The sequence below is a fragment of the Glycine soja genome, chromosome 11, assembly GCF_004193775.1.
Source record: "Glycine soja cultivar W05 chromosome 11, ASM419377v2, whole genome shotgun sequence".
Lineage (NCBI taxonomy): Eukaryota > Viridiplantae > Streptophyta > Magnoliopsida > Fabales > Fabaceae > Glycine > Glycine soja.
The window spans coordinates 11384469-11448237 of record NC_041012.1 but is presented as its reverse complement, the minus strand read 5'-3'; the positions used below and the strand labels follow the sequence as shown (position 1 = coordinate 11448237).

Genomic DNA, 63769 nt, shown 5'->3' with positions numbered 1-63769 from the left:
TTTTTATTCATAAGCTCCATAAAGATGCAACCAACAGACCACACATCTATAGCAGAGGTGTAATCAGAGGAATTCAACAACAATTCGGGAGCTCTGTACCATCTTGTGACTACATATTCTGTCATGAAGTCACTTTCCAAAGTTGGTCTCGCAAGACCAAAATCAATAATCTTCAAGTCACAATTTGAGTTTAGCAGCAGGTTGCTTGGTTTTAAATCTCTATGGATTACGTTTGCAGAATGTATATACTTAAGCCCACGAAGAATCTGGTACAAGAAGTACTGCAAGTAAAAGAGCATACAATCATCAGCAAAACAAAAAAAATCCAAAATGTAAACATAATAATTATGATATATTTAAAAAAAAAATTGAAAGCACTCACTTGAGAGTGCTCCTCTGACAGATTTTGATTGGAGCGAATGATATGGTGAAGATCAGTATCCATGAGTTCAGTGGCTATGTAGACATCATTAAACTCTCTACGCAAGGGTGGAGGAATTACATCTCTCAAACCAATTACCTGTTATAAAAACACACATTTTAATCACAATGAAATAGACAACAGTGTGAACTCTTTTATTAATGTGGACTTGGCTAACTTTTAACTACAGTTTAAATTAAATTCAATGTTTGAATAGAAAAAGTTTATAACTAAATCCCAGTATCATGTCATCATGTGTTCCACAAATTAGGAAGTCATGGTCAATTGGGAGATGTGACTTGAGTCTATTAAATCCCTACAAACGTATCACCACTCACCACATGTATTTTACTGCCATAGTGGCATTTTATGTAGCTACAACCTTTTCTAAAAAGTTGAACGATTCACAACAATTTTGGTTTTAATTTTAGAGAGCACTGAAATTGTTAAAAAAATTTACATTATAATTCAATCATAAATCATAAAATGTCTGGAAAGTTATGTTTGCTGATTTTTATAAAAAATTATTTTAACAATCATATAAAAAAAATATTAGACTCTTAATTTTAATTGACTAATTCATGAAAAAGTATGTTACACTACGTGGCATAATCAAAACAGTGTAATGAAAGAAATTTCCACCAACCAAAACAAAGCACGAATTGATCATTGGTACCATATGATACGATAATATCTTTAAGTCAAACTTAGCTAAAGGAGAGCACTCACATTTTCATGATCCAAATGCCTAAGAAGCTTAATCTCACGAAGCGTACGCTTAGCGTCCATGTGATTGTCGAAAGCGTTCGCTATCTTCTTAACCGCCACCAGCTCATTCGTCTCGGTATTCAACAGCGAGCTTCAAAAATTACATCAACATATTCAGATTTCTCAATTTTACAAATAAAAAAAAAAGTCAACGCTAAACAATAAACACTCAGCACTAGCTAACAGATTAACAGTTCACTCAAAATCAAATCCGATTCATCGAGAACGAAAATCGAGAATCAGAGAAACGCACAATTTCTTAATTATATCAATCACGTCTTCGAAAATCACATGGACGCTAAGCATACAGCTCCCAGCTCCGTGAGATTGTGGACAACTAACTAACAACTAACATTTCTCAATAAAATAAATAAACCGCGTTTTCAAAAAACAAAATAAATCGAAGAAAACGAACGAGCAGTACCAAACGATTCCATACGCGCCGCGTCCGACAGGCATGATCGGAGGACGGTACTTCGCCGTAACCTCGAAGAGGTTTCCGAATATGTTGTACTGAATGAACTGTCCGCCGTGCGTTGGAGTCGCCGGAAAATCGGCGACGCCGTTCGGATTAACTCCGGCCATCAGTTTCTCTCTCTAGAAACGGTACGGAGAAGAGCGCTTCTCTCTCTCTTCTCACTGTCGAAGCAGCAGCAGAAGAAGCAGCAGCGCGCTTTCTCTCTCTATAACAAACTTTCTCTCTCTAGAAACCGTCAAAGTAAAAACGAGAAGAAGAAAGATGAAGAGGATGGAGAGAGTGAAAGGAAGAGGTTTTTAATTTAAATAGTGTCCACGAGGAGCGAGCGAGTCAGTCACCGAGTCAGTGCGTGTGTACGTTCGTACGTGTGAGTGATTTTTATTTTGCTCGGTCAACTCGGCCGGGTAAGCACTAACACGTTGATGAGTCTTCACACTTTCGGAGCAGGTGCCACGAAGAAGGTGCGAAAACGCGCCAGGGGAAGAAAAATTAACGAAACGAACCACACGCTCACACGTGTGACGCGTTCCGAACTTAATCCAACGGCTCAGATCGTAGCCGCCTCTGATCTACGGACCTCGTTTGTTCAATTATTTCAACAGCCATCAACCTTTTCTTTCCTCTATTATTACGTAATTTGTATGCTCGTCAAAGCCACCTCGTGTATTTTTTAAACTAACGTGAGATATAATAATAAATATCATAATAGAATGATGTTATTGTCCTCAGCTAGCCAGAAGAAAACTGAATAATTGAGTCAGAAGCGTGTTAGCATATGTGCAAATTTTGACTCATGCCCATGTCTATGTATAATATAAGGCTATAAGACCCTTTCAGTCACCCAAAATAATAATTTTGCTAAAATTATTGTTTTCTTGAGGATAATAATTTCTGCAAATAATTAATTGATTAGGTTAATAAAGAATTTTATTTGTTAATCTCTAACTGACTACTACTTTTTTTATATAACTAACAACTACTTGTAATAATATCTCCGCTAAGAATTTTTTTAAGCAAATTACACTGATGCCTTTGAGATTTTTTCAAATTACACGTAAAAACACTTTTTTTATCCCTTTATACACTAATCTACTGTATGTTTAAAAATATTATATTGATACTCTTCCAGTATGTTACCTTAATATCTACTTAATGTTTAAAAATATTGTATTGACATTCTCTTATATATTATACCAACAACCTTTACAAAAATAAGTTACTGTAATGATTACAAAAGTTTAGAGGTATTTGTGAAATTTAATGAAACTTTAGAAGTGAATAATGTAATTTGCTATTTTTTTATGAAATTGCCATAAAATATGATTATGTAAAACTTAATCACTACAAGAAAAAAATGTTATTATCGACGAAATATTTCTCACTAAAAATAATCCATCAAAAATATTAAAACTCCCGACAGACTATATTTTATCTAAAAATATTAAATTTCCAACGGATATATATTTTGTCAGAAATATCCTTTGAAAAGTTGAAATTATCTTTTCTGTGGTTTTCCTGCTTCCATTTTTCAACTCTGGGTAGGTACTGATTCATGTCTTCTTTCTTGTGCTTACGTATGCCGTATCCATGTTAAGTTGCCCACCACATTGAAACTCAAATTCAGTCCAACACTAAAGGACTCTAAGCAATCTGAGATTGGTTCCAATCTAGTTCTGCTTGGTTGTTGCAGAAGAGAAGTGAGATTGCGTTTCACAGCTTATTTAACTTTGATTGTGTTATGCCAATTGTTGAGTATCTAACCTTTGAATTTTTGTATAAAGGAAAGCAAGTGCACGAGTCCCATAGCTATACTCCAGCTACCTAAGGGTCAAGTGAGTTTTATATTCCTATTTTCTGTTATGTGTTTTTGTTGGCTGATCACTTTCAGTGCTTGAATGACTGAATGAGCATGCCATGCCTGAAGTAATTGATTATGTGGCTGATGTTTGTTTGGTAAAGAATTGTTTCTAGCATCCCTTCGTCTACATTAGTACTTCTTTTGTCATTCTATGTATGTTGTGTATGATATCATTCTTATTTCTTATCATAGACATTGGCAAATGGCAATTTTAGTTTGTTGGACAATTTTGTAATTATTATTATTATTTTTCTAATTTTTGGTTTCTCGGATATTATTGGCTGGAACAACCTTTGTGGAACTAGTAGGTCCAATCCAAGATAAATATCTATTTATCTCCTTCTTTTTTTAATTTGAAGAAGCATATTAGTGTCTGTGTGTGTTTCAGTTAGGGTATTTTTTTTTGTCATATAAAATAGTACTAACGTGTATGTTGAAGAATAACATATAATGTCTTAAGATTGAATCAAGAAATAGCCTAGTAATAATTTTGATTAAACACTTTGAAAATGTTAGCTCTTTTGGTCCTCTGTTCCAGTTTGATATTTTTGTTATTATTTTTCAAATTACATTCCACTTACTTTATACATGATCGGAGACTTTGAAAGGCTTATTTGTCACCCGTAATTGAAGTTTGCTACACGGACAATAGTGTACCAAGTATCAACACTTACCTCGTTCTTCTGTGCCCATTAAATTTGTATGTGTATGCGGTTGAGTTCCTAGTTTGTTTAATTTCTTTATTAGTTTAATTATTATTTTGATCGTGATTATAGTGTAAACTTTATTGGTTTTACTCTATACATAAAGGTTATATTTAACAAACAAGTCATTTTTACTATTTTAATCGAGTCTGCCAGATTTTTAAACTGCTAGTATAAATTATCATTTTAGTGGTTTCAAGTTATCATAAACTAATCTTAAGGACATGTTTTTCTAGTTTAGGAATTAAATTAAAAAATATTAGTTTAACGAGATGCTTAAATTTTTTTAATATAATTTTAGGATGAACTAAGTAATTTAACTTATAATTATACATAATAAAATGAAAATTGTTTATCGTGGGCCGTAACCCTAACATACAAATTGCCTAGTTTGGTTGATTGCAATGATTTGATACAAACCAAGCCCGAATTATAAAGGACATGTCAGGATAGCAAATTCGTCGTATTAATTGTTTAAACATAGCCATAGACTATAAACATATTTAGTTCAGTTAATTATCTTATAAGTTTTACATGCAGTTTAAGTTTCAAGATATGCTGTAGAAATTTTTACTTTTCTAGTATGTTTTACATGCAGTTAATTATCTTATAAGTTTTACATGCAGTTAATTATCTTATTAATAAATATATGTTACAAATTTCATCACTTGGTAAAGGAATGAAAGTTAACGATCAATCTCTAAATACGATTTGAGATATCAATGTTAATATATGTCATCTTCAAGATATCAATAGTAACGTATGCCATCTCAATCTTCTTTTGACTTTTTTTTTTTACTTTTGATTTTCAATTCATTTACCACTTAATGTTTATTTTATAATGTTTGTTAATAGTCAGAAGAGTTTGGTCGATGTGCATGCAAATTCATTTACAAAAAGATACTGGTCAATTTATCGATGATAGATCTATGCAGATACATGTGAGACCATTATCTTGCATATTTTTTTATTCTTCAAAATGTTTATTATATTTATGAAATAATAATTGTTTATAAATGACAGAAAGAATTTGAGGTTAGACTATCTCAAGCTAGATCTCATGTTGCATAAGTGTTGGTGAATCACAATTCACTCCTTTAGACCCTGATGAAGAACAAAAATTTAGGAGTCAATGTTGGGTTGCAATTGCGAGACCAAAGCGTAAGGGACGCGTTTACGCTACTGGAGACCTTGCTCATACTTATAAATGTGAAGATGACAACTTCATACAACATATGCAAGGATCTTCCAGTCGCACCCAAGATGCCATAGAGATTAAGCGACTGAGGGAGGAGCTTCGTCAATCAAAGGACGAGATGCATGTATTTCAGTCAGTTACCTCTTGAAGTGCATAACATTATTCATCAACATCAACAACCTCACTAGCAACATCAAAACCAACAACAAGAAGACAATGAGCAGGCAGATGACCAACAACAAGATGATGACCAACAGAGACACGCTCCCAATGAATATTTTGATTACTGACTTAACATCATAAAATTGTTATTGACATATTACATTGTGTTTATCTTTTCCATTTATTTTCAATTTAACTTAATGATATATTTTACTATTTGTTTTGGATTTATAAATTTGAGTATTCCATTAATTACATGTATGCATTAATTAAAATTTTGGCGTTAAATAATATAAATACAAAAAATAATTGCAAAATTATCGATGTTAAATAATAAAAATGAAAAACAAATAAAATAAATGATTCTTTATAAAATGATATTTATGACGGAAAGAGTCCAACCGGATATTTCTGTCGGAAATTTCTAACGAACAACAAAAATTCGTCAGTTAAAATTTTCTACGACTATTTTTTCGATGGATTTTGGTCCGTATGAAATTTTAAATTACTGACGAATTTTGAGATTTTCGTCAGAAATTCGCTTTTTTTGGGAGTGATTGTATGTATCTTTTTGTATGAAAATTAACAAATAAAGAACAACAAGAACTTGCATATCATTCTGTTATTATCTGTGGTTCCTACTCCTTTATGTCCGTCCAACATTCTACTATGCTTTGGTATCAGAGCCTGATGGGGAAGTAGGAACGTTTTGCGTAGGGGAATCTGTATGCTGATTTCATGGATTTGGATGTTTGTACAATAATTTTATTTTGAATATCAAATATTTTATATAGCAACTTTAAACTGAACCGTATGTGTTTGAATCATATTCTTAGAAATACAACAATTAAAATTTTAGTTGAATGATACTGTAGCAGTAAATCTCGTAGATGAGAAAAGACAATAAAACTAAGATATATATATATATATAATATATATATATTATATATAAAGTATTTATTTAAATAATCTAGTATTTATTTCGTTAACCAACCTTAGGAGTGTTTAGTCTAATTTTCTTTTTTTTTTTTACGAAATTGTCATAAAATATGATCATGTAAAAGTTAATGTCTATATCTTTTTGTATAAAAATTAACAAATAAAGACCATCAAGATTTTTTGAATATTTATGAAAACCGTTCGTTAACTAACTCTAAAGCTATTATAAGGTAAACAAAATATTAAAAGAGAATGTATTTATTATATTAAAAATATGAAAATATTTATTTTTTAAGTAACAAAAAGTATTTATGTAAATAAAGTAGTATTTATATCATCAACCAACCTTAGTGTAATTTGTTCATTTAACTTGTCATAAAATATGATCATGTAAAAGTTAATGTCTATGTATTTTTGTGTGAAATTTACAAATAAAGACCAACATTGCTTAAAAAAACTAAAGTAAAGACCAACAAGATTTTGAGAATATTTATGAAACCCGTTTCGTTAACAAACTCTAAAGCTATTATAAATTGCATACAGATTAAATTGAAGGACTAAACTTTGTTAAAAAATATCTTTATTAGAATTATGAAGACCACAAGATTTAGTTGATTTTCAGAATTTAACACGTTTAAACTAATAGTCAATTTTATTGTATACATATTTCGAAATTATTTTGTATTAAACATTAGAAAATTTACGAAAATAAAAATGAAAAAAATGAATTAAATATTAGAAAAAGTATGAAAATAAAAATGATAAAAAAAAATGGAATCATAGCACCCAGAGATGGGTACTTTCGAAAAATATAACATTTGATTATCTACTGAATAAATTGTCCTTTTAGTTGTTGAAGTATCAACTGAATGTATTGTGTTTTCAAGTTTTTTAAGTATTTATCAAAGGATTTGTGAATATTTTTGCATGAAAATTAACACATGAAGACCAACAGAATTTGTGAATATTTATGAAAACCATTTCGTTAACCAACTCTAAAGCTATTATAAAGTAAAAATATATATTTAAAGGGGAATTATTTATTATATTAAAAATGTGTAAAATATTTATTTTTTAAGTAACAAGAAGTATATTTGTAAAATAATTTATTAACATTTGATATCTACTGAATGAATTGTCCTCTTAGTTTTGAGGTATCAACTGAATGTATGTTTTAAGTTCTGGAAGTTAATTATAGGCTAAATAGCCGTCGATCATTAGTGTATTCTTGAGCCATAAAATCAAACGATGTGAGCAATATTTCATAACACTAAATAATACCAGCCAAAATATATATTCATGAAACAAGACATGTAAATATTACAATGGAGTGTACAACTTTTGGTATTGGCACCTGTCACCTAATGAAAAGACCTTCTACCCTCTAGTTCAAAATTTCACCCTCCCTCTTCCTTCTCTCTACCCGAGCCCCCCACCTTCCTGGCACCCTCCACTTCTCCTCCCCTTCTTTGCACACAAACCCCAATCCTTCTCCCTTCCCGACTTCTGTCAGCTATTTCTTCAATGGAATAAGAATTTCATTTATTCTTTTGAAAAAAAAAATAACAAAATCTCGATTCCATTATATATTTTGACCTAATAAAATCATAATTTTACTATTTGCTTTTTTTATTTTAAAAACCGCTACAAAAATTTTGTTTCAATAATGATTTCATTATTTTTTTCTTTACCTCAATATAATCATGATTATATTATATTGAAAAAAAAAATTCAAAACAAAATCACAATTCAATTTTACCAAGGGATACAAAAATAAAAAATAACAAAATCATAATTTTATCATTATAAAAAAATATACAATAAATTCATAATTTTATTATTTTAAGAAGAATACAGAAATTATCACATAATAGATTCATAATTTCATTAATTATATAACAAAATCATAATTTCATTAATTTGTATAACAAAATCATATTTTGATCAAATAAATTTTTGAAATAAAAAAAATATATCAACCCATTGCGAGAAACTAATAACAAATGAGATGCGAACAATAACAATTTCCCGTATTACAAGCACAACAACTTGGTCATCATGTCATCATGTGTTCCACAAATTAGGAAGTCATGGTCAATTGGGAGATGTGACTTGAGTCTATTAAATCCTACAAACGTATCACCACTCACCACATGTATTTTACTGCCATAGTGGCATTTTAGTAGCTACAACCTTTTCTAAAAAGTTGAACGATTCACAACAATTTTGGTTTTAATTTTAGAGAGCACTGAAATTGTTAAAAAAATTTACATTATAATTCAATCATAAATCATAAAATGTCTGGAAAGTATGTTTGCTGATTTTTATAAAAATTATTTTAACAATCATAAAAAAAATATTAGACTCTTAATTTTAATTGACTAATTCATGAAAAAGTATGTTACACTACGTGGCATAATCAAAACAGTGTAATGAAAGAAATTTCCACCAACCAAAAACAAAGCACGAATTGATCATTGGTACCATATGATACGATAATATCTTTTAAGTCAAACTTAGCTAAAGGAGAGCACTCACATTTTCATGATCCAAATGCCTAAGAAGCTTAATCTCACGAAGCGTACGCTTAGCGTCCCATGTGATTGTCGAAAGCGTTCGCTATCTTCTTAACCGCCCCAGCTCATTCGTCTCGGTATTCAACAGCGAGCTTCAAAAATTACATCAACATATTCAGATTTCTCAATTTTACAAATAAAAAAAAAAGTCAACGCTAAACAATAAACACTCAGCACTAGCTAACAGATTAACAGTTCACTCAAAATCAAATCCGATTCATCGAGAACGAAAATCGAGAATCAGAGAAACGCACAATTTCTTAATTATATCAATCCGTCTTCGAAAATCACATGGACGCTAAGCATACAGCTCCCAGCTCCGTGAGATTGTGGACAACAACTAACAAACTAACATTTCTCAATAAAATAAATAAACGCGTTTTCAAAAAACAAAATAAATCGAAGAAAACGAACGAGCAGTACCAAACGATTCCATACGCGCCGCGTCCGACAGGCATGATCGGAGGACGGTACTTCGCCGTAACCTCGAAGAGGTTTCCGAATATGTTGTACCTGAATGAACTGTCCGCCGTGCGTTGGAGTCGCCGGAAAATCGGCGACGCCGTTCGGATAACTCCGGCCATCAGTTTCTCTCTCTAGAAACGGTACGGAGAAGAGCGCTTCTCTCTCTCTTCTCACTGTCGAAGCAGCAGCAGAAGAAGCAGCAGCGCGCTTTCTCTCTCTATAACAAACTTTCTCTCTCTAGAACCGTCACAGTAAAAACGAGAAGAAGAAAGATAGAGGATGGAGAGAGTGAAAGGAAGAGGTTTTAATTTAAATAGTGTCACGAGGAGCGAGCGAGTCAGTCACCGAGTCAGTGCGTGTGTACGTTCGTACGTGTGAGTGATTTTTTATTTTGCTCGGTCAACTCGGCCGGGTAAGCACTAACACGTTGATGAGTCTTCACACTTTCGGAGCAGGTGCCACGAAGAAGTGGCGAAAACGCGCCAGGGGAAGAAAAATTAACGAAACGAACACACGCTCACACGTGTGACGCGTTCCGAACTTAATCCAACGGCTCAGATCGTAGCCGCCTCTGATCTACGACCTCGTTTGTTCAATTATTTCAACAGCCATCAACCTTTTCTTTCCTCTATTATTACGTAATTTGTATGCTCGTCAAAGCCACCTCGTGTATTTTTTTAAACTAACGTGAGATATAATAATAAATATCATAATAGAATGATGTTATTGTCCTCAGCTAGCCAGAAGAAAACTGAATAATTGAGTCAGAAGCGTGTTAGCATATTGGCAAATTTTGACTCATGCCCATGTCTATGTATAATATAAGGCTATAAGACCCTTTCAGTCACCCAAAATAATAATTTTGCTAAAATTATTGTTTCTTGAGGATAATAATTTCTGCAAATAATTAATTGATTAGGTTAATAAAGAATTTTATTTGTTAATCTCTAACTGACTACTACTTTTTTTATATAACTAACAACTACTTGTAAAATATCTCCGCTAAGAATTTTTTAAGCAAATTACACTGATGCCTTTGAGATTTTTTCAAATTACACGTAAAACACACTTTTTTTATCCCTTTATACACTAATCTACTGTATGTTTAAAAATATTATATTGATACTCTTCCAGTATGTTACCTTAATATCTACTTAATGTTTAAAAATATTGTATTGACATTCTCTTATATATTATACCAACAACCTTTACAAAATAAGTTACTGTAATGATTACAAAAGTTTAGAGGTATTTGTGAAATTTAATGAAACTTTAGAAGTGAATAATGTAATTTGCTATTTTTTTATGAAATTGCCATAAAATATGATTATGTAAAACTTAATCACTACAAGAAAAAAATGTTATTATCGACGAAATATTTCTCACTAAAATAATCCATCAAAAATATTAAAACTCCCGACAGACTATATTTTATCTAAAATATTAAATTTCCAAACGGATATATATTTTGTCAGAAATATCCTTGAAAAGTTGAAATATTTCTTTTCTGTGGTTTTCCTGCTTCCATTTTTCAACTCTGGGTAGGTACTGATTCATGTCTTCTTTCTTGTGCTTACGTATGCCGTATCCATGTTAAGTTGCCCACCACATTGAAACTCAAATTCAGTCCAACACTAAAGGACTCTAAGCAATCTGAGATGGTTCAATCTAGTTCTGCTTGGTTGTTGCAGAAGAGAAGTGAGATTGCGTTTCACAGCTTATTTAACTTTGATTGTGTTATGCCAATTGTTGAGTATCTAACCTTTGAATTTTTGTATAAAGGAAAGCAAGTGCACGAGTCCCATAGCTATACTCCAGCTACCTAAGGGTCAAGTGAGTTTTATATTCCTATTTTCTGTTATGTGTTTTTGTTGGCTGATCACTTTCAGTGCTTGAATGACTGAATGAGCATGCCATGCCTGAAGTAATTGATTAGTGGCTGATGTTTGTTTGGTAAAGAATTGTTTCTAGCATCCCTTCGTCTACATTAGTACTTCTTTTGTCATTCTATGTATGTTGTGTATGATATCATTCTTATTTCTTATCATAGACATTGGCAAATGGCAATTTTAGTTTTGTTGGACAATTTTGTAATTATTATTATTATTTTTCTAATTTTTGGTTTCTCGGATATTATTGGCTGGAACAACCTTTGGAACTAGTAGGTCCAATCCAAGATAAATATTCTATTTATCTCCTTCTTTTTTTAATTTGAAGAAGCATATTAGTGTCTGTGTGTGTTTCAGTTAGGGTATTTTTTTTTGTCATATAAAATAGTACTAACGTGTATGTTGAAGAATAACAATAATGTCTTAAGATTGAATCAAGAAATAGCCTAGTAATAATTTTGATTAAACACTTTGAAAATGTTAGCTCTTTTGGTCCTCTGTTCCAGTTTGATATTTTTGTTATTTATTTTTCAAATTACATTCCACTTACTTTATACATGATCGGAGACTTTGAAAGGCTTATTTGTACCCGTAATTGAAGTTTGCTACACGGACAATAGTGTACCAAGTATCAACACTTACCTCGTTTTCTGTGCCCATTAAATTTGTATGTGTATGCGGTTGATTCCTAGTTTGTTTAATTTCTTTATTAGTTTAATTATTATTTTGATCGTGATTATAGTGTAAACTTTATTGGTTTTACTCTATACATAAAGGTTATATTTAACAAACAAGTCATTTTTACTATTTTAATCGAGTCTGCCAGATTTTAAACTGCTAGTATAAATTATCATTTTAGTGGTTTCAAGTTTCATAAACTAATCTTAAGGACATGTTTTTCTAGTTTAGGAATTAAATTAAAAAATATTAGTTTAACGAGATGCTTAAATTTTTTTAATATAATTTTAGAGATGAAAAATTAAGTTAAAAATTACTTTATAATTATACATAATAAATGAAAATTGTTTATCGTGGGCCGTAACCCTAACATACAAATTGCTAGTTTGGTTGATTGCAATGATTTGATACAAACCAAGCCCGAATTATAAAGGACATGTCAGGATAGCAAATTCGTCGTATTAATTGTTTAAACATAGCCATAGACTATAAACATATTTAGTTCAGTTAATTATCTTATAAGTTTTACATGCAGTTTAAGTTTCAAGATATGCTGTAGAAATTTTTTACTTTTCTAGTATGTTTTACATGCAGTTAATTATCTTATAAGTTTTACATGCAGTTAATTATCTTATTAATAAATATATGTTACAAATTTCATCACTTGGTAAGGAATGAAAGTTAACGATCAATCTCTAAATACGATTTGAATATCAATGTTAATATATGTCATCTTCAAGATATCAATAGTAACGTATGCCATCTCAATCTTCTTTTGACTTTTTTTTTTTACTTTTGATTTTCAATTCATTTACCACTTAATGTTTATTTTATATGTTTGTTAATAGTCAGAAGAGTTTGGTCGATGTGCATGCAAATTCATTTACAAAAAGATACTGGTCAATTTATCGATGATAGATCTATGCAGATACATGTGAGACCATTATCTTGCATATTTTTTTATTTTCAAAATGTTTATTATATTTATGAAATAATAATTGTTTATAAATGACAGAAGAAATTTGAGGTTAACTATCTCAAGCTAGATCTCATGTTGCATAAGTGTTGGTGAATCACAATTCACTCCTTTAGACCCTGATGAGAACAAAAATTTAGGAGTCAATGTTGGGTTGCAATTGCGAGACCAAAGCGTAAGGGACGCGTTTACGCTACTGGAGACCTTGCTCATACTTATAAATGTAAGATGACAACTTCATAACAACATATGCAAGGATCTTCCAGTCGCACCCAAGATGCCATAGAGATTAAGCGACTGAGGGAGGAGCTTCGTCAATCAAAGGACGAGATGCATGTATTTTCAGTCAGTTACCTCTTGAAGTGCATAACATTATTCATCAACATCAACAACCTCACTAGCAACATCAAAACCAACAAACAAGAAGACAATGAGCAGGCAGATGACCAACAACAAGATGATGACCAACAGAGACACGCTCCCAATGAATATTTTGATTACTGACTTAACATCATAAAATTGTTATTGACATATTACATTGTGTTTATCTTTTCCATTTATTTTCAATATTAACTTAATGATATATTTTACTATTTGTTTTGGATTTATAATTTGAGTATTCCATTAATTACATGTATGCATTAATTTAAATTTTTGGCGTTAAATAATATAAATACAAAAAATAATTGCAAAATTATCGATGTTAAATAATAAAAATGAAAAACAAATAAAATAAATGATTCTTTATAAAATTGATATTTATGACGGAAAGAGTCCAACCGGATATTTCTGTCGGAAATTTCTAACGAACAACAAAATTCGTCAGTTAAAATTTTCTACGACTATTTTTTCGATGGATTTTGGTCCGTATGAAATTTTAAATTACTGTTTTGGAAAAAGATTTAGATATCTTGTCCATTTTTACAAAAAGAAAAAGAAAAGAATTTTCACATGTTAAAGAATTTAGTTTCTACAGGCTCGTAAACTCATTATTATTTAATGATATGTTTACTACAATATTTAATAACTTAAACATATTTTTATGTACTGTTAAACTTATTAAATAATGTAACGACATATTATTACATAATAATAACGCAAAAATTCTTTTATATTGACATGCGTTTAAGTTAAACTATTGTGCTTCCTAAAAACTTCACCCTTTCAAACAACCCGAGATTGAGAATTATAAAAGCTTTCATCCTGACCATGAGAGATAAAAGAAGAATTCTGAAAAGATATCAAGTAATGCATTCCCTCAAGCGTTAAGCCTTTCTGTTTGCACATCTCGTGTAGCCATTCCAAGTAGCATTTTTTTTGTTGACTTAAACTCTCTTCTAGACCCCTCTGGAAAACCATAATTGACCTCATTTCTTCACTAACCAGGTGTGAGAGTAAGTAATAATTTGGAAAAGGAGAAAGAACACGGATATCTCTTCTATTTCTTCCCAACAAGAAATGGGTGCTTTTCTAAAAAGCTGACTTATCTGACTCGTATTATTACAGAAACATCGCAATATAAAATCCATAAATCACGCATTAAACTATGAAAAGTCATCATGCATTCAATTTTCTAACCATAAAGGAAGTACTTTTCTAAAAAAAAAAAGGCTCACTGAATTTAAATCCACTATACAGATAATATAGCAGAAAATAGCTAAAATTCAAGGTAGCAATAAGTTACGATGCAAATAACTTAAGTAAAATACATGATGAACCCGAGAAAACAGTCACAAAAGAAAATAAAAAATAATAATAACCCGTCAGGGTTAAAAAAATTGGAGATTAATATCGTTACTTGGCACTTTACAGCAGAAGGACACTCATCAAGCCGTAATTGCACCTACCTAGTCACACAGATTGAATAAATTACCTAGGGAGTTTGATCGGCAACAAGGTTGAATTTTCATTCAACTTGATCCTTTCGTGATTGTAAGAACTGAACTTAAAGTGATTAAAAAATTGAAAACGAATTATTATTTTTCCTTCTAAGCCTGCTTCAAGTCCTTGAGTTTTTCTGCTTTAAGCATACTCAGGATTGAGTGCTAATGCTTCCTGTAGATCATCTCTTTTATTTGCTCTTCATCCAATTGTTGTTGCTCAAATCAAATGAAAATGGCTCCATGCAGATTGGTTCATCAGCTACATCATGCAGTTTTTCAAGGTATGGATGGGCTAGTGCTTCTTCAACTGCCAATATTTAAACAAAATAGAAATGAAAATTTGCCAAAATTTATTCCATATGTAAGCTTCAGATATCATCACTGTTCAAAATGAAACTGCATGTTGCTTCATCAAGCTGCAGAAACATAAAAGAATGGGAAAAGTACCTGTAATTCTTTTGGTGGGATCAACTGTCAACATTTTATCAACAAGATCAATGGCTGCCGGATGAACATGGGGGAAGACTTGAGCTAAAGGTTGGCGAGGATATTGAGGAAGTTGTCTGATATATCTTCTTGCATCTTCATTTTTCACTAACCCAAGGTCAGCCTCAGTTGGGGTGCCAAGAAGCTGTGGATAAGAAAAGAAGACTAAGCATTGAACCAGAATTACCTTCTATAATTAAATTATTGATTATATTCATGGTATTAATTAACTTGAACTATATGATCATCAAGCATTTAATGCAATTTTTTACATCAATGTTTAATTTTATATTTTCAATCTCACCTCTGTCAATAAGCGCATCTGATGCACATGGTCTTTGCCCGGAAACAGAGGCTTTTTATTCATAAGCTCCATAAAGATGCAACCAACAGACCACACATCTATAGCAGAGGTGTAATCAGAGGAATTCAACAACAATTCGGGAGCTCTGTACCATCTTGTGACTACATATTCTGTCATGAAGTCACTTTCCAAAGTTGGTCTCGCAAGACCAAAATCAATAATCTTCAAGTCACAATTTGAGTTTAGCAGCAGGTTGCTTGGTTTTAAATCTCTATGGATTACGTTTGCAGAATGTATATACTTAAGCCCACGAAGAATCTGGTACAAGAAGTACTGCAAGTAAAAGAGCATACAATCATCAGCAAAACAAAAAAATCCAAAATGTAAACATAATAATTATGATATATTTAAAAAAAAATTGAAAGCACTCACTTGAGAGTGCTCCTCTGACAGATTTTGATTGGAGCGAATGATATGGTGAAGATCAGTATCCATGAGTTCAGTGGCTATGTAGACATCATTAAACTCTCTACGCAAGGGTGGAGGAATTACATCTCTCAAACCAATTACCTGTTATAAAAACACACATTTTAATCACAATGAAATAGACAACAGTGTGAACTCTTTTATTAATGTGGACTTGGCTAACTTTTAACTACAGTTTAAATTAAATTCAATGTTTGAATAGAAAAAGTTTATAACTAAATCCCAGTATCATGTCATCATGTGTTCCACAAATTAGGAAGTCATGGTCAATTGGGAGATGTGACTTGAGTCTATTAAATCCCTACAAACGTATCACCACTCACCACATGTATTTTACTGCCATAGTGGCATTTTATGTAGCTACAACCTTTTCTAAAAAGTTGAACGATTCACAACAATTTTGGTTTTAATTTTAGAGAGCACTGAAATTGTTAAAAAAATTTACATTATAATTCAATCATAAATCATAAAATGTCTGGAAAGTTATGTTTGCTGATTTTTATAAAAAATTATTTTAACAATCATATAAAAAAAATATTAGACTCTTAATTTTAATTGACTAATTCATGAAAAAGTATGTTACACTACGTGGCATAATCAAAACAGTGTAATGAAAGAAATTTCCACCAACCAAAACAAAGCACGAATTGATCATTGGTACCATATGATACGATAATATCTTTAAGTCAAACTTAGCTAAAGGAGAGCACTCACATTTTCATGATCCAAATGCCTAAGAAGCTTAATCTCACGAAGCGTACGCTTAGCGTCCATGTGATTGTCGAAAGCGTTCGCTATCTTCTTAACCGCCACCAGCTCATTCGTCTCGGTATTCAACAGCGAGCTTCAAAAATTACATCAACATATTCAGATTTCTCAATTTTACAAATAAAAAAAAAAGTCAACGCTAAACAATAAACACTCAGCACTAGCTAACAGATTAACAGTTCACTCAAAATCAAATCCGATTCATCGAGAACGAAAATCGAGAATCAGAGAAACGCACAATTTCTTAATTATATCAATCACGTCTTCGAAAATCACATGGACGCTAAGCATACAGCTCCCAGCTCCGTGAGATTGTGGACAACTAACTAACAACTAACATTTCTCAATAAAATAAATAAACCGCGTTTTCAAAAAACAAAATAAATCGAAGAAAACGAACGAGCAGTACCAAACGATTCCATACGCGCCGCGTCCGACAGGCATGATCGGAGGACGGTACTTCGCCGTAACCTCGAAGAGGTTTCCGAATATGTTGTACTGAATGAACTGTCCGCCGTGCGTTGGAGTCGCCGGAAAATCGGCGACGCCGTTCGGATTAACTCCGGCCATCAGTTTCTCTCTCTAGAAACGGTACGGAGAAGAGCGCTTCTCTCTCTCTTCTCACTGTCGAAGCAGCAGCAGAAGAAGCAGCAGCGCGCTTTCTCTCTCTATAACAAACTTTCTCTCTCTAGAAACCGTCAAAGTAAAAACGAGAAGAAGAAAGATGAAGAGGATGGAGAGAGTGAAAGGAAGAGGTTTTTAATTTAAATAGTGTCCACGAGGAGCGAGCGAGTCAGTCACCGAGTCAGTGCGTGTGTACGTTCGTACGTGTGAGTGATTTTTATTTTGCTCGGTCAACTCGGCCGGGTAAGCACTAACACGTTGATGAGTCTTCACACTTTCGGAGCAGGTGCCACGAAGAAGGTGCGAAAACGCGCCAGGGGAAGAAAAATTAACGAAACGAACCACACGCTCACACGTGTGACGCGTTCCGAACTTAATCCAACGGCTCAGATCGTAGCCGCCTCTGATCTACGGACCTCGTTTGTTCAATTATTTCAACAGCCATCAACCTTTTCTTTCCTCTATTATTACGTAATTTGTATGCTCGTCAAAGCCACCTCGTGTATTTTTTAAACTAACGTGAGATATAATAATAAATATCATAATAGAATGATGTTATTGTCCTCAGCTAGCCAGAAGAAAACTGAATAATTGAGTCAGAAGCGTGTTAGCATATGTGCAAATTTTGACTCATGCCCATGTCTATGTATAATATAAGGCTATAAGACCCTTTCAGTCACCCAAAATAATAATTTTGCTAAAATTATTGTTTTCTTGAGGATAATAATTTCTGCAAATAATTAATTGATTAGGTTAATAAAGAATTTTATTTGTTAATCTCTAACTGACTACTACTTTTTTTATATAACTAACAACTACTTGTAATAATATCTCCGCTAAGAATTTTTTTAAGCAAATTACACTGATGCCTTTGAGATTTTTTCAAATTACACGTAAAAACACTTTTTTTATCCCTTTATACACTAATCTACTGTATGTTTAAAAATATTATATTGATACTCTTCCAGTATGTTACCTTAATATCTACTTAATGTTTAAAAATATTGTATTGACATTCTCTTATATATTATACCAACAACCTTTACAAAAATAAGTTACTGTAATGATTACAAAAGTTTAGAGGTATTTGTGAAATTTAATGAAACTTTAGAAGTGAATAATGTAATTTGCTATTTTTTTATGAAATTGCCATAAAATATGATTATGTAAAACTTAATCACTACAAGAAAAAAATGTTATTATCGACGAAATATTTCTCACTAAAAATAATCCATCAAAAATATTAAAACTCCCGACAGACTATATTTTATCTAAAAATATTAAATTTCCAACGGATATATATTTTGTCAGAAATATCCTTTGAAAAGTTGAAATTATCTTTTCTGTGGTTTTCCTGCTTCCATTTTTCAACTCTGGGTAGGTACTGATTCATGTCTTCTTTCTTGTGCTTACGTATGCCGTATCCATGTTAAGTTGCCCACCACATTGAAACTCAAATTCAGTCCAACACTAAAGGACTCTAAGCAATCTGAGATTGGTTCCAATCTAGTTCTGCTTGGTTGTTGCAGAAGAGAAGTGAGATTGCGTTTCACAGCTTATTTAACTTTGATTGTGTTATGCCAATTGTTGAGTATCTAACCTTTGAATTTTTGTATAAAGGAAAGCAAGTGCACGAGTCCCATAGCTATACTCCAGCTACCTAAGGGTCAAGTGAGTTTTATATTCCTATTTTCTGTTATGTGTTTTTGTTGGCTGATCACTTTCAGTGCTTGAATGACTGAATGAGCATGCCATGCCTGAAGTAATTGATTATGTGGCTGATGTTTGTTTGGTAAAGAATTGTTTCTAGCATCCCTTCGTCTACATTAGTACTTCTTTTGTCATTCTATGTATGTTGTGTATGATATCATTCTTATTTCTTATCATAGACATTGGCAAATGGCAATTTTAGTTTGTTGGACAATTTTGTAATTATTATTATTATTTTTCTAATTTTTGGTTTCTCGGATATTATTGGCTGGAACAACCTTTGTGGAACTAGTAGGTCCAATCCAAGATAAATATCTATTTATCTCCTTCTTTTTTTAATTTGAAGAAGCATATTAGTGTCTGTGTGTGTTTCAGTTAGGGTATTTTTTTTTGTCATATAAAATAGTACTAACGTGTATGTTGAAGAATAACATATAATGTCTTAAGATTGAATCAAGAAATAGCCTAGTAATAATTTTGATTAAACACTTTGAAAATGTTAGCTCTTTTGGTCCTCTGTTCCAGTTTGATATTTTTGTTATTATTTTTCAAATTACATTCCACTTACTTTATACATGATCGGAGACTTTGAAAGGCTTATTTGTCACCCGTAATTGAAGTTTGCTACACGGACAATAGTGTACCAAGTATCAACACTTACCTCGTTCTTCTGTGCCCATTAAATTTGTATGTGTATGCGGTTGAGTTCCTAGTTTGTTTAATTTCTTTATTAGTTTAATTATTATTTTGATCGTGATTATAGTGTAAACTTTATTGGTTTTACTCTATACATAAAGGTTATATTTAACAAACAAGTCATTTTTACTATTTTAATCGAGTCTGCCAGATTTTTAAACTGCTAGTATAAATTATCATTTTAGTGGTTTCAAGTTATCATAAACTAATCTTAAGGACATGTTTTTCTAGTTTAGGAATTAAATTAAAAAATATTAGTTTAACGAGATGCTTAAATTTTTTTAATATAATTTTAGGATGAACTAAGTAATTTAACTTATAATTATACATAATAAAATGAAAATTGTTTATCGTGGGCCGTAACCCTAACATACAAATTGCCTAGTTTGGTTGATTGCAATGATTTGATACAAACCAAGCCCGAATTATAAAGGACATGTCAGGATAGCAAATTCGTCGTATTAATTGTTTAAACATAGCCATAGACTATAAACATATTTAGTTCAGTTAATTATCTTATAAGTTTTACATGCAGTTTAAGTTTCAAGATATGCTGTAGAAATTTTTACTTTTCTAGTATGTTTTACATGCAGTTAATTATCTTATAAGTTTTACATGCAGTTAATTATCTTATTAATAAATATATGTTACAAATTTCATCACTTGGTAAAGGAATGAAAGTTAACGATCAATCTCTAAATACGATTTGAGATATCAATGTTAATATATGTCATCTTCAAGATATCAATAGTAACGTATGCCATCTCAATCTTCTTTTGACTTTTTTTTTTTACTTTTGATTTTCAATTCATTTACCACTTAATGTTTATTTTATAATGTTTGTTAATAGTCAGAAGAGTTTGGTCGATGTGCATGCAAATTCATTTACAAAAAGATACTGGTCAATTTATCGATGATAGATCTATGCAGATACATGTGAGACCATTATCTTGCATATTTTTTTATTCTTCAAAATGTTTATTATATTTATGAAATAATAATTGTTTATAAATGACAGAAAGAATTTGAGGTTAGACTATCTCAAGCTAGATCTCATGTTGCATAAGTGTTGGTGAATCACAATTCACTCCTTTAGACCCTGATGAAGAACAAAAATTTAGGAGTCAATGTTGGGTTGCAATTGCGAGACCAAAGCGTAAGGGACGCGTTTACGCTACTGGAGACCTTGCTCATACTTATAAATGTGAAGATGACAACTTCATACAACATATGCAAGGATCTTCCAGTCGCACCCAAGATGCCATAGAGATTAAGCGACTGAGGGAGGAGCTTCGTCAATCAAAGGACGAGATGCATGTATTTCAGTCAGTTACCTCTTGAAGTGCATAACATTATTCATCAACATCAACAACCTCACTAGCAACATCAAAACCAACAACAAGAAGACAATGAGCAGGCAGATGACCAACAACAAGATGATGACCAACAGAGACACGCTCCCAATGAATATTTTGATTACTGACTTAACATCATAAAATTGTTATTGACATATTACATTGTGTTTATCTTTTCCATTTATTTTCAATTTAACTTAATGATATATTTTACTATTTGTTTTGGATTTATAAATTTGAGTATTCCATTAATTACATGTATGCATTAATTAAAATTTTGGCGTTAAATAATATAAATACAAAAAATAATTGCAAAATTATCGATGTTAAATAATAAAAATGAAAAACAAATAAAATAAATGATTCTTTATAAAATGATATTTATGACGGAAAGAGTCCAACCGGATATTTCTGTCGGAAATTTCTAACGAACAACAAAAATTCGTCAGTTAAAATTTTCTACGACTATTTTTTCGATGGATTTTGGTCCGTATGAAATTTTAAATTACTGACGAATTTTTGAGATTTTCGTCAGAAATTCGCTTTTTTTGGGAGTGATTGTATGTATCTTTTTGTATGAAAATTAACAAATAAAGAACAACAAGAACTTGCATATCATTCTGTTATTATCTGTGGTTCCTACTCCTTTATGTCCGTCCAACATTCTACTATGCTTTGGTATCAGAGCCTGATGGGGAAGTAGGAACGTTTTGCGTAGGGGAATCTGTATGCTGATTTCATGGATTTGGATGTTTGTACAATAATTTTATTTTGAATATCAAATATTTTATATAGCAACTTTAAACTGAACCGTATGTGTTTGAATCATATTCTTAGAAATACAACAATTAAAATTTTAGTTGAATGATACTGTAGCAGTAAATCTCGTAGATGAGAAAAGACAATAAAACTAAGATATATATATATATATATATATATATATATATATAAAGTATTTATTTAAATAATCTAGTATTTATTTCGTTAACCAACCTTAGGAGTGTTTAGTCTAATTTTCTTTTTTTTTTTTACGAAATTGTCATAAAATATGATCATGTAAAAGTTAATGTCTATATCTTTTTGTATAAAAATTAACAAATAAAGACCATCAAGATTTTTTGAATATTTATGAAAACCGTTCGTTAACTAACTCTAAAGCTATTATAAGGTAAACAAAATATTAAAAGAGAATGTATTTATTATATTAAAAATATGAAAATATTTATTTTTTTAAGTAACAAAAAGTATTTATGTAAATAAAGTAGTATTTATATCATCAACCAACCTTAGTGTAATTTGTTCATTTAACTTGTCATAAAATATGATCATGTAAAAGTTAATGTCTATGTATTTTTGTGTGAAATTTACAAATAAAGACCAACATTGCTTAAAAAACTAAAGTAAAGACCAACAAGATTTTGAGAATATTTATGAAACCCGTTTCGTTAACAAACTCTAAAGCTATTATAAATTGCATACAGATTAAATTGAAGGACTAAACTTTAGTTAAAAAATATCTTTATTAGAATTATGAAGACCACAAGATTTAGTTGATTTTCAGAATTTAACACGTTTAAACTAATAGTCAATTTTATTGTATACATATTTCGAAATTATTTTGTATTAAACATTAGAAAATTTACGAAAATAAAAATGAAAAAAATGAATTAAATATTAGAAAAAGTATGAAAATAAAAATGATAAAAAAAATGGAATCATAGCACCCAGAGATGGGTACTTTCGAAAAATATAACATTTGATTATCTACTGAATAAATTGTCCTTTTAGTTGTTGAAGTATCAACTGAATGTATTGTGTTTTCAAGTTTTTTAAGTATTTATCAAAGGATTTGTGAATATTTTTGCATGAAAATTAACACATGAAAGACCAACAAGAATTTGTGAATATTTATGAAAACCATTTCGTTAACCAACTCTAAAGCTATTATAAAGTAAAAAATATATATTTAAAGGGGAATTATTTATTATATTAAAAATGTGTAAAATATTTATTTTTTAAGTAACAAGAAGTATATTTGTAAAATAATTTATTAACATTTGATTATCTACTGAATGAATTGTCCTCTTAGTTGTTGAGGTATCAACTGAATGTATTGTTTTAAGTTCTGGAAGTAATTATAGGCTAAATAGCCGTCGATCATTAGTGTATTCTTTGAGCCATAAAATCAAACGATGTGAGCAATATTTCATAACACTAAATTAATACCAGCCAAAATATATATTCATGAAACAAGACATGTAAATATTACAATGGAGTGTACAACTTTTGGTATTGGCACCTGTCACCTAATGAAAAGACTCTTCTACCCTCTAGTTCAAAATTTTCACCCCTCCCTCTTCCTTCTCTCTACCCGAGCCCCCCACCTTTCCTGGCACCCTCCACTTCTCCTCCCCTTCTTTGCACACAAACCCCAATCCTTCTCCCTTCCCGACTTCTGTCAGCTATTTCTTCAATGGAATAAGAATTTCATTTATTCTTTTGAAAAAAAAAATAACAAAATCTCGATTCCATTATATATTTTGACCTAATAAAATCATAATTTTACTATTTGCTTTTTTTATTTTAAAAACCGCTACAAAAATTTTGTTTTCAATAATGATTTCATTATTTTTTTTCTTTACCTCAATATAATCATGATTATATTATATTGAAAAAAAAAATTCAAAACAAAATCACAATTCAATTTTACCAAGGGATACAAAAATAAAAAATAACAAAATCATAATTTTATCATTATAAAAAAATATACAATAAATTCATAATTTTATTATTTTAAGAAGAATACAGAAATTATCACATAATAGATTCATAATTTCATTAATTTATATAACAAAATCATAATTTCATTAATTTGTATAACAAAATCATATTTTGATCAAATAAATTTTTGAAATAAAAAAAATATATCAACCCATTGCGAGAAACTAATAACAAATGAGATGCGAACAATAACAATTCCCGTATTACAAGCACAACAACTTGGTCTCAGACATCAGAATCAACTTGCTCCGTACGACGTCTCACTTAAAATCCAAATCCACACAAGATTTGAATTAAATCCTCTTTACAACTCGGCATCCTTAATCGGCAATAGAACTTAATAAGACCATACATACCACGTTTTATGCATTACTTACAAATGCAAAACTGATAGCTCGATTGTAATTGTTTAGTAATTAGTTACTACGGGAAATTGTCACATGTTACCCAAGCAATTGAACGGCATGCAGATAACATGAACAACACGAACAAAATACAATAATTAATCAGGAAATCGCAATAGCTATAGACGGTAAGAACGAAGTTAGGTCCGAAAGATCACTATCATTATCGCTGAACAATGTTATTTAACAAAAGTATCAACCACAAATAAAAACAACAACCCAACTTCCCAATCATCGTCACGTCCAGCAAAATACATTCAAAAGCTATCTAAAATCTGGGGAACCCACATTGGCATTAAAAACCATGACCATACAATTTTTTAGAGAAATATTATGGGCACCATGCCTCTTCAACAATCCCCTAAACGTTGCTTAGGCATCAGCAAACCTGAGGTAACATATTCATGACACGAATCAGAACCCAATTAACGACGTAAAACGTGTCAAGTAAAACTAAGAGAAAAGCTTCATAAAATCATAGTTATAAATTAAAATGTATGAAATATCAATACTTACCCAAGCTCGGAAAGCTTTTGGTGAGCCTCAGCGTAATCAGCAAAGAAGGCATCTTCGTCCTGAAATCATTAGCAAATCAAACATCACTAAATGTTCAACATTCAAAAAATCAATGTTATGCGAAAAATTAAGAGAATACACATACCGCTGCATATTTATCAACGAGAGGGCGGAATACAGGGTCAGACAAAAGAGCCTTGTCAGAAGGTAGCTGAAGGAGACCTTCCTTCTCACCACTCAACAACTCCCTAAAAAAATTTAGGACATAGATAAAAAATTAGAACGGAAATTTCAAATAGTAAAGAAGAAGAAGAAGAGTGTTCAAAAGGCCGTGCTGGATACGTGAAAATACCCACGTGAAGTATGAGTTGTCGAAAATAAGAGGATTAGAGGTCCAGGGACCCTCAAATCCAGAACGCTCCTTGTGTGCAGCTCCCTACAAAATACATTTGGCAAAATTACACCAGTAGTGGTACAAAAGTTTAGATGTGACATTTTTTCTCAATATAATAGCAGCATAATTTTGCAATGTGGCTAAAACAACAAATTCAAAATCATAACATACAATAGTGTGACCCCCAGATAGAGCAACGATATCTTGGTCAGTAAGCCCCATAGCTTTGCCAAACACATCTCTCAAATGGTCAGAACCTGCAACAATCAGGAACGAAACCCTAAGCAAAACAAACACTATCAATCACAAACATTTCTTGACAATACAAATTTAGACTACTGACCCTTAGTGGCATCGGGCAAGCGACCCTCTGGTGGTGGCTCAGGCTTGTCCTAATCAGAAGGAAAACACCACATTAGCCTCCAAAAAAACAATAACATTACCCGCACAAAAATAGTATACGACCCCAAAAATAGATCACTGTAATTTACTAAAAATTCTGGGTACAAAATAACAATACAAACAACAAAATATGATGCAAAGCATCCAAATTAACTAAAGATGCAGTAAAAAATTATAATAATTAAATTGCGAGTTTTTGCCATAAAAGGAATTTTGTGGAAAACATTCTACCAAATGTGCTACGGTAAGAAGAGTTGATTTAAACGACTAGAATGTAATCCTAGTAATTCAAGGAGACGTGAATAAAATTGAATGCAGGGAATCCGAATCCAAATTCGTAATTCAATAGGTCTACGACAACTACCGTTTACACTACGAGCAAATCAAAATTCAGCAAAAATAAAATACAAACAAATCGGTTTACAAAAAAATAGATAATCAGGTCTTATTATTATTATTATTATTATTATTATTATTATTATTATTATTATTATTATATACATTAATGCATAATCAAATCAAATAACAGAGAACAACAGTTGGAACTAAAAACTTGCGATATTATACCTCTCTTCCAGGGTGGAATGGAACTTCAGGTCCACCCGTGACCTCAACGGCAACAACGCCAGCCAACTGCGTCAACACAAACACAGCATTAAGCGTACAAACACCAAAGACAAGAAACAACAATTTCTCAGATCTAACAAAAAAAAAATCATCACCTGGTAGAAATCGGCGTAGCTCAAAATAGGGAACTCCGCCTTGAGTGGCTCCAAAAGCCTAACAGCGATGTCAAGACCGTTGTTAGCGCTGTGAGCCAGTTCGGCAGGGTGCTTGATGGTTCCGAAGGGTCCACCGGTCTTCGTGCCCTTGTCAAAGGTTCCAGCAGAGTGCCATCTGCACACGAAACGCACCAAAACGCGTCAAAACGACAATCCATAAACTCAATCGTAAATAACAGTGATCTAATGTTAAATAGAAAGAAAAAAAAAAGAACGTACGCCAAACGGAGCATTAGAGGAGCGCATCTCTTCTCAGCGATGATGCCTCTGAGCTTCTTCTTCGCCTTCTCAACGGCCTTCTGGTAATCAGCACTCACAGTTGGGTAAGACTTTCCCATAGCTTACGATTCTAAACAAAAAAAGAAAAAAACGGTCAACATCGAGTGTGTCAAAATGCAGATCGTGAAGTGAATCGGCGAATAGAGTGATACGAAACGAACCTTGAAAAGTGAGAGAGGAAATGGAAATGGAGAAATGATAACCCTAGAGGCACGAGCAGAGCACAAGCCAGCAATGGGAGGGGGGAAGGTAGATATAATAGGGAGAAGCGGAGAAAGTTCTAGTAGGTGATCATGGGCCGTTGGATTTTTTTGATCATGCGGTTGTTGTCGATTTGGGAAATTGACGGTTGGGATGGGTGTGCACGTGTAAATTGCACGGTGGGGTAGGTGAGGAAAGGCTTTATGACTGACCAGTGAGGAGAAAGAGGATGGGATTGTAAAAGGCGAGGGATCATTGTTATCGAAGACAGTGAGAACGGATTTCGTGGCGTTATGCCATAAGTCCATTTGACTATTATAATTTGGGAATGAAATGACGAAGGTACCCTCGTTACGGGATTAGTACATTCGCTGTGTTGGGGGGAGGGGTGTTCGCGCTTTCGCACCATACTGACAGGCATGTTTTGGAGCGGCTTAAGATAATAATGTTTAATATCAGGAATGTTTTAACATTTTTAGAAAGGTAGCAAGTAGATTAAAAGTTTTTTATGTTTAATTAAAAGAATAAAATATTCATTCATAAATAGTATAAATAAATATTTCCTTAATTAACTGTAAAATTATTATTTTTGTGTTATAAGTAACTGTAAACATATTTGTAATATTTTTTTTCAGAAATATAAGATTGCTCAAGTGATTGAAAAAGAATAAAAAAAAGAGAAAAAAAAATCGTTAATTCAAATTCATCAACTTAATTTTAATAAAATTAATAAAATAATATTTGCTCGATAAAAAAAAGTATTCATAATATTTTTATGAATCTCATTATTAATGTCACTTATTGATGGGTTTATAACTTTTTATCTAATTATATCCAAAATTACACGTATAAATGGAAAGTGTATGTTTGATTTTGCAATAAATCTTGAATAAGCGCATAAATTATGGGAAATTTTCAACAAAAAAAATTGAATTCTCTCAAAATAAGGATATTGCACTCTAGACAATAAAGTATAATAAAATTACTAATTAATAAGTTATTAGATGAGATTGTAACTAATTTATTATAAAATTATTAGTTGATTTCTCTCACAATCAAACCCACTGCAAGTTGCATATTTTTAATTAAAATATAATAATCAAATATAGTATGATTGGTTATAGTATATTAATTAACGTAGGTAACCATTAAGGAAGGGATTTCGAACCTTCCAAAAAAAACTGAAATTTTGGTTTTTTTTTATTTTCTTTCATATTTTTTATTTAGATATTTTGTTTTTATTTTTAAAAAATTCATAATTTTAGTTTCTCTATTTATAATCAAACATTTCGTCATTCACTTTTAAATATTAACAATTTTAATTTCTTTGATTAATTTCACATTTATTGACGGTATACTTTTTATTTTTTTTAATAATTTAAACTTGTTAATAATTAAATAATTTTTAAAAAAAATTATATGTTCAATAAACAAATATTTGTCAATCAATTTTTACAAAATACATATATCAAGGTTTAAAATTAATTACAAGGATTAAAATTATGAATTTTTAAAAAATAAAAGATAAAATATCTCAATTAAAAAATAAAAAATTAAAATCTTAAACTTTTTAAAAGTAAAAGATGAAATATCTCCATTAAAAAAATAGAAAGACTAAAAACATATATTTAAAAAAATAAAAAGAAAAAAATTACATTTTAGCGGGAAAAAAAGAAGAAATTTCAACAAATTATCAAAAATACTTTCTTTCTACAATAATTATATATTTAAATGTGAAATTATGACTGATATTGACTTAAATATATTTAATGATTAATGATTTTAAATTAAATAAATAAATAATAATACTTCATTTTTTTATTTTAACCTTTCAATTTATTAGAAGAAAAAATGTGTAACCAATCTAAAGAGTACCTCAATCGAAAATAAGTAAAATCAATTATATTCAAACGATTCAATTTTAATTTGATCACATTAATCAATTAGGCTTTTAATTTGATCTCATTTGGAATATATATATATATATATATATAAACGGAGCCCTATAAGGCTTGTTACGTAAATTCCGCTTGAAAATTATAAACGGAGCCGGTAACCTTCCGTGGCAGAAATAATAATAAAAATATATTTAAAACTAAAGAGTGTGAACGCGTTCCACTTCAGAAGATTCCATATTGGGCAATATTAATGTCACCGCTGAGGCATACCCTCTTTCACACCTCCGCCTCCTTTCCTGCTGACACAATCTGATTGCTCCCCGACGTGGATATCCCTGACTTTGTGCTGTCCACGCTACTTGTATGTATTTTAAAACTCAAAAAGGTTAGTTATCATTGAGGAAATCATGAAACCATCTTCTTCTTCTATTTTGTATAAATTCAGCGTTTCAAAATAGTCTTTACATTCTCTAGTCAAGTTTTGTCTTTCTCTTGTTTTGTTTATTCTTTTATCCACCTACCAAAAAAAAAATGAAGTAGAAATATGAGATGAAATCCCACATTAAGTAAGTAAAAAAATTAAGTATTATAAAAAATTGAGTATCGTATGAAGTTAGGACGTTAGAAGGTTGTGAAACAAAATGAGGGAGTTTGCATATTTTTAAAAAAATACTACTTTAGTGTAAAAAATACTAAAAATTACTAAAAAAATTTATTTAACTAATAGTCAAGTAAATTTTTCAACTAATAAAAAAAGTTAAAAATTAACTGAATTGTCTTATCGAATATAATCATGGTTAGAATCATTATAAAAACTAAATTATTTACATAATTCAATTATAATTTAATGAACCAAAATTTATTTATGGGAATAACTTCTCATCACATTTATTTTGGTCTATAAAAGTGCAATTAAAATATTGTCCTTAATAAAAAATCATTTTAGCATAAATTTTTGTGTTAAATAAATTATTTATGAAAATTAAATAATATGAATTTTATTTTTAGAAAAGTAATATTTAAATGCTAAGTAGTCATAATTAGAATAAATATGGAATTTGTTTATTAATATAAAATAATAATATTTGATGGACAATATAAATAATGACATTTATAAAAAAAATGTGGTATTATTTAGGTACATTGTTGCTTGATTTCAATAAATAAAAAAAGCAAGAGAAAGAAGATAAATTCTTTATAAATAATAAAATAGAGTATGATATGTACTTTTGTGCTTATTAATTATGAATAACTTTACCTAATCTAAATAACTCACACTCAAGTCAATTATGAATTAACATAAGTAAACAACATTGCTAACAACAATAATAAATAGTTTAAAGAAAAAAAAATGTTAATCTTCTAAGTTCAAAGTTTGGTTGGGCACGTGAAGACTCTACTTGAGGGAATAAAAAGAAATCGGGAGAAAAAGAATTCAAGGGAAATGTGAAAAGAGGAAGAAGGAATGTGAATTAGAGAGGGGTTGGAGTGAGATATTAAGATAAATAAATATATATATATAGAGCGAGAGAGAGAAAATTATAAATGTAGCACATTGAGTTAGACAAATAGGACAGCAATTTAAATGAACATAACACTTACATGCAAGAGTGATAAAAGTTTTTAGATCATGTTAAATGTTGTTTTTTACCTTTCTCATGTCCCTTCCTCAAATAATGATGAGTGGACATAAATGATAGTAAAAAATGAGTCAACTTATCAAAATAAACAATTCTTTATAAGTGTTACCAGAAGTTATACTTTATAATATTAAATATATGTATACAAAAAAATATATGCATACATATATAAATGTAATCAAACGTATGTATACATATACACACATGCGAACATATACACATTTATATATTAATGTGGGTATAGAGTGTGATGGGTTAAGGTACTATAGGTATTTTTTAAGTACCTATAGGATTCATTACCAATTAATGTATATATTGATCAATTAATTGTTTCTAATTATTAATATGTTTATAGTCTATCTCGACAATTTATATATTTATAAGTATCTTTTTATCATTATAAATGTAATTCTATCTTACATTTTACACAAAAACTAAAATAATATACTTACTATTAAATTCAACAAAAGTTATTGAATTTAATTTTACTTTACATTAGGATTGATATACTAGTTAACTTAAACGAGAAAATGATAACTGTGAAATATAAGCTAATTTAATAGTCAATTTGGATTAATAAATGGGTGTAATTTCTTTACTTTATTATTGTTTTTAATGAAATAATGAAGAAATTAACATCTTTGTTATTTTTTATTAGCAAAAATCAAAAGAAGAATATTTCAAGTGCTTTAAAGGAAAAATTGATGCAAAATCCGGAAGAAAAAGTCTTGAAAAAAAATTGGAAGAATTGAAAAGTCCGCTTAGTGTACACTCTCGCTCAGCGTGCAACACACGCTTAGCGCGAAAGCCCGTGCTAAGCGCAAAGTCAGCGTGAAAAATAAGCTACCTGATGCGGATTTGGCTTCTTTGTTGTCCTTGTGCTGCCCCTTTAAAACTATATAGCTTTCATGATTTTTAAAACTAAATGTCATCATTAAATATTAACACAGTTGCCATGCAGCGTTATTTTGATGGGGCAGTACAGGAACAACATGGAAAGGAACAGCAGAGAAGTCAAATCCTCCTGGTGCCTATATAAGGAGGAGGAAGTAGAAAGAAAAGATACATAGAGTCTCAAAGCTATCAAAAGCCTGAGGTTTATCCCTTAGGGGAAAACCTCTTTCCTTGGCCATTCCCTTTTCCTAGTCATCTATCACCTTCTTTCATCTACATCAACCCCCTAAAGTGTAAAAGTTTCTCATGACTATGAGAGGCTAAATCCCCTCAGTTGGAGCCTAACAGTCAAAACCCCTTGTAATGTAACTGTTCTTCTTATCTATTAATGCAGTTTCAATGTCTATTGTTTTTCCTGCTTTTCATTGTTATTGTGTGGTTTGGCCATCCATACATTTGTTTTTAGGGGTTATTCATTGGGTAATGGTAATGTCTAAAGAAATGGGAAATGACATCTCAACATTGCATTTCTAGGAATAGAGTTACTCTGTTGTGCCTTTGCATACATCTTTATACTTAAATGTTGCTTATTATTTCATCTTTGCAAAGGGATTTGGGATAAAGAATACATAAATTAGGCTCTACATTTCAATCTTTACTACTTGTGATAAAATTGATACACTTGTCAATCGATTAACAAAAAACATCTTACATCGTGCATAACCCAATGTGAATTCACATCTCTACCAACAATAAGACACTACATAATTGAGATAAACAAATTTATTTTTTTGCATAAGATGCAATACATCTTGTGTGACTACTACAAGGCTATTGAAACTACGTATAGGTGAAAAAAAATCCAAATATCACTCCAAATGCATTATAGGACCTTTATTTTATATTGGGACAAACCCACATGAGAAACAAACACACACTTGCTCTGAAAACTTATGTGTAAACGTCCTCATAAAATCCATCCACATTGGTGTTAAGTAACCACAAATCACATTAGATAAATTGTTTTGTTGTGAAATTGATAGCTTCCTTAGTTGTGATAATATGTAACCAAATTGAACCATTGCAGTCAACCTAGTGATAGGGGGTGAGATAGATGCATAAGGCTTAAGTTTGATCTTCATTGTCGCCATTGTACATAAAAAATATGTAACCAATTCAATTCACTTTTTTACTGCCAACATTTATTTTGTTATTCATATACTTTGTATAATACAACATTTGTGGCTAGTCCTTATGTTGAACATCCCTTTATACCTATCATTTTGTGTTATATGATGTTACAAAAAAAGATTACGTCATAACAAATCTTGAATTTTTTGCTAAAGGCCGTCTAAATTTATTTTAGTAAAGTTTGTGATGAGCTTAAGATGTGTGCTTGCTATTACATCACATTATTGAATAAAAGTTTCTTAGTTTTGAGTTGGATCAAATCGTTTATGGATCTTAACAAAGTGTTATCAGTATCACTGGTAAGTCATAAAATTTATCTCCCAACCTTGTTTTAAAATATATGTTAATGTTGCTTGACTAAGGCATGATTAGTATAAAGGTATATTTTTACAAGATGATTGTATTTACAATCTATTATAATTATATATTTTATGATATTGCAATCAACTTATTATCATAAGCAAGATCTTGACATTGACGACATTGGATGTAACAATGTTGTTTTGTTTACTTATGGGCTTTCCAGACACCATCTTACACTTTTGGAATACAATTGTTGTGTTTTTTAATGTGAAGTTAACGGTGCAAATAATGAAAGGATCATAGTTCAATTGCATGTTTTAACAACCAATATGCACAAAAAGTATCTTGATGATAGTTAATGTGATTATGATTTATGGTAGACCAATAGTGGTTATTATGGTGAGTCATTGTATGGTACTTTTGTGTGCTCGTTATTTTTTGAACTAAATGTATTGGGTTGTAAACCAATCATCCTTATTTGTGGTTGTAAACTAAATTATTATCAAGAGAATGTACAATTGTGTAAAAAACTCAAAACTCATTACATAGTCTTATAAATTACTTTAAAAAAAGTTTTTAAAACTTGATTTTTGGGTACTTATTTTAGTTTTAAGTACAAAGAGAAAACATTAACAACATGAAACTTAGATTATTAATCACAAAAAGAAAATCAAGCCTTTGTTTTATAGGGAAATATGAGGGAGGGGAATGGTGTGAATCCATTGTGGATATCACACATGTTACATTACATTTTAATTCAAATATTTATCTTCTATTTTATCTTCTTTATTTCATCTTTTTCTACCAAACAAAGCATGAACATGTTATTTTAATACATTGTTTATCACTTCTCTAGTTTAAAAAAAGGCTTAAATTATTAGTATTTGCTTTATCTTCTTAGAAGCACATCAAGATTTTTAAAAAAATACTAAATATTAATGTTGGACCACTAAGGTCACACTAATAAAATAAAATAAAAACATATGAGTTGTAAAATGTAATTTGAACGATTGAGGTAAAATGAAATATAATATGTCTCAAAAATATTATTGTTTGAGAAAAAACATATAGTATTTTATTTTTAATCACTTTGACAAATTTGGGTGTTTATAATGTAACGCATGGTTTTACAGATCTTAAAAAATTTTAGACCCATACTTCTTTGGTAGGTATTTTTTCCTTTGGAAACTGTTTATTTTTGTTGATTTTATGACTTTTGTACATAATGAACCACCAGCTTCAACATTAAGCTGTTGTTAGTGTGTACCATGAAAACTTCGATACAAGCGCGTACTCTAAAACTGAAAATCGGTGGACAAGTTTGCATCAGCATAATATACAAATTCTAGTTTTTATTTAAAGTGTGCTTTTTAACTCAAATCAATTCAATTTTTTTGTTGGTTTTAACCCTCTTGTTCACCACGAAAAAAAGACTTTTACTAACTCAGAGTTTGGTCGGGAGGCAAGTAAACATAAACCAATTCGTTTGATATACTATAAGAATGACGTTCGCAATTGGTGTTTTGACTCATTCAAGGTCCAATGTCTTTAGAACACTATGGAGTAGACATTTAATTTTTTTTTACAAACATATTAGATCTTGGATATTTTGGTCTTGTTATTGGTCATGTTTGTTACAAGAATCCGAATTCATCCATATTTATTCATTATAGTGTTGTATTTTTTATTATTTTAACTATTATTTTTTACCACGGGCCTTCAAAAGGCTATATGGTGTATAAGTTGACAATTGAAATATAATAGTTTGTCTCATTTATTTTAGTGAAATTGTATATCTCAAGAAACATTGAGTTGTTAATTGAATCTTACGTCTTTTGTTGTTTATTAGATTCATTGTGACTCAACTAATAAAAAAATTAAAAATGATATGGTAGTCATTGCATACACTTTGGTGTGTGGAGTTGCTCTCACCTATTTTAAATATTACATGCACTGGTGGATAAAAAAATTATTTATGGGACAAAAATAATTTATAATATTTTCATAAAGAAAGTAACATATATTTTTATAAAATACATAATGTGATGGCAAAAAAAAATATTTGTTTATGTGTAGATATTTATCAAAGGAGTTGGACTATTAAAAGTTAAAAGGATAATAAAGTAGTTAAATTAGTATCATTTTTTTCTTTCTTATATTTTTTACATTTATTTTAACAAAAAATGATCTTATAAGGGCAACATCTATTTTTTGGTGGGGGAGTTTTTTTATTACACACATACAAATAAAAAAAAACTTGCAAGGGAAATTGCCCTCTCAACCTATTGAATGAATCTCTTAGTGATTACATGATTAAGTTAAGAGAGGTGGAGAGGATGACAGAAGGGACAATCATAGATGAAGCAACACAAACAAGAAAGTTGGACTCTAGGCAACTATTCGAAACAAAGTTTATAGAAGTGGTCTCAAAACTATTGACAAATGTTGTAGCAAGATGGATGGGAAGATTGATGGACAAAGAAGATACTTAAGTGGTGGTTGGCAAAGTGGTTACCGAGGTTTCAAGAAGAGTTGTCAAAGAGGTAGAAAGAAAAACATATAAATTTTTTTATGTAAGAATACGCGGTTGTTGAGGTGTTAAGAAGAATGGTGAAAGATGTAACAAGAAAAAATTATTAAAGATTATGTAACAAGCATGTATCATTGATTTAGTTTCAATCTTGTTTAAGGTTTAGAACAATACATATAGCTTTTTTTAGTATCTTAGCCATTCTTTTTTATGTGGAAGACTCCAACATGTTATCATTTCAATATATTTGGCATTGACACTTTTTAAAAAAGGACTATGGATCATACTAAAAATGACATAAGCATGGTCCATCCTTTTTTTTTTTTATTTTGCTATTTTTCTTTTTCTTATTTACATTTAAACCTCTCATGTCCATTAGAAATACTTTGAATTTGTTCCATTCATCTCTTTTTTACCATGTTTGCATTTTATATTGTTTTTTGCATTTCATTTTTAATATGCTTTTGTATTTTCTTCACTTTATATTTAAAATTTTGTAACTTTTTTTACACATTTTTAGTTCTCTCCTCAATTTCTTGTTGCCTCTATTTATTTATTATTATGTTATTCCTTATCTGACCAATCTAACTGGAACAAAGTTTGTCTCATGTTAAATATCATCTACTAAAAACTAAGTGAATATAAATGTGTATATATATATATATATAATCATGAAGAACTTAATAAATAATTGTTTATCACAATTTATGTAAAAGAAAAATAAAATATCAATTAAAGAGTAAATTATTATAACCAATCATATAAAGAAAATGTGTAAACTTGGACCTTATTTGAAGCGGTTGTAAGTTTTAACATTTATGGTTTTAAAACTTAATTTTATGAGTAAGATTGGTTTAGGTGTTAAAATGGTTTTTAGATGAATTTTAAAATAATTTTAATCTAATTATATTTTTAAGTGTTTACAATTTATTTTGTCTATTTTGATATTTTGTTTGTCATTCTCCAACTCTTGTCAAGATTTTCTTGCTTCTTGTTTTGTTTTCACCAAAGATGACAAAAATGGACTAGGCTTATCAACCTAATCTAAATTACTCAATGAAATATAGGACTTGATTTTTTGAATTTTAAACACAAATTAAACTTATGCATTTTTAGTGCAATTGGAACATGTATGGATCTAAGCTTAGCCAACAAAAGTAAATTTTTAGTGAGTTTGGGCTTAAATTTTACTATAGTTTATTACCTACATTGAGTTTGTAATTAGCTCAACTCAAACCCAATTAATGAAACATAAGGGATTGGACTTTAAATTAAACCAAAGGTTTCTTAACTCAATTTGATCATGCCCCAATTTGGGCTTAACCAATATGATAGTACAAATAAGGTTTTCATTGGACATAAGCCTCATTTTAGAATACTGAATTGAACTTGTTTTGTGTTTTTGCTTGAACCAACACTTGCAACTTACATCAAGCTTAAGACCACCTAACTTGAAATTGTTTAATGAAATGTTGGCTTTGAACTTAAATTTTTAGCACAACTTAAATATGTGACTTTTAACTCGATCAAAACTCCCAAAGAGCTCGAACAAATTGGGCTCTCATCAAATGCGAGTCTCATTTTATAAGCTTAAGTTTAATTTTTTGTGTGACTATATTTGATATTGCCCATAACCTACATCAAGTCCACAATCGGACTAACCTAGACCCACTCAATCGCATATAGGGTTTGTGCTTTAAATTATGATAAAAAAAATTAAATCTGAATCTTTTTTTGTTGACGTAATCATGTGCTAATTATTAATTAGTCAACAAAAGACGCATTGACACAAAACGTGTCTCATTTTAGAAATTCAAATTGAATGTGTAGTTTGATTTGACTCACATGAAGCCCACGATTGACCTAACTTGAGCCCATCTGTTGAGATATATAATTTAGGCACAAATTAAATTTGGACATTTTTTTTGTTTGATGTAGCTCTTAGAAGCATTTAAAAATTTAGATATTTTTTTTTTTTGTTTTGTTCTACTCTCACTCCATGTGTTTTAATCATAATTTCATGTAAAAAGCTACAGAATATTCCAGTAAACTTTTTAAAAGAAGATTATAAGATTAACAATAAAAATTAAAATAGAAGAAAACTAAATTTACAATCTGATATATATATTAATTTTAAAATCTTAAAACTAAATTTCACATATAAAGAAACTTAAATTATTGAACAAAGGATAAGATGAAGATCACCACACAGAACCAAATCCCAAATATTTGGGCTTAAATGAGGAAAATGCTCAGGGAGTTGCTACGTGCACCCAGCATTATTGCTGGGGCACCCAGCAAACAGTGAAGTGGCGAAACTGCCCTTCAGCAATTATTCTTCCGGAAGAAGGTTCTTCCGGAAAAGTTCCGGAAAGTTTCCGGAAGAATCTTCTTCCGGAAGATTAATTTGTGTCTTCCGGAAATACTCACAGACAATTTCCGGAAGAACGTCATCCGGAATGTTTCCGGAAGAAGCTTCTTCCGGAAGAATTCCATTGTCTTCCGGAAGAAGCTTCTTCCGGAAGACTTCCGGAAGAAGCTTCTTCCGGAAGTTAGTTTTTTTTTTAATGCGTATGTAATGACGATTTTGCCCTTGTGTAAATTTCTTTAAATTAACGTCTTCAGGCTGTGTTTTACTGCGCTTTCTTTGTTTCTTCTTCCGTTTGCTTTGTTTCTTCTTCCGTTTGCTTTGTTTCTTCTTCCGTTTGCTTTGTTTGTTTCTTCCGTTTGCTGTTGTTTCGGTGGTGGTCCCTTCAGCAGTCTGTTGGTGGTCCCGTGAAGTGAAGTATTTGAAGATTTGGTGGTCCCGTGTTCCGTATTTGAAGTTTTATTAGTGGCTGTTGTTCCTATTTTGTCGGAGGTACGCGTTTATTTCGTTTTCCGGTTAGCTTTTAGAGAAGAAAAACAGTAAAAAATGTATCCGGAAGAAATTTTAGGCACAGAAGGAGGAAGGTCCGGAATGACCACTTCCGGATGAAGGTCTTCCGGAAGTTACGAAGGCCAATTCCGGAAGAAGTGCTTCCGGAAACTACTTCCGGAATTGGGCTTCTTAACTTCCGGAAGAAGGTCTTCCGGAAGTAGTTTCCGGAAGCACTTCTTCCGGAATTGGCCTTCGTAACTTCCGGAAGACCTTCATCCGGAAGTGGTGAAGGCCAATTGCGGAAGAAGTTCTTCCGGAAACTACTTCCGGAAGCACTTCTTCCGGAATTGGCCTTCGTAACTTCCGGAAAACCTTCTTCCGGAATGTTAAATTATTACTAATTTATTTTAATTTCTGTTTTATAATTTTTTTAATTTCTGTTTTATATATATTTCTGTTAGTTAATAATGAATTATTGGTTTAATTAGGTATAATGATATATATTGTGGATTATAATTTTTTTTGTTTTATAATGGTATATATATATATATATATATATATATATATATATATATTTCTGTTTTATAATTTTTTTTATTTCTGGTTTATATATGTTGTGGATTATTGATTTAATTAGGTATAATGGTATAATATTAAATGATTTAGGTAACTTAAATGTATAATGGTACAAAAATGTTTTATTAGTTGTTTATTATAGTGATAAGTTTAGTTTAAGTAAATAATGTAGTTATAAATTTAGAATATAGTGATAATTTTAATATAGTCGTGTATGATGCATATGTCCTATTAATATGTTTGTTATTTAAGGTGTAGTAAATTTTTGGATGTGGTTATATGATAATTTGAATGTACTTGTGTATGATGCATATGTCCTTAAGATGGACGAAGATCAATGGAGGTATGACTTTGCGATGTCACAAGAAGTTCATATGGATTATGATTATGATAATCAAGAAGAATGTGGAGTGAATGAACGACATGTCGATTGTTCAAATGCTTTTAATACATCTCAGGTAATCATAGATAATTTGAGTCATTGGTTGAATTGATGGTTTGTACGAAAATTAATGTGTTAGGGTTGCGTTGTAGGTATTCGCTACTCGAGATGATGTTTTGCAATGGGCTCGAACAGTTGCCCATGAAAATGGATTTGTTACAGTGATTATGAGATCTGACACAGAGACCGGTAGCAGAGGAAGAAGTTCATTTGTGTTAATTGGGTGTGAAAGGAGTGGTACGTACAAGTGTAGAAATAAAGAATTCGTTAGAAAAGACACCGGGAGTAGGAAATGTGGTTGTCCCTTCAGGCTTCGTGGGAAACCAGTGCGTGGAGGGGAAGGTTGGATGGTGAAGTTGATCTGTGGGATTCATAATCATGAATTGGCGAAGTCCTTAGTTGGACATCCATACGCCGGGCGATTGACTAAGGAAGAAAAGAAAATTATTGCTGATATGACAAAGTCGATGGTGAAACCGAAAAACATCTTGCTAACGTTGAAGGAACACAATGCCGACAGTTACACCACGATAAAGCAAATTTACAATGCAAGAAGTGCATATCGTTCTTCAATAAGAGGAGCTGATACCGAAATGCAGCATCTGATGAAGCTTCTCGAACGTGATCAATACATTCATTGGCATAGATTGAAGGATGAAGTTGTGGTGCGTGATCTGTTTTGGTGTCACCCAGATGCAGTAAAGTTATGCAATGCATGTCATCTAGTGTTTTTTATAGACAGTACCTACAAAACAAACAGGTACAGACTCCCACTACTTGACTTTGTTGGAGTGACACCAACGGCGATGACATTCTCTGCTGGGTTTGCATATCTGGAGGCTGAGCGTGTTAATAATATTGTATGGGCTTTGGAACGATTTCGAGGCCTATTTTTAAGACACGATCGCCTCCCTCTTGTTATTGTCACTGACAGAGACCTAGCACTGATGAATGCAGTGAAAACTGTGTTTCCCGAGTCTACTAATTTGTTGTGCAGGTTTCATATCGATAAGAATGTGAAGGCGAAGTGCAAATCTTTAATCGGGGAAAAAAATGCGTGGGACTATGTAATGGATAACTGGGGTACTTTGGTTGATTGTCCGTCCGAATACGAGTTCCATGAGTCATATCAGAAGTTTCAAGTTGCTTGTTCGCCTTGGCCGATGTTCGTTGACTATGTTAACGACATATGGATTATCCCCCACAAGGAAAAATTTATTACAGCATGGACGAATAAGGTCATGCACCTAGGCAACACAACAACAAACAGGTATTAACAACTGATTTTATTTGTTAGTAACGATTAATATTAAATGGTATTTAATTGTTGTATATTTTCATGTTTGTTGTGTATTTTAAATGTAGGGTTGAATCAGCTCATTGGGCTCTCAAAAGAGTACTACAAAATAGCGTTGGAGACCTATGTAGTGTTTGGGATGCCATGAACAACATGATCACGCTGCAACACGTCGAAATTAAAGCATCCTTTGAAACCAGTACGCATGTGGTTGGCCATGTATATAAAAAAACCTTATACAAGAGGCTTCTTGGGATGGTTTCGAGGGATGCTTTAAATCAGATTGCTTCTGAGATTGACCGTCTACGTTATCTCGGCAACAATCTCTCTTCTTGTGGTTGTGTGATGAGAAGCACGCACGGGCTTCCTTGTGCATGTGAGCTTTCTAGGTATACTGCTAGCAGCATCCCATTGGAGTCAGTCCATCTTTTTTGGAGGAGACTTTGCTTTTCAGACCAAGGGTTATGTGAGACGGAAGTCACCATCAAGGAAGAAATAGAGGTCATATCTAAAAGGTTTGATGAACTTGATGTGGCTGGCAAAGTAAATCTGAAGAGTAAACTTCGAGAAATCGCATACCCTGATCATAACTCTATGTGCCCTCCTCCATCAAAGGTGAACACTAAAGGTGCACCGAAGAAACCGATGAAAAGAAGTCAAACATCCACAAAGCGTGATCCGTCTTACTGAGAGTATGTTGATGCTTTTCATTCTGTTCAAAGCAGCAACTCTCCAGTGAAACGAAGTGCATCATGTTCTCAACCGCGTCAACCAACAAGGATCATCCCGATGTTGGATCAATTTGCGTCATTCTTTCAAGGTTTCATTCGTGACGTTGTGGATGTGAAAGCGGACGGTAACTGTGGATATCGGTCCATTGGCGCTTTATTAGGTATGGGGGAAGATTCGTGGCCGTTAGTGCGTAATGAATTGCTTAAAGAACTTGGCAGGTGGTCGCATGAGTACATGAACCTCTTCGGTGGCACAGAGAGATTTGAACAATTAAAGTTGTCCCTACTTGTTGATGGATTTTCAAAGGTATGTTTTTAGGTTAATTTTTTTTAATAACAATGTTTAAATTACTTACATGTGTATGTTTGGTTCATTCAGGTTAGTGTGGACAAGTGGATGGATATAACAGACATGGGATATGTGATTGCTTCACGGTATAACGTAATCCTTGTATCGTTGTCCCAACAACAAAGCATGACATTTTTCCCTCTTAGAAGTCAACCACCACCTGACTCTTCTGACCACCGCATCATATGTGTCGGTCACGTGTTTGGAAATCATTTTGTTCAGGTACATTGAATATAGTTAGTGTAACAATTATGCAATGACTTCGCTTGTTCGTTTGGCACGGTCAGCGCATGATATAATGTTTGTTCATGTACAACAGGTTTATTTGAAAGACCATTGTCCGTTGCCGCCCCCAGCGCTGTTGTGGTCAACCAATTGTTATTCTCAGGCAAAGCAATGGGCAATTCCATATATTAGTAGAATGCAGGAATACACAAGCTTGATGTCATTCAAAACACACTATGTAGACCTAAATGAAGACTAAACATTCATTGTTTATTTATTTGTATTCATTATGCGATATATTTATTTGTATTCATTGTTTATTTATTTGTATTCATTATGTTGAAGACGAGGTCAGTGGGACGTCGCTAAACAACTGAATGTCATGTTTAATTTTTTGTTTTTTTGTTGATGTAACCTTTATATGTTTACGGCGTGTTTAATTCCCATAATAAAGTTGAATGCGTTGTTTCAGTGGTCCAAAAATTTAATTGTTAAAAGGGTTCATTTCGTAGTTTTTTGGATTTTGAGACTTTGTTTTGACGTGTTAGTTGACGGAACTGGGGAACGGGACTATTTTTTTTGGATTCTTTGACGTCCAAACATGAGAAATGGCCGCCCTCCATTGTCTCAGGGCACAGGCACACCCACGCAAAAAAATCCCAAACATGGGTACTTGAACATGGAAAAAGGGTTCATTTCCTATTTTTTTCGATTTTGAGGCTTTGTTTTGACGTGTTAGTTGACGGAACTGGGGAACGAGACTATTTTTTTTGGATTCTTTGACGTCCAAACATGAGAAATGGCCGCCCTCCATTGTCTCAGGGCACAGGCACACCCACGCAAAAAAATCCCAAACATGGGTACTTGAACATGGAAAAAGGGTTCATTTCCTATTTTTTTGGATTTTGAGGCTTTGTTTTGACGTGTTAGTTGACGGAACTGGGGAACGGGACTATTTTTTTTGGATTCTTTGACGTCCAAACATGAGAAATGGCCGCCCTCCATTGTCTCAGGGCACAGACACACCCACGCAAAAAAATCCCAAACATGGGTACTTGAACATGGAAAAAAGATTCATTTATGTAATTCTTACAAACAAAACTCATGATTCTAAAAACTTATGTTTTTTATGTAATTCTTACAAACATGGAAAAATGGTTCATTTATGTAATTCTTACAAACATGGGTACTTGAACATGGAAAAAGGGTTCACTTATGAATTATTAATCATTTTAAAAACTTTTATTTTTTATGTAATTCTTACAAACAAAACTCATGATTCTAGGTTCCCTTTTTTTAAAAATAAATTTAAAACAACCGTAAACTTCGCTTAAGGACCACAAACAATCGGAATAACAAACTATATTATAAAATAATAAACTGTGCAAAACACGCCAACTATATTAAACAAAAACTGTAATAATTACAAATATTCATGTCAACTACAACACAACAAAATAAATACAATGATCAATGGTCCGTGCGGCGTCTCTGACGAGCCCTGACCGTCCCATCAGCACTGGGTCCCCATCTCGCGATCGTCAGGCAGTCCTGCATAATGTCATATAACTCTGTGCCTGCAGTGACTATCCTAAGGTTGAGCACACGCTCCAACCTCTGTGCAATCGCCTCATATCCCTCGTAATCATCCTGTCAAAGTCAGTAAAAACATTTATTATGAAATTCAAAATAAACAACAACTCATAAAACATTAAACGCGCAAATAATCTTACCACATATGGAGGGGGGTCAAATGCCACTGGAACCTGGGGGCTGGGCGGCTGTATGTAGTCCTCAGGGTCTGCAGCTGGTGCATCCCTCTGCTGGTCAGCTGCCTGGGTCGGTGTCATGAAAGGGTGAGATATGCGGAAAAATCACTCAATGTAATCCGCAGATACCTGCCCAGGCACTAAACAAGGCTGACCCGCAGGTAGTAAGTGATCCGCAAACTCCATCCACCTGTCATCTATCTGATCCTGTGACAATCGTGCACTAACAGGCGGCGGAGGGATGCTCTGGATGTAACCAAACTGGCGTACCACCCTCTCCGGTCGAACTGCGACGATCATAGGACCCCATCTGAGCTGACCCTGGAACGATGAAATCTCCTGAAACGCCCTAACACCCCGATGCTCCGTGTACGGCAACCAGGACACATCTGTGACGGTCAAACCATCACAACGTGCCCTGTAGGGTGCTCCTGTGATGCCCTTCATGTGCGCCTTCGACGTCAACCACCGGGAAGCACGTGGGGACGTCTCCTGGTATGTGTCGTCAGTCACGCACTGATGCACACTAGGGAAGTGCTCATAGATCCAGCACTACACAATAATTGAGGTTAACATAACATAAAAACATGTTTAAATCATAATCGAACCTAACATATTAATAAACACAAAATTTACCTGAAATAACGTCAAGTACCCCGCAAGCTGTCGGGTGGTGGTCCTACAAGCCTCATCTAACTGGTCGTACATATGAACCAGCGCGGCAACCCCCCAAGCGTAACCACCACTATGAGCGAGGTCCCGGAAAGCGTCAAGGTGGACCACATGCACGTATGTTGCACTCTTATTAGCAAAAAGAGTGCAACCGACAAGGTGCAGCAAATAAGCGCGAGCTGCGACAATCCACCGCCGGGCCTGACATCTGGTCTCATAAATGTCACGAACCCATCCTAATCGTACATATGCTCCACGTGTGAGTGCTGTCTCGGCTCTGGCCTCCTCCGCAGACACTTCCAGCAACTCCGTGAGCAAGAATCTGGCCTCCTCCGTAGAAAGAGCGTGGAAACTGTGCAAGGCGCCAGTGATGGGCAAATGTAGAATGGACGACACATCATCCAATGTGATCGTCAGCTCTCCTACTGGAAGGTGGAAGGTGCTAGTCTCACTGTGCCACCTCTCCACAAATGCGGATATAAGTCCAGGATCGCCAGTAATAACTGAACAATCTATCAGTGGACTTAATCCTGTGGCAGCCACCAGGCCTTCAATCTCAGGCACTGGCCTCCCAATCAGTGTCAGCTTCCTCCCATGTGACACTAACTTCAAATCAGGACGTTCCTGATTTGAAGTACAAATTATACAATTATTAAAAAAAATTAATCATAAACAAATAAATAAACAATGACAAATAATTAACAAATTAAAATACCTGTCCACTCCACACGGCATGTGCAACATGCTCGGCAAATGATGTGAGCACTGACGGGTCACGTGGACCACCAGGGAATCCCTCTGCAGCATCATCACCATCTGACCCCTCACCACTATCAGCACCCTGTGCGTCCGCACGCATCTCAAGTGCCTCCGTAGGCTGCTCAGGGACATCATCAGTCATGTCAGCGACGTCCTCAGCCATATCACGTCCCTCCGTAGTCATCTGATGAACGCGTAGCCTACGGGCTGAGGCAGTAGGCCTACGCCTCTCGGGAACATCGCCAGCATCCTCGTCAGCAGCTCTATCTCTGCCTACAACTCTACCTATGGCACGACCTAAACCTCGTGTTCTGGCCATGATCTGTAAATCATGTCGAACACGTATTTTTTTCGGTCAAAATATACACAATTTTCTTTATAAAAAATCAACTTTATTTATAAACAAATAAGACTAACTTAAATCAAATTATTTTCACACATACACGACCTAATTTTAAAAAAAAAATTAAACAACTTCATTTATATAAAAAAAAACAACTAATGTAAAATAAAATTATTAATAAACATGCACAACTTAATTTTTTTAAAAAAAAATTAAACAACTTCATTTATAAAAAAAAAAAACACAACTAATATAAAAATAATTCATTACTAAACATCCACAACTTAATTTTTTTAAAAAAATAAACAACTTCATTTATAAAAAAAAACACAACTAATGTAAAAAAAATTAATTAGTAAACATCCACAAGTTAATTTTTTTAAAAAAAATTAAACAACTAATGTAAAAAAAAAATTATTTAGTAAACATCCACAATTTTTTTAGTAAATAAAATACTTCATTTATAATAAAATAAACTAATTAATTATAAAAAATTAGTATTTTTATAAAACTTCCAAAACACACAACTTTAATTATAAAAATAGACAACTTCATTTTTAAAAAAAAAACACTAATTTAAAAAAAAACAATAAACAAAAACAAACACAACTACTTTTATAAAAAAAAATTAATTTACAAATTAATATTTAGTAAAAATACACAATTTAAATTATAAAAAAAATATGACATCAAAAACCCAAACTTCATTTTTCATAAAATCTAAAAAACAAAATAACCAAAATAAATAAAATAATTCATTTAAAAAAAAACAAAACAATTTCTGTTTAAAAAAAATTTTAAAAAAAAAAACACAAAAAAAAAAACAAAAAAACCACTTCCGGAAGAAGTGGTTCTTCCGGAAACATTCCGGAAGAAGGGGTTCTTCCGGAAAGGTCTTCCGGAACTTTGGAAGTTCTTCCGGAAGTGCGCGTCTTCCGGAATTCTTCCGGATGAACCACTTCTTCCGGAAAGTTCCCGGAAGACGTTTTCCGGAAGTCTTCCGGAAGACGTTTGGTTACTTCCGGAAGAACACTTCTTCCGGAAACTTTCCGGAAAAGGTTCTTCCGGAACTTCCGGAAGAACCCCTAACGGGTCTTCCAGAAGACTCCGTCGTCAGCCATTTCCCCATTTTTTCCGGCATACTCTAATCTTCTCCCCTCTCGTCTTCTACCCTAAGGTTACTATCCTAAGGTTCCACTGCTGAATCAATACTGGATAGTAAAAGCAATGGAGAGTTAGGGAGACTAACCTCGAAGGCTGTTCGCGGAGAAGACGGAGAAGAAGAAGAAGCTTGGCTCGTGGTGTCCGGAAGAAGACGAAAGCTTGGCTCGCGGTGTCCGGAAGAAGACGAAAGCTTGGAGGATCAACAAGAATGGAAGAAGAAAAGAAGTAGCAGTGGTCTTCCGAGAAGAGGAGCGCGTTTTTAAATTTTTAACTTAAAGGGCAAAATGGCCATTCACTAAAATTGCTGGGTGCACCAGCAATATTGCTGGGTGCACCTAGCAACTCCCAAATGCTCACTTCTTTAAATACTGGGGACTTGGGTCATTTGGGGATAGGGGTCCAAAATATGTAAAACCCATTCTAGTACGTTACCCAACTACCCAAGTGATACCTAAGTATTTATCATCATGTAATATAGTTTTGTTAAATAGATAATTCACAATAAACTTTAAGAAAAACAAGCAAAGAAGGTAGGGAGATATTGCACTTTACCATTTACAAATAAATTATTTTCCCCTTCTTATTTTCTTAACGCGGCAAATTTTATTGAGTACAACTTAAATATTTATTAACAATTATCTAACAAAACAGCACATACGACAAAACTATTTTATAATAAGTTAAAATATATTTTAACCTAAATCTATTAGGAAGTTTTAATTTATACATAATTATGTAAAATTTAATCATCAATTGATATAATGTCCAACCTTTTTCTTTTGAGAGAAATATAATCTCCAACTGTAATATTCTTAGATATTATTTCTCACCATACTTTAAGAAACAAGTAAAAATACGAAGATATGGTCATAATCCATTTATTAATAAATTAAATAATTTCCTTCTTCTCTTTAAAAAAATTAAGTTCCATCTAATTTTATTAACGTGGAAATTTCGTATAAAATTAAATATTTGCAAATACATCACACATTACGAAACATTATGATACTATTCTATATGAAGTTGAAAAAATATAGTAACTTCTACCCAATATAGTAATATATTTAAAATAATTTTGGTTAGATTATATTTACTATGATCGTCCTGGGTTTGTTTAGGACTTTTTGTAATTTACTTATTATATTATTTTTTTACTAATTAGAATTAATATTGATTATTTTTGTCAATAATATCTGAGTTTTGTTGTAGTGTTAGACAATGTTGTTCAAAATGACATTTTGGTAGCATTTTATTTTATTGATTAAAATACAATCTTTCGTGCTAAATATTATAGTTTATACTTTATGATACCAGCTATTTTTTCTAATGAATTTATTGAAGATATATTTTCCTTACTTCCTCATCTGAATTATTATATTACATCAGTTTCGCACTAATTAGTACCACTTTTATTTCATTGATTGATTACTGTTGATTTAGTAATGTGCGACTAAACAATAAATTATAAATTTAAGTTTTTATTATTGGTAAAAATACGCTTTTTATTTTGGATTTCACTATTCTAGAAAGGCAAGTAATTATAGTTATTATTAATTAACAATAGTAATTAATATCTTAATATATTTATGATTTATTATATAGATGATAGTTTGAACTATTGAATTTTTTATTAGAAAAATATTTGTTATTCCTATTATCTTAGTCTAACAAAGTGACGTACTATCAATTAAAGGAGGGAGTTAAATTCATTTGATTTTTGCTCTCATATCCCGCACCAAAAACTTGTCCGCAAGCACATTTGTAGGATCGAATGAGTAGCCACGTGTCGCACATCCAAAACCCTACACACGTAGGAGCAAGGAGTACGTGTACCGCAGGAACCCCAAACAAAACAAAACACTGGAACCAGTTGGGGGTGCTGGACAAAACAAGTAATTAACTTCAAATCCGAGGCTATTTATCTGCGCAAATGACAGCGACGCGCAAGAGATAGAGATAGAGAGCCAAAAACCGAAAACGCCATCATCCAAACAGCGCCTTCTCTCTCATTTTAAAAGACACCTCTTATTAACATTTCGCCCTCTCTCTCTTCTCCGTCTTCTCAAACACAATCTCATCCTCACAGTTTCGTCTTCTCGATCTCACCACTGTGAGTCATCAACTCTCAATTCCTGACCCTAATTTCCCAATCCAATACCATTTCTCCTTAGATCCCTAATCTCTTCTGAAATTTCGTTTAATTATTTAATATTCTCACCGTCCAATATTATTTTTCCCCTTTTTCTTTTTTTATAATCTTTGAAGCTCTCTTTTCGGTTCTCGCTGCATATTCGATTTCGATTGTCAATTTTATGGATGCTTTATTGTATATCTATACGATTCTCTCTGTTCTGATTGATGATTTAGTTGATCTGTGGTGTCTCAGGTTCGCCGTACTTCAATGCATCTATGATTTTTTATTTTTAAATTTTTGTGAAGTGATTTGGTGTTATTATTGATTAATCAAATGTTGCTAGAGTCGAAAGACTGAGGGGAGTTTTATTTGGATTTGTATCTAGATTCTCTGATGCTATTATTATTATTATTATTATTATTATTTTAATGATTATGATTATTATTCTTGTTTTTAATGTTGAAATTCACATATCCTCCCCTGCACTTTTTTTCTCCTGTCACAATATTCCTTAAGTGAATGTTTTACAATCTTAATCTTAAGAAACTGTGAACTTGTTGCATCGAGGGGGGTGCATGATAACTAGCTGTGTAGAGGGGTAGATAATAATTTTCACTCTTGCAGCTGTGGTTTTGTTCATTTTTCTTGAGTATGCTGGATAAGTGCTTTCCTCTTCTTCAGGCCAATCATGAGTGACGAAGGAGAAAGAACTTGTCCTCTCTGTGCTGAAGAGATGGATTTGACAGATCAGCAATTGAAGCCTTGCAAATGCGGTTATGAGGTTTGATTCTATGTATATGTTGTTTTTTAACATTTTAATTAATTTTCTTGGAAGTTCTGTCACTACTTGATCTTTGGTCTGTATAAAATTTCCCTTTTCTTGATCCTTTGAATGTTTATTCAGCTGGTAACTCTGCCAAGTAGCATTTGTCTTTTGGATTGAGCAGAACTATTATGTTCCTATTATGTCCCCTTTACCCCTAATAAAACCTTAGTTCTTCATCTGTTGGGAATTGACTTGTTCATGTGATTTAGGTACTGTTGTCTGTGTTTTGTTTGTGGATGATATGTCTTTATCACAAAGACATCATTATGATAGATGTCAGTTTCATCTCTCCTTGATTGCAGATCTGTGTCTGGTGCTGGCACCACATAATGGACATGGCTGAGAAGGATGACACTGAGGGGCGATGCCCCGCATGTCGATCTCCTTATGATAAGGAAAAGATTGTTGGGACAGCTGCAAACTGTGACAGGTTATTCTGTTAACCCTATATTATTTCTGTAAGATTGTGTATGTTGTATTGCTTCTGTAGGGCTTTTCTTCACTCTCTTATTCAATATACATCAATGTATTTGTATAACCATTTATCAAAATGAGAAATGCTAACAACATTCTCTTTATTGTTGGCTGAAATTTACCCGAACTCATGAAATGATGTGAGTCCTACTCATTATTTTGTGATTCTTAACAAATTTCAATAATATATATATATATATAAACTCTATAAAGTTTTTTGTGTGAGATGAAACAAAGGAAAATATCAGTTACTGAACTTTTTGTTCCTGTAGATTGGTGAATGGAGTTAATATTGAGAAAAGGATGAAGACTCAGAAAACGAAGTCTAAATCAACTGATGGGCGTAAGCAGCTCAGCAGTGTGCGAGTGATTCAGAGGAACCTTGTTTACATAGTTGGGTTGCCTCTCAATCTTGCAGATGAAGATGTAAAATTTTTTCCTCCTCCACTCTCTTGAGCACCTGAATATTGCCATTCCACATGTTTATTCTCTTTTTGTTGGAATTTTTTGGGTTATTTTCTTTAGAGCAAATTTTTATTTTTAATCACCATTTATATATAGCTTCTTCAGCGAAGAGAGTATTTTAGTCAGTATGGGAAGGTCTTAAAAGTGTCAATGTCTCGAACAGCAGCTGGTGTCATTCAACAGTTTCCGAATGATACCTGCAGTGTGTAAGTATATTCTCTTCAAGTTTGTGCTTTCCTTCATTGTAAATAGAACCTACACGGTTTAATCTTGTTGTCATTGATTTGAATTGGATAGCTTTGGATTTTGGGACATTTATTTTCACTCTAGAAGGAAGGAAGCAAATAACTAGCAAAAAATAATTTAATGCAATCTTTTCCTTTGATAGGAAAGAAGGAAAACATGAAAAAGCCATTTCTGTACATAGTTAAAAAATCTGAGAATGGGTGTATCTTCCCCCTTTCTCCATTTATTTTGTGCTGCTATATTAGCACATATCATTATCTTTATATGATACATTAATATTAATACTACAGTTCCTAATCAAAGGTTTTTGTTTCAGATATATAACTTATTCAAAGGAAGAGGAAGCAATTCGTTGTATTCAAAATGTACATGGTTTTGTTTTGGAGGGTAGACCTTTAAGGTACAAATATTTATTGAAACTTGTCATACATGGGATGTTTAGCATTGACTTTTGGTCATCAATTGTATGTTTTTGGATTTAACATTTCAGGGCTTGTTTTGGAACCACAAAATATTGTCATGCATGGCTCCGGAATGTGGTATGAGAATTACTGGTCTAGATAGAATTTTCAAATTATGCTTAATTACCTGTGCTTGTAATTGAGGAAAGATCTCTATGACCAGCCTTGCAGCAATCCGGATTGTCTGTATTTGCATGAGATTGGCTCTCAAGAAGATAGTTTTACCAAGGATGAAATAATTTCAGCATACACTAGGTACTTTTCTGATAATTTGACGATACTTACTGTGATTCAGATAAATAAAACCTTTTCTTGCTGAAATTGAGGAATTGTGATCTTTGCATTCAAACTACTTAATTGGTTGAAGCGAAGGAGATTGCTTTAATTATATTGTGCTGGATAAGGATGTGTTTACAAATTTTGCTTTCCTGTACTTGTAGTTGCTTGAACTGAGTATAGTGCCTTTCCAAATAAATATATCTTAGCTCACTTTGTTATTTTGAAGAAGTCGAGTTCAACAAATCACTGGTGCCACAAACAATATGCAACGGCGGTCAGGGAATGTATTACCTCCTCCACTGGATGACAATATGAATAGTTCATCTGCAAAGCCTATTGTTAAAAATTCTTCAAGTGTAAGACCTTTTTTTCAATCTTTCCTATAACCCCATTTTGTTTGTGTATCAGCTTTCACCATATTGATGTAAAAAGCTCATTTGAATTTTGATCTTTAATTGCTAAACTGAGTGAAGTGTATTTACACACTCAGGAACAATGCAAAGAAACTGACATTTGATGTTATTTATGAAGCAGAACTCTGTTAGCACTGTAAGAGGTTCACCTCCAAATGGAATATATGGGAAAAATATGGCCCTTCCTACTAGTGCTGCATGGTATGCACCGTGTATAATTTTGTATTTGGCTTTGAAGATTGATCTTATCTAAAGATAATTATGATTCCTGGCTATGTTTATGTTTGGCAGGGGTACTCAGGTCACAAATTGTCAGCCCCCTGCTGGAGGTCTATCATATCCAAATGGGCCATCCAAGCCAAAACCTGATACAGGCAGCAGCACACTGGTATTTTCTGCAGCTGTTACAGGCTCAATTCAGGCTTCTGATGTTACAAAGAGGCCACCATCGAGTAATGGGAGTCATAGTATGACACCTAGAGTGAAAAGTGAATTGTTGAAACCTGTCAAACAATATAACAATAGTGTGGACAGTCTGGTTAGTGAAGGAGAAAAAACTTTAGCTTCTGATGTTTCTCCTATGCTTGTGAATTTGAACAGGCAGTTGTCTCCTCTACCGTTGTCCCGAGATAGTGATGGAAATTGTACTACAGCAAACACAATAAATTCTACTAACATGATTGGACAGTCTTGTAACTTTGGTCTTGAGGAAGCAATGACTGCTACCAATGAAGAGATTCAGAATTTGTCCAACGAGTTGTCCTCAATTAACATTGATAGAAATGCCGAACATTGCGGTATAACCAAACCTAATAATAGCCCACCTACTGATCATGCATTGATTAAATCTCCTCAAATTCAAGGATCACAGTATAATGTTGACAGATTTAGAGATGAAATAACTACAGATGTGGCTGGTAAAGCTACCTCAGATTTTTTGGTTTGTAATTCTACTGAACAGTGTGATTGGAAATTGGATTCTCAATCTCTAGTAGTATCAGATACTGCTGAAATTGATGATGATGTGACATCTTTTGATAATCAAAGACTCAAGGATCCAGAAGTTGTTTGTCGTTCTTATTTTCCAAAGTCAACCAGATTCCTGCAAGCATCAAACCATTCTAGCCCTTGTCTTCTGCAGCATGGTGAACCTTGTACTGCCATAAATGCAGGTTCTGTATCTGCTGATGATAGAGTTCGAGATGAATCTATGTTACATGCATCCAATATATTATGTAATGGTCACCCTGAAAAATTGGTCAGCAGCAGCTCCTATGGTCTGCTTCATGATGAAAGAAATGGGCATATCATTCAAAGATTAGTTGGTGAAGCAGTTAATTCTGGACATGATATTGCTAGGGATAAAGGTGAAAGTAGTATAATTTCTAATATATTGTCCATGGACTTTGATACCTGGGATGACTCACTAACATCACCTCATAATTTAGCGAAGTTGTTGGGTGACAATACTGATAACCAGCCTGGTCCTTTAAACAAATCTAGTTCTTGGAAAGGTCACAGTAACAATCAATCAAGGTTTTCTTTTGCAAGGCAGGAGGAATCCAAAATCCAAATGTTTGATCCACATGCATCTTATGGTGTCAGCCATCAACGGCCAAACCGTACAGTCTTCCTGAATTGTGCAGAAAGAGACTTGTATATGGATAAGTTGGGCATTGCAAATGGATTTTCTACCAGTAACTTTGAGGAAGCTGAAAATATGGTCAGTGGTCATTCCATTGCATCTTCTAATAAGTTTTCTGGTGAGTAAAAATAACTTTCTTGAGCTGCCTACATTTATAATGGCATGTCCTATTATTGGTTTCTCTGCTACTATTTTCAATTTTACATTTGCATGATTGCTTTTGTGTGCCATTCTTGTTTGCTGATTAACATGTATTTAAAACTTCTGATATCATTATAATTTAAGTACATTTTGGTTTTGCTTTCTTTTCCTTCACATTTTTTCCTTTGCGGCTTTGAAAATTGAAATTTTGGTTTTCTTGATTTTCTGAATTCCTGTTGCTGTATGTATAATAGTTTTTTGCTACCTGATTGTGCTGTTTGTGGTATTTGATTATACAAGTGCTTTGAATTTGTATATGGGGAAATAAGAGAAATTGTACCTTTGTCATGACTTTTCAACAAGGTTGGAGGATTTGAGTCATTTTTTCCTGGCTTGTGTTAATATACTACTTGTCTTCGACTCACATGCTGCTCAAGCTAGCAGGCCAATATTGAGTTTGTATTCAGACAGTTTGAAAAGCTCGATGAGTTCTGCCTGAAAATTTAATCAGACTGAAGGCGTCTTCAGGTTGAGCTGTGAACCTTGCTTTTTATAATTAAAAAGCCATTCTTTCACTTTATAAGGGCTAAGTAACTAAATATAATGAAGGCCTATAGCTGGAAGGAAGCTTTGAAACCAAATGTGCTTCTGTAAAAAATCTCAATATTGTATTGTGTAGAATAGTCTTGACTGAAAATAATTTGTTAAGAATGTAGTGTATGAAAAGTATCTGGACAACATACATTTTCAATTATGATGATTTATTGATTACTGGATATGAAAGAAAATTATGTCCACTTTATCAAAGTGGCATAACGACTGCTGGTTCTGTTGCTTGATTGTCTCTTTTCTAGTTAGAAAGTAAAAAAGTTTTAGCTGTATGTAAGTCTGCTTTCTCTGGGCAACCTGTTTGCCTTCCTCTGAATTTATGCACGGCTGTTGTGTTATATCAATTGCTGGTGTTTCAGATTTTTATATTCATCTAATCTAATGACCTTACTTTTATTTTATGGTTGACAGCCATCTCAAGAGCACAAGTTTCAGCCCCGCCAGGATTTTCCATTCCAAGCAGGTTGCCACCACCTGGTTTTTCTTCCCATGAGAGAGTGGAGCAGGCTTTTGATTCCATTTCTGGTTAGTTATGGTTTCTTTTATATTCCCACGCATACCCTTTTTAATATATTGTTGAATATGTTAGTCCTTTTGACAGGGAATTCTTTGCTTGACCATTCTTCCCTCTTGAGAAATTCATATCAGACACCTTCAGCTGGAAACCTTGGTAGTGCAGGGGACATTGAATTTATGGACCCTGCTATTATGGCAGTTGGCAAAGGGAGACTTCAAGGTGCACTGAACAGTCCGGCACTGGACATTCGATCTAATTTCATGCCACAATTAAATTACTTTGAAAATGATGCTAGACTACAATTATTGATGCAAAGATCTCTTGTACCACAGCAAAACCTTAGATTTTCTGAAATTGGGAATACTTTTTCTCAACTTGGTGATTCCTATGCTGTTTCTTCGAGGTTAGACCAATCACAAGTCAGTAATCTAGGCCCATTCCAACAGCTGTCTCTGCAGCAGTCTACAAATGCCGTCTTGTCTAATGGGCAATGGGATGGGTGGAATGAGGTGCAGAGTGGAAATGGTTTGGGTGTGGCTGAGCTTTTGAGAAATGAAAGACTTGGATTCAATAAATTTTACTCAGGATATGATGATTCAAAATTTCGGATGCCAAATTCTGGGGATCTTTACAACAGAACATTTGGGATGTGACCTTTTGCTAGTTATGTTGTCATTGTATGGTTGGAAATGGTAAAACCTAGCTGAAATGGACAAACAATTTTTTGTGTTGCTGAGGATGATGGAACTGATTCTTGCTGGCGTGTATTGGGCTACCTAATGATGAAGCTCCCAAGAAGTGTAATTTATGGCTACAGTTGGTAATTACTAATTAGTAAACTTCCTCTGTTTTCATGATTTAATTGGCTTATATGTCATTGCCCATCTTGCATACACATGAAAGTGTGTCTTTACCTACCTGTGCCAAAACAAATTTTATATAAAAAAAAGTTTTCTTTATTCATTTTGTACTGGATTTCGTATTTTCCATGTCAAGAATGACATTGGTGTTTTGTTTTTTTGGTAATTGTGCACTCATTTCCCTCTCTTTTCTTTGTAGTTCTGGATTAGCAGAAGTGAGCTGTTCTGGGATTATAAGATATCAACTGTCAGTGCTGACGTGATCAAACTGGCAGGTGGATCTTAGTGTTTCCCTCATAGTACAGAGCATGGAAACAACAAGATCGGTGTTATTTATTGTTTGTAACTTACCTTTTAGATTAACTACCCTTGTGGGTAGAAGTAGAGGTTTGATTCGACTGGTAAAGGGAAATTGTTTTGAAATGGATTTAGATGCTACAGTTTGATACTCTGATAATGGGGGTATGAAATAGATCGCTTTATAACTTGAAAGGTCCATCATCCTTGTGATATGAATGAAATACCGTTGCGCTGTTATAGCTTCTGGCCAATTTTTTTTCACTTTAAATCAATGATTTTATAGTTATATTAAATTTTTCTTTTCTTTCTGTGGAAGTTTTTCTTTTAATATATTCCACCGCGACACGAGTTCTGCTGCTTCTAAGTGCACTGTATTTTACCTTGACTTTGTTCCCCAATGTTTGGTTCTTGTTTAGCTGTTTTCTGGTTTTTCTCAGTGTTTCTCAAACCAGAATAACCAGCAGGGACGGCGTGACCCATGCCTTGTTATGATTAACGTTGGGCATGCCCATATTAAGCCTGTCAATTTTCAGCATTTTCTGGTGCAGCTGAAAATCTAAAGGTGTGTATGAAATAATGTTTGAGGACATTATTGTTCTAGAGCTGATTTCGGATTTGTTGAATGAGACCAATTATGTAATCTTCTATTAAAAAGGTTTCTTTATTTTTGGGATACACAATTCATTTTAGTGTGCCGTTCTGCATATAATTTTGTGGTAATTATTTTGTTGAGTCTGTCACTTATGGCGGTCTGAGTGAGTGTGTTGATTCCCCTCCCTTTTACCCTCCAAAAAGAAGAGTGCAAAATTTGTTTTTAATAACAAGAATTCTTTAATTTGATATTTTTAGTATAAAATATAACATTCCGTTAATATAAAACATGAATTATGGTTAAAAAAATTGTTGTTTGCTTTTGTTTTAAAATTGACTGATTCTAAGGTGGACGACTATATTTGTAGTGGGTTCACCATCCACCACCATTTACAGCCTTTGAATTAGTCTGTTTTATAATATAGTAGATCAGATTAATGTAATTCCTGTTATAAAAAGATTTCGTAATATCCACTTGAAAGATGAACGATCTTATCCGCTAATCATAACTTAATGAGAAATAAATTTATGGGAAATTTTGAATATTCTAAAATTTTTCCAAGGTCCAGTTTCTATTCTTTTGTAAGCTATTATTTTATTGCAGCTTAAATATCTTTTATGTTTTTATAATTTTCATCGTTTTACTCTTTTTAAAATGTGTTTGTTTTATTTTTTGTTTTTAAAATATTTTAGATAACATTTTTTTATTGTTCAAATATTTTTATTGTTTTAAAAGTTATCTAAAGTTTTTTAAGAATGAAAAATAAAATAAATATATTTTGTAAAGAATAAAGAGAGAAAAAAATTACACGAAAAAAATATTTAAACTTTGATTTTTAACTAATTAACCTATGTGTCTTTTGAGAAGTCGACCGTTTTGAAACAAAATTTGTCTAAAATATAGTTAGTCCATCCTCCTTGATTGATGGCTTGTAAAGTAGTGAAATTATCTGATGCTAAATTATCTGACCAGACGCATCCTTGGGGTGTTTTGTGATCCACTCCGGAGGAATCATATATTAGAGAAATTATTATATGATTTAAAATTATATAGTCACGCCATATCATATTTTTTTTATATAAAAAAATTATATATTCTCGAGTCCTGATCAATCTTTATATGCTATCTATGTTTTTTTATTTTATTTTAAAACCTATGGTATGAAAGTTGTTCTAGACCACATATTGTATTGTGTAATAGTTTCATATATTATTGATTCTGTCAAGTGGCGTATATAATTGTAAGTGAGGAGACTTCGAGTTCGAGAAGACAAGACGACTTTGCAGTTTTGAAGTCTTTGCGAGACCTTTTAAAAAATAGTTACAACACAATCATAGCCCTGGGCATATTTTGGTCAGTTGAGCTTTATCTTAAGACTATAACATTTTAATAAACTTACTCATGCTAAATGTTGAGAATGTTTGAAGTATTAGGTTGAGGGAAAAAGACAGGTATGATTGATTGACCTGAATATGATGGAATTACTTCCATAATTTTAGATTTTATAATTTTAATGACATGATTAATAGCTTAAATATAATTGTACGCATGTGTAAAGCGAATTTACAGTGAGAGTTTATACTAATTAATCACAAAACTAAAAGGGGTTATAAACTGATTTGTCCAAACTAAAAGAGCATGGATAGTGATAAATAAATAGAGAAAAAAATAATAGACTGCAAGTTATAATAAACTTTTAATTATCCTTAAATAACAACTAAAAACATAATTTTGAAAATAGTCTTTATATATGTAAAGTGATTATATATAGGGATACATGTTTTTTATTTTAACACACCATAAATTTATTTGACTACGTTATATTTTTATTTTATTAGTTTCTACTTATTCTATTTAATAAATATATAAAGAAACATAGTCATATTTAATTCCATTAAAAATTAATTATGAATGATGTAATGTAATAAATTTTCAATTTGAATTTATTCAAATCTCAAGCGTTAAGTTAAATATTAATTTTAATGATTTTAGTATTAAGTAGTATCATTTTATTTATTATATAATTTTGTTTTACATTAATATTTTAGAATATAAATTAAATAATAAATTATTATGCATGTCTATATATTTTTGTATGATCCATATTTAACATTAATTATATTCATATCTTAATTAATAATATGTTATAAATTATTATTATTATTAGTTAAAAAGTATAACATGAAATCAACGGGAGTTGTAAGATTATAAAAAAAAATGTAATTGTTCTAAAATATTTAAGCATTTTTTACAAAAAAATTACATTGAATCAAATCAATGGTTGTTGTCAGGTTAATAAAAAATTTAATGATTCTAATTTTTTTTTAGCTTTTAAAACAATGACTATTGAAAAATTAATAAATTAAATCTAATGGTTTTAAAATGTTTAAATATTTTTTATTTTTAAATTGATACTATATTATTTATTATTTTATTTGCTTTCTCTATTTCTATTTAATATATATATATATATATTGAAAATTAACCTAATTTGAAAATTTGTCAATTTTATTAATTTTTCGCATTGCCTTATTTATTGTTTTCGCCGTTCTGTTAAAATAATGATATTTTTATGCATCTTAAAATAGTGGTATTAGTAGACACTGTTACTGAAGGGTAGAAAAAAAAAGTTTTGAGCAGTAAAACGTAGTTATTAGTCAAGTTTTAATAATCACTAACCAGTAAAAAATTACTACTTAATTTTCTTTAGAAGTTATACATTCCACTCTTTTAAACTTCAAGAAGTTGATGTACACAAAACAAAGTATGTACCAAAAAAGCCTTCAAGAAGTCCTCAAGTAATTAATAAATTTTTGAAAGAGTGAAGTAATTATTCATGTTACTTAAGCGATAGGTTTAAAGTATTTATTAATTTTATTAATGATTAATTTTTATTAAAAAGTTTGAATAATCACTTTGAGTAAGATTTTTTTTATTGATTAATTTTTTTTTATTCACAAGACTCAAATTCAAAATATTTTTTAAAGGATGAAATCGAATAACATTTAAACCATTATAAATTTTCTTTAGTAAGAATCATTTATATTTTTCATTAAATCTAATCTTACTTGTTTGAGTCAGGTAAGATTATTAAAAATAACAAAAATCTCACGTGAGTATTTAATGTAATTAGATATTTGACTTGAGATCATTAGTTAAAATATAACAATTATGTATCAATTGATTCCCGTGCATGATTTTATTTTTTCTTCATTTTTATAAGTAACACAATTTTATTCAGAGATGTCCGCGTCAAATATTTAAAACACTAAACAATAATCAATGAAACAGAACACACTGTTCTTACTTAGTCCTGCTTATTTTCATGTCTTGAGATTTTGTATGTCCTTTTGCTAGCCAGATTCGACTCCTGCAACTATCCACAATGATGGCAATGGGCTGAACTATCAAGCTTCCTCAAGGAGATTAAATACGATATGCTTCGCGGTTTTGCAAATATTAAATTTCACTAAAAACACATTTTTTTTTCTTTTTAAATGCATCATCCTATATTTGATTATTAGAGAATCTAACAGCAACTTTAGTGCCATAATTTTATTATGGAATTGCTTGCCTCAGTTTTGTAAGAAAGTGATTCCATCGGCTGCTTGTAAAAGCAACAGTGCTTTTAAGAAAGATGTGAGTACAAGTATGGGGTGAAGTCCCACATCAGGTAGAAGTGGAAAGATTGAACGCCATACAAGTGAGGAGAAAACTCATAAACCTGAGTCTTAAGATTTTGAGTTAGAGTGTGATGTCAAATCTCCTTATGTGGTGGCTTCTAATCTCTCGAATCTCCCCAAACATAAGATTCATTAGTCTTTTTTCCATAAAATCAATATGTATTACTTATTGAATTATACTCGTCGAGTTAAATTAATTAATCCTTTGTACCTATTACATAATAACAAATAAAATAAAAGACTATTTTTCATACTTTTTGATGAATTCCATATTTATTTATTAGAGGTGGCTGAAACACTGTCTCCCCTCTTCACAGCATTGGATTGGGTATTTTTGGGGGTCCCTCCCGCTTGGCGTTGCTAAATGGTAAATGCCAATGGTAGTACTACTAAATAAAAAGTAACTGTGTACCCATCAATAGGAACAATTATAGGACTGAGTTGCAGACAAACAAATATGGGGAAACAAACACCCGCCACACATATGTGGTCCTTGTATTCCTAACCCAATTGGGGTGTCTTCCTCGGAGCCACTCATTTTAGATGTTTTTAATGAAGTATGCACAGGACATGTATGCACCTTGCAATAATAGTCTATAACCTCTTTAATAACCGAAATTGTGCAAGTATCGTGTTAAAATACATGTTAGAGGCTTGCTCAGAAATACTCAACGATTTTAATGTAATTAACAATCGGATCAACTATAAACCTAACAAATAAAGCAGTGCAGTTTTCTTTGCTCAGTAAATAATACGGACCAAAGAGCTATGAAAGTCCAAGTTAGGATGGCAAATTGGTTCGGACACACAAAAAAAATTATAGTGAGGAGAAGAATATCTGATACATAGGACACAAATCTAGATGCTTATATTTACTAATCTAGTGATGGAAAAAAATTGTTTATTTAAATTCTCTCACTAATAAAAACTAACAATATTAATAATTAATATTTACGGATAAAAAATATTTATATTTATTTAAGAATAATAGTATGAGCATTTTAGAACTTGACTCCTTTCATATCCATACATTAAGATGAGTTTAATAGTTTGTATAAAACATTAGCCGGTTGACTTCCTAATCAAAAGATTCATAATCCTTCAAGTACTAAGTTTGAAAAGCATATATACCTAAGATAGTTATTCTTATCTATGTGTATCAGTTAGTCACCTCACTAGATAGTTCATAGTCTTCCAAGCACTGCTAAACTTGAAGAACTTAGAGCGGTTATCCTTATTTGTGCATGTGTCGATTAGTTTCCTTGACTATACCGTCCAATAATCTATAACTTTAATTACATTTATAAATAACATATGTGATCTTAAAGACTTGACTTATTTTAAAATCAAAAGTGATATGATAATCCAATTTCCTTATTTTTGCCATTTAACATTTTTGCTTTTGCAATTGTGTCGCACAGCTACTATGAAGTCGTTTTCAAGTTCAATCGTCATGAAGTATTATCAATCGACTGTATAACAACTTTATTGTTATAACTCATAATTAGGATGTGAAACAACCCTTTTACTTAACTAAAGTATGATTAATGGATTATCACCACAAAAAAAAAGTATGACTAAAGGATCCCTATATGAATATCTAAGAACTTGTCAAATAAGGATGAGTTCTAAAATTAATATTTATGTGAGTGTGGAATCAAAACCATATTAAATTATGTTTTCAAAAATTAAAAACATATTTTGCTCTCCATTTTATTACATTTACATTTCTATTTTTCTATCGAATTGTTATTCTTGCATGGTTTTTCATCACATTATTTATTTCTTAATTAGCTCCTTGTACAGAGGCTTAAAGGCCCATAAGTGAAGAGCTTGGACTGGAGTAAATATTACATAGTTTTATGGTATGCAAGTATTATTAAGAATTGATTAAATTTTAATTTGGGTGAGTGTTTGTAAAATTGGTTTTGAATGAAATTGATTTTACAAAAATAATTTTGATTTAAATTAATTTTAAAATGATATGATTTATATTTGAAAAACGATTTTTTTAAGGATTTTAAAAGCAAGTTAGTAATAAAATTGGGCACAATTTTTTTTAATCTAATTTGAAAACTATTTAAAGTTGTATCAATTTAAAATAAAATCATATTAGTATTTCAACATAAATCTAAACCATTTAATGTGAATCCAAGCACACTATAAGACTTAGGCCTCATTTAGATAAATTTCTTAATAAATAGTTATTGAAAAATAAAATAAGAAGATAAAAAGAATTAAACTTATCACAATTTAAAATTAGTTTATACATATATTAAAATTAACTTTTTTTTTACCAAAAAAAACATCAGTATCATTCCATTCATAATAATAAAATCAATAATGAAGATGAAGGTAAGCAATCCAAAACTTAATGACTGGTATGGAACCTAGACACCCTAGTAAGATTGTGAGTGATTTGGTGGATTGCCTCCGGATAAAAACAATTTTTTGAGAAGTTAAATAAAAGAAATTCAATTTATTGAAAATTCTATCTAAACAATTCCTTGCGACTCACCGAATGAAGACATGTTGAAAGACCCTACTCAAAACCAGTACAGGAAACCAAAAAAAAAAAAAAACAAGAGGAAGAAAGACGATGATAAGAATCTCATATAAATTTTACGGTTTACTCACAGCTAGTATCAAATACAGTATTTTAAATGAATAAAGAAAAGATAAACTTGTGGTGCAAATTGAATTTATCATTCATGAAAATGACATGATTTGTTAGCTTAGGTTATCAGCAGCCAGAACTGGCAGCATAGAGATTGAAGAAGTGGGAGAATAGTAGAATATTGTCACCATTTGGATAAATTGCCCATTCCGAGAACATATCCAATTATCCATTCGCATATGAATGACCATAAATCATATTTTATTTGTTAACTTTTTTATATTCCTCCTAAAAGAAATTACGCGTCCTTAAAAAGAACTCAGGAAATTCATTCTGCATTGCGTATATAAATAGTTTGTTTTCAACTTTGCATTAAATTTTTGTAGGCGCAAAGCTTTTTGGCGTTGAGAATAATTCAAAACAAATAGAGCCGCAATTGTTTACCCGAAGAAAACAGAGCCTAAATTTATTACAAGTTTACAACCACGATACTTATGGAAATAAATTTGAGAAAAATTATAACGATGATTGTTTTTAAACTATAATAGGAAAAAGTGAAAGTTTAGATTGAACGAATAAATTAGATTCCTATAATACTAATTTACACCACTATTTTTTGTTTTTATCTTTTTCCATCATATCAATCTACTCATATTTTTATTTTCTTTTTTTTTAATTTCT

The 63769-nt window shown here is 31.9% G+C and overlaps 3 protein-coding genes, 3 long non-coding RNA genes and 2 pseudogenes across 14 annotated transcripts in view; 4 read left to right on the top strand and 4 right to left on the bottom strand.

Moving 5' to 3' along the window:
- The window catches only part of LOC114373426 (mitogen-activated protein kinase 3-like), a 3007-nt gene extending 1048 nt beyond the window's left edge, over positions 1–1959 (bottom strand). The window contains exons 1-4 of the mRNA XM_028330887.1: positions 1614–1959; positions 1151–1280; positions 383–520; positions 1–281 (exon numbers count right to left, since the gene is read on the bottom strand). The exon at positions 1–281 is cut by the window's left edge and continues 52 nt beyond it. Coding sequence (XP_028186688.1) covers positions 1–281; positions 383–520; positions 1151–1280; positions 1614–1774 — 710 coding nt within the window. The 5' untranslated portion in view covers positions 1775–1959. The remainder of the gene's footprint in view (positions 282–382; positions 521–1150; positions 1281–1613) is intronic.
- Positions 1960–3073: 1114 nt separating this feature from the next.
- LOC114373427 lies at positions 3074–5805 on the top strand. 2 transcript variants are annotated; one of them, XR_003658399.1, is made up of 4 exons: positions 3074–3364; positions 3449–3499; positions 5085–5170; positions 5253–5805. It is a non-coding gene; the product is annotated as an uncharacterized LOC114373427 (long non-coding RNA). The 2 variants fall into 2 exon arrangements; XR_003658398.1 differs by lacking the exon at positions 5085–5170 and having other exon boundaries at positions 3087–3364.
- A 3235-nt stretch (positions 5806–9040) lies between these two features.
- Positions 9041–11161, bottom strand: LOC114377237 (annotated as a pseudogene).
- A 72-nt stretch (positions 11162–11233) lies between these two features.
- Positions 11234–13070, top strand: LOC114373915. The gene is made up of 3 exons (XR_003658488.1): positions 11234–11267; positions 11352–11402; positions 12985–13070. It is a non-coding gene; the product is annotated as an uncharacterized LOC114373915 (long non-coding RNA).
- Positions 13071–14883: 1813 nt separating this feature from the next.
- Positions 14884–17798, bottom strand: LOC114373309 (annotated as a pseudogene). Its single transcript, XR_003658394.1, has 6 exons — positions 17449–17798; positions 16986–17115; positions 16218–16355; positions 15786–16118; positions 15443–15626; positions 14884–15302 (listed from the first exon to the last, which is right to left on the bottom strand). The product of XR_003658394.1 is annotated as a mitogen-activated protein kinase 3-like (transcript).
- Positions 17799–18908: 1110 nt separating this feature from the next.
- LOC114373311 lies at positions 18909–21640 on the top strand. Of its 2 annotated transcripts, XR_003658396.1 has the most exons (4): positions 18909–19199; positions 19284–19334; positions 20920–21005; positions 21088–21640. It is a non-coding gene; the product is annotated as an uncharacterized LOC114373311 (long non-coding RNA). The 2 variants fall into 2 exon arrangements; XR_003658395.1 differs by lacking the exon at positions 20920–21005 and having other exon boundaries at positions 18922–19199.
- Positions 21641–24749: 3109 nt separating this feature from the next.
- LOC114373310 (L-ascorbate peroxidase, cytosolic) lies at positions 24750–27299 on the bottom strand. The gene is made up of 10 exons (XM_028330799.1): positions 27144–27299; positions 26923–27052; positions 26644–26818; positions 26489–26554; positions 25863–25911; positions 25691–25776; positions 25482–25561; positions 25271–25373; positions 25126–25184; positions 24750–24997 (listed from the first exon to the last, which is right to left on the bottom strand). The coding sequence occupies exons 2-10, from the start codon at positions 27039–27041 to the stop codon at positions 24982–24984; spliced, it is 753 nt and encodes a 250-aa protein (XP_028186600.1). The 5' UTR covers positions 27042–27052; positions 27144–27299; the 3' UTR covers positions 24750–24981.
- A 21496-nt stretch (positions 27300–48795) lies between these two features.
- LOC114377028 lies at positions 48796–56447 on the top strand. 6 transcript variants are annotated; one of them, XM_028335403.1, is made up of 14 exons: positions 48796–48936; positions 49642–49741; positions 50089–50216; positions 50533–50686; positions 50822–50931; positions 51288–51371; positions 51462–51510; positions 51596–51687; positions 51938–52067; positions 52243–52325; positions 52416–53887; positions 54931–55044; positions 55121–55856; positions 56096–56447. In XM_028335403.1, the coding sequence occupies exons 2-13, from the start codon at positions 49649–49651 to the stop codon at positions 55687–55689; spliced, it is 3078 nt and encodes a 1025-aa protein (XP_028191204.1). In that variant the 5' UTR covers positions 48796–48936; positions 49642–49648; the 3' UTR covers positions 55690–55856; positions 56096–56447. The 6 variants fall into 6 exon arrangements, with proteins under 6 accessions (XP_028191204.1, XP_028191202.1, XP_028191203.1 ...); XM_028335401.1 differs by lacking the exon at positions 48796–48936 and adding an exon at positions 48953–49212 and having other exon boundaries at positions 51941–52067; XM_028335402.1 differs by lacking the exon at positions 48796–48936 and adding an exon at positions 48954–49212 and having other exon boundaries at positions 51941–52067; positions 52246–52325.
- Positions 56448–63769: the final 7322 nt, after the last annotated feature.

What these genes read in the sequence shown, in the direction of transcription:
- LOC114377028 (XM_028335399.1), top strand. Translation starts at nt 49,139, where the DNA reads ATGGATGCTTTATTGTATATCTATACGATTCTCTCTGTTCTGATTGAT. An exon ending in TTGGAGGGTAGACCTTTAAG is followed by an intron (nt 51,372 to 51,461) that starts GTACAAATATTT and finishes TTAACATTTCAG; the next exon opens with GGCTTGTTTTGGAACCACAA. An exon ending in ATAATTTCAGCATACACTAG is followed by an intron (nt 51,688 to 51,937) that starts GTACTTTTCTGA and finishes GTTATTTTGAAG; the next exon opens with AAGTCGAGTTCAACAAATCA.
- LOC114373310 (XM_028330799.1), bottom strand. Translation starts at nt 27,041, where the DNA reads ATGGGAAAGTCTTACCCAACTGTGAGTGCTGATTACCAGAAGGCCGTT. An exon ending in CATTCCACCCTGGAAGAGAG is followed by an intron (nt 25,912 to 26,488) that starts GTATAATATCGC and finishes CCTTCTGATTAG; the next exon opens with GACAAGCCTGAGCCACCACC. An exon ending in TATCTGGGGGTCACACTATT is followed by an intron (nt 25,562 to 25,690) that starts GTATGTTATGAT and finishes TGTATTTTGTAG; the next exon opens with GGAGCTGCACACAAGGAGCG.